Source organism: Melitaea cinxia, chromosome 18 (assembly GCF_905220565.1).
Source record: "Melitaea cinxia chromosome 18, ilMelCinx1.1, whole genome shotgun sequence".
NCBI classification, from domain to species: Eukaryota; Metazoa; Arthropoda; class Insecta; order Lepidoptera; family Nymphalidae; genus Melitaea; species Melitaea cinxia.
Window position 1 is genome coordinate 6387424 of NC_059411.1, and position 72089 is coordinate 6459512.

General features: G+C 35.1%; 3 protein-coding genes across 3 annotated transcripts; 2 read left to right on the plus strand and 1 right to left on the minus strand.

Moving 5' to 3' along the window:
- The first annotated feature begins 3240 nt into the window (after window positions 1-3240).
- LOC123662074 (esterase E4) lies at window positions 3241-36608 on the plus strand. The gene is made up of 10 exons (XM_045596962.1): window positions 3241-3369; window positions 11557-11795; window positions 13226-13420; window positions 16122-16317; window positions 17391-17525; window positions 19320-19455; window positions 22887-23120; window positions 32541-32716; window positions 34470-34753; window positions 35901-36608. The coding sequence occupies exons 1-10, from the start codon at window positions 3241-3243 to the stop codon at window positions 36115-36117; spliced, it is 1941 nt and encodes a 646-aa protein (XP_045452918.1). The 3' UTR covers window positions 36118-36608.
- Window positions 36609-39049: 2441 nt separating this feature from the next.
- Window positions 39050-40907, minus strand: LOC123662481. The gene is made up of 2 exons (XM_045597322.1): window positions 40274-40907; window positions 39050-39135 (listed from the first exon to the last, which is right to left on the minus strand). The coding sequence occupies exons 1-2, from the start codon at window positions 40905-40907 to the stop codon at window positions 39050-39052; spliced, it is 720 nt and encodes a 239-aa protein (XP_045453278.1).
- Window positions 40908-44077: 3170 nt separating this feature from the next.
- LOC123662482 (cystathionine beta-synthase-like) lies at window positions 44078-53239 on the plus strand. Its single transcript, XM_045597323.1, has 12 exons — window positions 44078-44168; window positions 44267-44389; window positions 45494-45644; window positions 48057-48160; window positions 49032-49199; window positions 49315-49475; window positions 49556-49780; window positions 50384-50516; window positions 50612-50792; window positions 51189-51320; window positions 51394-51632; window positions 53092-53239. Exons 1-12 carry the CDS (start codon window positions 44078-44080, stop codon window positions 53181-53183), a joined length of 1800 nt encoding a protein of 599 aa, XP_045453279.1. The 3' UTR covers window positions 53184-53239.
- The last annotated feature ends 18850 nt before the right edge of the window (window positions 53240-72089 follow it).

The window sequence follows — 72089 nt, forward strand, 5'->3', positions numbered from 1 at the left end:
AAAATAAACAGCCTAAAAAACAACTATCTAATTAAATTTTCTTAACTATCTTAGCAAATTATTGGTAATTAACCTAATTACAATATAACTACAACGAGTTACGTAAAAATATTCTTTTATTTCTGCCTTCAACTTACAATCTAAAAGTAGGAACCTAAATTTCTCTCCTTGAGATCACAATCACAAAAAAAATGTTTTAATGTATCTAAATGCAGGAACTTCTGCTTTTAATAAATCTACATGCAATAACACTAAAATAACAAAGACAGTTACGTGAAATTTGGAAAACACCAACAAAAAAAAACATAAACTTTTACCAATTGAAATCAGTCATTTTTTTACCGATTATCTTTTTGGACACAGTCGGTGTATACCGTTTTAATACGTGTTAGGCATATGTTACCCTTACAATAATGGCAAACAGATTTGATTTTTCGATCTGATGATCTTGAACAATGAATGCAAAGGTGTCTTCCACTTTTTTTTTCTTTTTTTTATGTCACTTTGCAATTTATCAATCAATTTGCAACTTATTTTGTAGGTCCCATTTCTCTCCCTCTTTTTGACGATGAAAAACTTTTGTGGCGATATATTTATCAATGGCTCGTCATCATCATCTCTATACCAGGGTTCGCCAAACCGATTCATAAAGGTAACCGTTTGAAACGGTTACCGTATGAATCGGTTACCGATTGAAAAGATTACCGTTTTATTTCGATTCCAAAACCGTAATAAAACGGTTACCGATTAAACTGTAATACCGAAATATAACGTTATGTATTTCGGTTTTAAATGATTCGGAGAAGTAACAGAGGGAGACAAAATCTGTGAGCCATCGTTTGAAATGAAGAATCAGTAATGTTCCTTTGCTTTTATTGATAATGCTTGGTTTTTCATAAGACTGACTTCTTTAACTATGAAAGTAATTAAGTTTTTTGTTTTGAATTATTTGTTATATGCAATGTAAACATTAACGCGAAAAAGAGATGAAAAAAGTAAACCCGTAATCGTTCCATAGCTTAATTGGCTAGAGCGCCGACACGGTCAGTCGGAGACGCGGGTTCGAACCCCGCTGGAGCGGTCAATTTTTGATATGATATTCAAAATGTTTAGAATTCCTAATGTGGGGGAAACACAAAAATAAAATCGTAGATATTAAAAATAGCACGGTGTCGTCTCCTGTCAAAGATTTTCATTGTAATATGAAACTTTGAATAGTTACGGGTTTCTGTAAAGAGCTCACTATAGACAACGCCACAGTTCGCTTAAACCGAATATAAAAATCATCATATCAAAAATAAATAATAAAATTTCGATCCAGCGGGTATATCGTTCAATAGCTTAATCAATAGCTTAATTAATTCCAATCAAAATGCCTATGCACAGCATTTGATTTTCTGCGTGGCATTATGTTTTCATTAACAAGCTAAACAACTCTTGACTTAATAGTAAACATGTAAAAACTTGCTCGCGCCACGCCCGGGGCCTGTCGTCTATCACAAATAAATAAGTTTTAAGTAAAATTACGCAAAACACGGGAGCGAATGAGATAGAGATATGGTGTACGTTCGGACCGCAATCCGAGCTAGCGCAGCGCAGCTACAAGAACGGGAATTGCCCGCTTAAACTTACGACGCGAACGTTATGCCTACTACCGGTTTATTTCGATACTGTATTACCGATATGATTCGGTTACCGAATTATTCTCTTACCGTTATTTTGATTCGATAAGTACCGATTTATAAAGGTAAATAACCCATACCGGAATATCCCTGCTCTATACAAACTTTTCAAATCTATGTGTTGTTTATTCGATTCCAAAAACACATGCTGTTCGTCCAACGATTCCAGAACCTGACGATGCTCACGCAAAGATTCCCAATTCTCAAGCAGTTGGTCCCGAGATACCTCATATTATTCTGTAGATTCATCTTCACATTTCTGCTCAGAATCAGTTTTATGCTTATTCCTTTTATCCGGATATATACCGCCTTCCCCATCTTCATCATCACTACCACCGTAAACATCGTTATTTTCATCATCTAACCACCTTGATATATGACGTTGTTGTTCTTCGTCCATTTTACCAGTTAATTAAATTTAAAGTAACAAAAAAAAATCATAAAAATATGTTACAAATGAAATCTAAACTAAAATAATCAATTAAATTTTACTTACACGGTTAGTCGCGTGGGGTCTTTCAAAGCCCGTACGCACAAAACACGTTTGTATTTTACGCTACTTACGCACGAACTGAACTTAATGGGTATACGCAGCAAGTATAATCCAAATTAGGAGGGTACCCAAAATATTGAATCGCTGAGATGGTTTTAAATGTTAACATTTTACATTTCTGTAACACCTGGGCTTTCAAAGACCCCACGCGACCAACGGAGGGTTAATGCAGTAGTATTTGTTTCTATAAATTAATTACAACTGCGATAATTTCATAGGTTCTATAAAATGTGGAATGTGAGATGATTTCAGTATACCTACTATTTGACACCATATATGATTCACATTACATACTTGAAGTATAAATAAAATATATTTTATATCGTTTTTAAAGCTAAAGAGAAAAATAGGTATCTATTGCCTTAGAATGTAGAATGAGATAGATAGATGATAGAATGAGATGTAGATGAAAAAATTACCAAACGGAAGAAAGATGTGTTACTATACTCGTACACATACTTCGTTCACATACATTATACTTACCACCAAATGTTTTATATTTTGTTTCGTACGCAAACAAAATAGTAATGTTAAAGCTTCATATCAATAAAAAAATTTAAAAAGTGTTATTAAACACATAATTAACTTATGCAAAGGTTTTATTTCATAAAATTTATTACAAGCGTTATCATATGCGATAAGAAAAATAAAAAAAAAAAACAAAATAAATAAAGGCAAACCTTAAAAAGAGATAAAATATTTTTTTTTTCTGTTCTAAAAAGATAAATTAACAAGCAGAAAATACTTCATCTACTCCACTACATTATTAGATAACTAACTAATTTTATAATTACATAATCTATAGATATAGAGTATCGTACAACAAAATAATACCAACTTTTTGTTTCAGATTTCAATATTCTAAATCAAGACAAAATAAAAACATAGTAAAACAATCATTGAACACTTCTGAAACACTTTTAAATTATGGTGGAAGTGTTACTACTACCGTGACATTAAGTGTAACTTTATTGAAAAGCGAAATAAGTAAAAAGACAATCGGCAATGCGTGTTCCGTGGTTGTGTATCGTGTGTTTGTGTGCTTCTGGACTTTTGTTACGATGCGGAGCGTTACCGCCGGCAGCTCTCGGAGACGTGGTAGCGAATGCGGCCAGCAGTCTCAATTCTATGAAGGTAATGTTTTTAATTTGTCATGTACTTATTGATAGCCGAACTAAAATATGTACTAGTAATTATTTATGAGGAGCCGTTCACTCAGTTTCATTTTTACACAGGTTTATTCTTATTTTAACTTTGATGGAAACTATTTAAATAATTTTGTTTGCTCGCAAACGAAAAAAAAAAAAACGACTTTAATTACATCGACAAGTAATATAATGTAAGTAGAGCAAAAATAGACAAGTAAATCTGCGTTATCAAAGGTCATTCAAAACGTACCTACTCATTATATCTCGATCAAATTTAAATGGGACTACAAAACAGTAAGCTGGAGAATGTATGTAATGATGTATGATCGGGCGAGGCGAACGGAAGTTAAGAAGGAGATATAAGTTAGTTAAGATAGAAAAATAGAGAGTTACGTTTCGTAAGTTTTACTTCAATCGTGTGGCCTAAAGCACACTATTTTTTTTAAATTAAATGCACTTAATCAAACAATTATTTAGTTTTTAAATTAAAGAGTTTAAAGTTATTTAATTGATTTTATTTTACGTAAGTTCATACGTAAAATAAAAATAAAAATCCTTTTTGAATTTTTCTACTTATTAGAAACTTAGTCAGTCAGTCAGTCAGCTCAGCCTATTGCAGTCCACTGCTGGGCATAGGCCTCCCCAAGTTCGCGCCAGACATTCCGGTTTTCCGCAATCCTCATCCAGCCTACACCGGCAATCTTACGTAGATCGTCGGTCCAACTTACTCATGTCGATAAAATTTGATATAACAAATTTCTCAAGACAAAATATTATTTCGAGCAAAGTCAAGTTTCGCAAGAAATATTTGTTTAATTTTGTGACTCTAGCAAGCAAAAGTCGTTAAGTTATATAAGAATTAAAACGTAACATGATACAGACCGCTGGTTGTAGCTCTATCACACGTATTACCTAATAGTTGGGATAGTTAGGATAGCTACATAAACTTCTCGATTTCATATTTAGAAATCTGCTATTTTCACAGCGTAGTATGATGCCTTTTAAATATTTTTCATTTTTAGGTTCTCAATTCGATTTTATTTTTATATGTGTTACCTCATAATTTTTAACTGGATAGACAGATTTCGATATTTCTTTTATAAATAAAAAACTAATACTTGTTATATGGTCCCATTTAAATATTATCGTGTTAGAATCGAGCATAATTAACTAGCTGACCCCGCAAACGTTGTTTTGCCTTATATGTTATTAACCCCCCTTAACTCCCCCTTATAACTTAGCTGTATGAAAAATAGATGTTGGTCGATTCTCAAACCTACCCGATATGCACACAAAATTTTATAAAAATTAGTCCAGCCTTTTCGGAGGAGTATGATAACTAACATGTGACTTTATATATAAGATTTTTCAGTATTTTTTTGTTTAATCACAATAAAACATAGCCTATGTCACTTCTGAATAGTGTAACTTTCTGTCAGTGAAAGAATTTCCGTGATCGGATCAGTATTTTCCAAGATTACCCCCTATAAACAAACAAAGTTCGAAACTTAGCTCTTTATAATATTAGTATAGATTATTAGAATCAAGTATTAATATCTATATATTAATGCGTGAAGCAAAAACTTTGTACCCTTTTAACGAATATTGCGAGGATGAAAGAGTATGAAAAAATCGTACACTTATAGTTTATATTGATAATTGTGTTTGCAGGCAAACGAAGAAAAACCGACTTCAATTATATCGACAAATAATACAACGTAGGTAGACGAAAAAATAGTTAAGGAAATACGCATTATCAAAGATTATTTTTAAAGTTGTAATCAGATATCGATGAAATTTAAATGTGACCAAACGAAAAATATCGGCTTTCGATTAAATTAAAATTCATCTATATTCTTGCTTTTTTATAGAACGCTACAGTAAAAAATTCTTTAACAAGACACATCACATATATGCCTATGAATTTAAATAAACGTAAAATTAATGAAAAATTACTTTTATTAATGAAAATTTTCAAAAACAAACATAATGTATTTATATAATTATCTTAGATAAATAACATAATTCCTAAAATTAATATTCGTTCGTATAAAACAATCTTAATAGTGATTTGAATACCTCGCATTACATATGAGAAATATTGCAAATTATAGCGTCTAATAGAAAATACTTGATAATGTGGCTATTCTACTGTTTCGCAATATGTTAAACATACATCCTGTTAATACTAATTTCGTATTTTTTTTATAAATAAGATAAATAAGAAAAATATAGCACCTATACGATTTAAAAAATGTGTAATTGCGTAAAATACAAAAAAAAAAACATTATACAATGAGTTATGCAGGACAAATTAAAGTAATAAAATATTCGTAACAATTATATATTCGTTAACATTTGATATCTATTACGAAAACCAATAAATAAAGAAGTCTTTTATAAGGCAAATATGATAGTCATTAACGGTTCAATACCAAGATATTTCAGCATACTATTGGGTAATAGTAGACTTCGATATACTCATAGTGATCATTTTACTCTCGCGCAATATTTGCTCTAAATACAGTAGTCTCTTACAAGCCTTTATTTAGTTTCCCACAATATCTTGAGATTGTTGAAAGTTCTTGCTATGTTAAAAGGACATCATTGTTATATACAATAAATAAATGTTAATCTGGCTTATAATGTAGAGCACGACGATTCAGCCTGTAGCATCCCAGCGCTGGGCACGGGCCTCTTTCTCAATGAAGCTACATATATATGTATAATATAGGAGAAGGATTGAAGCTTAATCTACAACGCTACTCTACTGCGGGTTGGTGGATATACTCCGTGATTATCGCTATCAGGTGTACATGATAACATTCGGAACTGACAGCTTATCGTACCTACTCTCCGAGGTACGGTGAGTAGACCCGCAATGACAGACAACCAGATCGGAAATCATTACATTAGGCCGAAAGACGGGCAGCAGCGTTTTCGGTGCGACAAAGCCAGTCCTGCGGCCACCAACCCGCCTGACCAGCGTGACTATGGGCAAAACACATGAGTTCTTGCTATAATATTTGGTGCGAACTTGGAGAGCCCTATGTCTAGCAGTAGACTGCGATAGGCTGAAGTGAGTGATACTATGAATAAATGGCTACTGTCCGCAACTCGTTATTTTTATAATAATCATATCGTTTCTTCATATCGTAGCTTCAACTTACATTAAATTAATGTCAACGTGTAACAAAAACATTCACTTTTGAAAATTTCAATTTTAAGCTTATTCCTAAAAGGTATAGATTAGACACATACCCAAAAAAAGAAGACTGTCCCGTCAACACTTAATATATTTTTTATATTAATAATAATAAACTATAGAATTATAGAATATATATATGTGTGTGTGTACTTTCAATATCATATCAAAAATCGACCCTCCCAGTGGAGATCGAACCTGCATCTCCGACTGAACTGGTGCTCTAGCCAATTAAGCTATATTTATGTAGTTTGAAATCAGTACTACATAATTTTAAAACACGTAACATTGGTCCGAGCAATGCAACTAAAGGAAGATATTAAATACGAGAACTTTCTTGGTTAATTTATCATTGGCAATATGTTCACGGAGTTTTAGATTTATCATATTAGGCTACATGGAAATTGTAGTTTATCTTATCAGAGACATATATCATATCAGATTTGTAAAGTTATTCTTGAAAGTAACAACATACATTATAGCTGATTAATAAATCACCTGTTATTAAAATGTATTAATTACTAGATAACACGGTGAACGTCGTATCACCATTTTCTTTATGTATAGCGATTATTTTTTAATTTTCTTTTATAAAAATCTCGTACTGACAATAAACGCACACAAAAAAAGAATCATCCAATTTGGGGTAGTCGTTCGAAAGTTACATACATTCAACGAACATATATTTCGGCAATTCATTGTTATTTTTTTTTAAATAGAAATATTATTTTAATTATTATAAATAGATTTGCATTCTTATATAACTTCATAAAAAAATACACACAGTAACGTGTCACTTTGCCTTGGAGATTTTATCAATGTATATCTGGTCCTTGAATGGACATTTGAAATGATTTATTGCGTTACTGATTTATATCATTTTGCGACAAATTTGTACATACAATAAAAATCATTTTTCACATATTCATATTATCACCACATCAAATCTTATCTTCATACTAACTGTACCCGCGACTTCGTTCGCGATTATATTTATACGGCGTAATCCTGATTCCATGCGAATTACGGGATAAAAAGTATACATATATGTATATATACTTTTTCCGCAATGCTTGAAAACAAAAGTCTTCGAGCAAAATGTGTCCTGTCTGTGTTAACATACGGAGCCGAGACGTGGACACTGACGAGGGACTGATCCACAAGCTTAAAGTCGGTCAACGTGCAATGGAACGGCTATGCTTGCGGTTTCTCTCAAAGATAGGATTAGAAATGAGACTATCCGCCAGAGAATGAAAGTAACCGACATAGCCCACAGAATAAGCAAGTTGAAGTGGCAGTGGACTGGTCATCTGTGTCGTAGGACCGATGGCCGTTGGAGCAGACGGGTCCTGGAGCGGAGACCGCGTCTTGGCAAACGCAGTGTGGGACGTCCTCTGGCCCGCTGGACCGAAGATCTACGTAAGATTGCCTACTGTCCGCAACTCGTGTAGGCTGGACGAGGATTGCAGAAAACCGAGATGTCTGGCGCGAACTTGGGGAGGCCTATATCCAGCAGTTGACTGCAATAGACTGAACTGATACATATATATATATATATATATATATATATATATATATATATATTGGTATGTGACTTCCTTTATGTTATTTTAGCCGTTCCAGAGACAGGTGTACAGATATATAGACAAATATTCAAAAACATTTTTTATCTGTCATTTAAATAAAAAATAACTAGAATGACTTGACATAACACAGTAATTTTTTTGGTTTCCAGAATGTAGTACTTTAATTTTATTTGTTTATTTACTATTTATATTATTTTATTTTTTAAATTTCATCATTTTGAAACATTTTTTTTTTCAAAAAAATGTTTCAAAAAAATTCTTGCATTTACCTAACAGTAAAATATCGCACGCGGCATTTGCGGTTTTTTCTATGTAAATCCTTATTTCACGGGAATTCCGAGACAAAAAGTAGCCTATATTACTATTCTTCTATTTTGCAGTGAAAGTCTCATAAAAATTAGTTCAGCCGTTCCGGAGATTAGCCCGGATAAACAGAAAAACAGACAGACACTTGAATTTCATTTATATTCATTCGTCACCTGCGACTGTATGCAATCAGTAGTACTGTGGGCATCGTGTAGAGTAGGTCTTGTTTTGTTACATAGATATTCAAATATAATTGAATTAATATCTTTTAACAATATTCCATTAGGACCTGTTTCACCGGTTGCAGATAAGGCTATATATACTTACTGGCAGTTGCCCGTGGCTGCGCTTGCGTGCTTATTGACAATATTTCGGATTAAAAGACTAAAGAAGTGTAAAATCATTTCATTACAACAATTAATGACTCGTTGTCCAGCCTGTCAGACTACTAGCAAAGTTCGCTCTTGATCACGCTTCATAGAACAGTCGTGCGATAAACAATCTTCCCTTAGATTTCTCAAGCCATTTATTATACAGAATTTGTGTAAACGATGGGATGTTATCTGCAATCAAAGTCCTAAATGTAAAATTTCATACTTCTGAAATTTCTACTTTCGAGATGACAGGAAAACGTTTGATATATTGAGGCGTAAAAATGACATCAAAAAAATACATTTGATTACTTATCTATTTTTAACCAAGAACTACCCAGGTCTAAAAATTATAGATCAAATAATATTTATGCAAAAATAAGAAGTACCTACCTACTACATTATTTTGTTTACTTATGTAATTAATATTGAAGCTTTCAAATCAATTGATTTACAATTAAAAATAAAAGTCGAAGAAATACGATTCTGTTATTCATTAATAATAATTTTATTCTATAATTTGTGGTAACATTGAGATTTATTTGTTATTTTTATTGGCAAGGCATAAGGTCGTAGCAACATCAATGCATAAATATTTCGCAACTTTTAAACCAATCTCCGTATCTTCAAGTACGAATTTTTGAGTTAGTCATTTATTATTTACTTACTGTACCCCAAATTTCGCTCGCATTTACACACTATGTTAATATACATATATTGCATTTCAGAATGTTAAGTGTCCATTGACATAATATATTATAGCACGAAATCAAATATGTCAATATTCATCAAAATTTATTTAGTGGTTGACATAGACGAAACGTAAACAATAGTTTTGGCGTCAAGATCTATATATTATTATTTATTACTAACGTACCCAGACGTTGTCCTGCCCGGGAAACAGCTACCAATTTTGATTGCTTACATACTGATAGCAGCGCTACCTACCGGGTCAGATTGAGATAAAAACTACCCTATATAGTTTGATCAATTTTATAAAAATTGGTTCAGTAGTTTCGGAGTTTATCTAGAACATACATCATGACACGAAATTTTTATATATATAGATTTTTTCTAAATATCATCAATGTTATGTACATTTGTTCTAGTACAGTTTATTTTCAGTATGTATAGATAATAGATCTACACAAATATTTTTCATACTAGTCTTAGTTGACAAATAGTAATTAAGTAACGTTGGTTAAATGTTAAAAACTGCAATACTTTGACATAATTAACTAACTGTGCGTGCAAATAGACGAGATTTTAACTAAAAAATCTGTAATTTGGAAATAAAATGCATATCTAGGCGCTGGTGAAGTTAACGCAAGAGTTCTGTCACCCATTGGTTATTACAAAGTAGATAGAAACTAAGAATTGCAATATTTTGTTCGAGGGCCGCCGATCTCCGATGTTTAGCAGAGCAATATTGTGACACTAAACCAATACAGCCTATTTAAGAGTAATCGTTAAAATTGCGAACTAAACCAAGCGGCACCCACTATTTACCTTTAAGCGTCCACATATTTTATTTAAAGTACTTATTTCGATTTTATTCATAATTACAAAATGATTAAATTGCTAGGTAAAAGGCAAAAATATTTGCATTGAGTAATTTAATACAGTTTTTAACGACTGTAAATCTAGTAACGCGTTGAAGTACAACATTAATTTATTTTATTAAAGAAAATACAATAAAAATTTCCAAATTTTCAATATTCTCTCATTATGTAATATAGTATTGACTTTTACATGTAATATTTTTATATAATTACACGGCTCTTAGCAATTACATAATGTAAATAAGCCTTTATACATGTGATCTGTTTCATTAATTCAATTACTCTGAAAATTAGTGCGTAATGATTGATCACTTGTCATGTTAAAATATTGAGGACTCAAAAGTGCACTTTTCTTGTCAATCAAACATAATAATTCCGTTTAATCTTGATATTTATCACATTGACCTAAAATATATGTATCGATACTAGCTGACCCCGCAAACGTTGTTTTGCAATATATGCTATTAACCACATTGATCCTGCCCCCTTTTAACTTAGGGATGTGAAAAAATAGATGTTGGCCGATCCTCAGACCTACCCGATATCCATACAAAATATCATAATATTTTATCAAACCCTTATAACTAAGAGGTATAAAAAATAGATGTTGTTCGATTCTCAGACCCACCCAATATGTACACAAAATTTCACGAGAATTGATCAAGCCGTTTCGGAAGAGTTTAACTACAAACACCGCGACACGAGAATTTTATATATTAGATTGTATTTTTCCAATTATGTTACTAAATCGTAAGCAATGAATTTCTCTATAGTTATTATCAGATACCTATAACAAAATTCTTTTACTTATAAATTTTTTAAATTCAATTTTATCAATATAAAAATGCTAACACACCGTGATAAAAAAAAATAGTTTTGTTATCATTTGTCTATAGCTGTGATTAAAAATTACGATAACAATTTTTTTATGAATAAATCTATATAAGAGATCAAGCAACAAAAATTGAACCTATTAACCGTAGTTATTTGTTTAATATTTTAGACTCATATTAAAATTTGTTAAATTTCGCCTCACACTAGCTTACCCGACATATATTGTCCAGTTTTGTGCTTAGCGATTCATTTAGCAATTTATTTATATTTATATTGAAGATAATAGTTTCCTAATGTTTTGTTCCTTAGGTGACAGGCGCATGGCGAAGACTATCAAGTACAGTGAGCGAATCAGTAGGCCTTAAGCATGCACTGCGTCGTCTGCAGGCTGTTCCTGCACGAGCAGCGCGGCTGGTCCATGCTCTTGTGGACCGTATGCGAGTAGGAGGAGGACCAGTTATTACGACACAATATGGCACTTTACGTGGAAGACGGGTAATTGCAAGGACCAGTGCACAGACGCCATATTATAGCTTTAAAGGAATCAGGTAATATATTTTGTACTATTTCAACAATTTGATTGAAAATGATAGTGCAATAAGGATGTACTTTTTATTGATTTGATCTAAACAGCATGCTGTGTGGCTACAGAATTAAATAATATAGCCACCCCCTCTCTTCCCGTGGGTGTCGTAAGAGGCGACTAAGGGTATACAGTTCCACTACCACCTTGGAACTTATAAAGCCGACCGATGGCGGGATAACCATCCAACTGCAGGCTTTGAAATGCACAGGTCGAGGATGGGCAGCAGCGTCTTCGGTGCAACAAAGCCAGCCCTGCGGTCACCAACCCGCCTGCCCAGCGTAGTGACTATGGGCAGGGCACATGGGCTCGCACCGTTTTACGCTCAAACTTGTGGAGGCCTGTGTCCAGTAGTGGACTGCGATAGGCTGATATGATGGTGATGATGTGATAAAACGGCATGCAGAGACACAAACTATAGATCAAGCATACCTACTTCTTTCATACTACTTTCATAAACACTTATTTTCGTATTATTTATGAGCAAATTACATCCATTTTCAATTTCTTTATATCTCACTGAGAAAGATTTTTAACCGTTAATGACAGAGATTTCAAATTCATTTTGAACTCAGGTTGACCATTACTGTACTTTTTATAAACCGGTCATATTGGATTGACTAATATAAACTAATTAGATTTAAATTATTTTTATAGAAAAGATTAATCTATTTTGAAACATCGTTGTGTGAGAAACCATTATGTACAGTTAACTGTATACAATGGTTTCGATTTCCACCATATCATCCTAATTATAAAACGACTGTGCTTTAGGCCACACGACTGTAGTAAAACTTCAGCACAATAGGCTTGCACTGTGTCTTAGATATACGAAACATAACTGGCTATGAGAGAAAGGGAGAAAGAAAATGTGAGCTCGCACCTCTCTGTTGCTCCATTTGCCCCACCTGGTCAGACTTTTCGTAACTCTCTCGTCACGTATTCACCAGCTTACTCCCCAAGTCAAATGTGCGTGAAGAAGTTTTACTTTAAAAAAAAAAAACTTTATATGAAATCACAATTTCAAAACGAAAATGATTGTAAGCAAAAAAACGAGTATGTTTTATACCACACAACTGAAATAAAACTTTAGTTGCGCATACAGTAATATGCGAAACGTACCTAACTCTCTCTCTCTCTCTTTCTATTTTCACTAGCTTATCTCCCTCTCAACTTCTGTTGCCCTCACTTGACCACACTTTTCGTAACGCTCTTATCACGCATTCACCAGCTTACTCCCGAAGTAAAACATGCGTAAAGAAGTTTTACTACAAAAAATCCAACTCTTGACACAGTAGTCATTTATGAAATGGAAGTAAAGGTCTTAATATAAATAAAACATTGACTTTGTGTATTAGAGGGTATTATGATATATAAAACATGAATATTTCGTAGGTACGCCCAACCTCCTCGAGGGTCGTTACGTTTTCGTCCACCCGCACCTCTTGAACCTTGGTCCGGAATTCGAGACGCACTCGAGGAAGGCGCAGTGTGTCCGCATCGGTTCATGCTTTTCGACACGTACAAAGGCGATGAAGACTGCCTTTTCCTTAACGTCTATACACCTGCCTTACCGGACAAATTGTCGGGGTAAATACGTTTTGTGTTCCACCTTCTTAGATTTTTAGCAATGTTCGTTCAATGCGATGATTCAACACGTTTACCGTTTTATGTAACTCAGTGTTTACGGACATTTTGCATAATATTATATCCGTTATGCCATCTTAACGTGACTAATGTAGGTCATTAAAATAAATTTATAATTTATTGCTATATTTTAACTTTATGGTTTAATAAAATAATTTTTAACAAAAAAAAAAACCGACTTCAAAAAGGAAACTAAAAAGTGAAAAATAAATTTACTTAGTACAATGTAATTCGTATTTTGATTTAGTTAATCAGAAATGATTAAATAAATATTTTATAATTTTGAAGTCGGTGCCAAGTAAAACAATAACTACTCTAGTATCTACTCGTAAGTTGTATTCAGTTTTCTTTCATAATTTGTTTCATTGACTATTAGTTTGAATACTTTTATTATTCTGTTATTGTTTTGAGATATCTAATAATATTTTTTTACTTGTTTGTTGTGTGTGTGTGTTGTTTGTATTTGTTATTGTAGCCAGGTTGTTGTAGTATTTACTTGGCACCAACTTCAAAATTATAAAATATTTATTTAATCATTTCTGATTAACTAAATCAAAATACGAATTACATTGTACTAAGTAAATTTATTTTTCACTTTTTAGTTTCCTTTTTGAAGTCGGTTTTTTTTTTTGTTAAAAATTATTTTATTTTACAATTTTTAGTGATGGGTAGACCTAACAAGGATGCTTTTTCTGTTATGTCGGGGGTTCGGAAACATACACAATACACAAGTACAAACACCCAGATCATGACAAACATCTTATATGGCCAATACAAATGTCTGTCGTGCGCGGGGATTGAACCCACTAACGCCAGCGCAACAGCCGGTGCTGTGACCGCTGCGCTAACGCGTCGACATACTATGAGTAAAGTTCGCTATCAGGTGTACGTAATAACAACCGGGACTGACAGCCTAGCGTGTTCTCCGAGGCTAGGTTGGGAGATCCACAAAGATTAACAACTAGACCGAAAATAAATATTTGTATAAACATAAATATCCACTCCGAGCGGGAATAGAACCCGCGACCGTCGTTGTTTAGGCGCCGCCGACACGGCACATGCACCATTATATCAAAGCGGTCGTCAAACAGCAAAAGGTAACTGCTGTAAATTGTTGAGAAATTCCCTCGAGTGTTTATGGGCTCCATCATCAAACCTGGTCCTGCGACACAGATGATCACACAGCAGGTAATTGCTATAAATCGTTGAAAAGTTCCCTCGACTATCTTTCATCTCCATCATCAGACTTTAATGGCACTTGTAACTCATATAGGTGCAAAGTTCTCATCAATAGAAACGAATTAAGTTCAAACAGCAGGTAATTGCTATAAGTCGTTGAAGAGTACCCTCGACTATCTTTCGTCTCCATCATCAGACTGAAATGCCACTTATAATTCATATATATGCAAAGTTCTCATCAATAGAAACGAATTAAGTTCAAACAGCAGGTAATTGCTATAAATCGTTAAAGAGTTCCCTCGACTAACTTTTGTCTCCATCATCAGACTGTAATGGCACTTATAACTCATACAGGTGCAAAGTTCTCATCAACAGAAACGAATTAAGTTCAAACAGCAGGTAATTGCTATAAATTGTTGAAGAGTTCCCTCGACTATCTTTCTTCTCCATCATCAGATCGACTCCAGACCTTTATTAAATAGTAGTGCTTTATAGTGCTTAATGAAAACATGATTAAAATTACTAGTCACCCTTACGATTTTTGAAAGTTTCCCTCGATTTCTCTGGGATCCCATCATCAGATCCTGGTTTCCTTATCATGGTACCAAACTATGAATACCTCCTTTCCAACAAAAAAAGAATTATCAAAATCGGTTCATAAACGAAGAAGTTATCCCCGAACATACATAAAAAAAAAAAAAAAAAATATATATATACGGTCGAATTAAGTAACCTCCTCCTTTTTTTGAAGTCGGTTAAAAAAATTATTTTCAGTTTGATTTATTAAATACATAATTACCTTCCCGCTCGCGGCTTCGCCCGCTTGGACTTACGTAGTTTTGACTTTGTCGTTTTTTCCTGTTAAAATATAGCCTATGTCACTCATCAGCAGTTATAACGTAGTATTCTACCGTCAGAAGAATTTTTAGAACCACTACAGCAGTTTTAGAGTTTATCCATTACAAATAAACAAAAAAGTCTGCTTATAATATCATTATCGACGCGTTGCCGCAACGGTCACAGCACTGGTTTGTGGCTGTTGCGCTGGCGGTTGTGGGTTCGATCCCCGCACATGATTTGTATCCATGATGATATGGCCATACAGATGTTTACAGTGGTCTGGGTGTGTATGCAGTTCTTGTGAGTCTTCTCACCATGCCTCGGAGAACACATTAAGCCGTCAGTCCCGGTTGTTATCATATACATTTGATAGCGATCGTTACTCACAGTATATATATCCGCCAACTCGCATTGGAGCAGCGTTGTAAATTAAGCTCTAATCCTTCTCCTACATGGGAAAAGAGGCCTATGCCCAGCAGTGGTATATTATAGGCTGAAGCGAATATCATGATAGATTGAACGTGAACAATACTTATTATGCCTTCTCTATAATGTTATGTCCTATAGGTATTTTAGATATGTTATAAGCAATCCATTATTATCTAACGTCAGAATACAATTTTAGATACAATCCGAAGTTGGCAGTAATGGTTTGGATACATGGTGGCGCTTTTGCCGTCGGATCAGGCAACGCTTTCCTCTATGGACCGGATCACCTCGTTGGTGCTGGAGTAGTCTTAGTCACGCTGAACTATAGGCTCGGTGCTCTTGGTTTTTTAAGCTTAGAGAATGATGAAGTGTCTGGCAATATGGGGCTAAAGGTATCGCATTTTGTTACACGTAGGACTTGTTTTATAAGTTGTTGATATAGTTTATCTTGCACGTAAGAATCTGACTGGATTTATCGGCAAGACGAAGCCGGTCATAGCAGCTCGTTTTATTTCTACTAATAAACATGAATTTGGATTCGTATGTAGAGCATAGAAACATCTAAGATCATCAAACATCAAGATAGTGAAGATTTTGATCGTGTAAACAAATAATATTTATTAAATATTGTTTTCTAATGTTTACGCGAACTTCACTCATTATAATGAAACAACTTTTTCGGATTTTATCGCAGTTTATTAAGTTTTTTAGATGCCCGACGTTTCGGATACTTTACTGCTGTGCGAACCATGGTCACGGGAGGACTGAGTCCGAATAATGAGTTTAATTATAATATTTATTAAAATTTTATTTTAAAGTTAATCTGTTGGATCTATCTCTATACGTCAGATAGCTTTATCAGCAACCGAAGAAACAGGTCCATAATATTGCTAAAATTATATTTTTGATCTTTGTCATAACAGTAATGTTTTACACCCAAACTTGTAATTACGTTTTTTTTTTTTTATCCTAAATGCAAAAATACAAAAATTATGATATTTAATGTAGAAAGGATATAAGATATCTTCACGAAATCTCAATGACACCTGCCCTTCTATTATTCCGAGTTAATTGCAGCTTACAACATTCGGACACGGTTTAAATATATTGGTCAAGTGCATCTAACTAATGTTTCAAAATGTTTTTACACGACACGTTTTGACAATAATGTCTTTGGGGCGATATATGGTGGCTACAGAAGAGTTAGAATGTGATGCAAGAAATCAATTCTAATAAAAATTCTACGGTCGTGGTTGTAATCATCGTTTAATGTGTTTTGTTTTACATTTCATATCATGACTACATATATATAAGATTTTATTATTTTATATCACTTTTTCTGTTTTCCCTTTATATAAAAGAAATTCTTACACAAATATTGCAATGGATGACTTTTAATTATTATTTATTATTTTTATATAATCATAAAAACATTGTTAAGTAATAAAGTTATAATTATGTAAAGGATCAAGTGATGGCACTGAAATGGGTGCAAGATAACATCGAGTTTTTTGGCGGTGACCCTGAACGAGTTACAATCTTCGGAGAATCAGCGGGTGCTGCTTCTGTGCACTTGCACATGCTATCACCAGCCTCTCAGGTAAATTTTATTTAACTGAAATTTAATCTCCACTTATAAAAAATAATAACATCATAATTTTCCAAAAAGTTAACATATAATTTAATACGTACCTGTATAGATTAATAGTTAGTTTTATAGTTTTTGCACGCCTTGAAGAGGCTGTGCTTTACTCTCAAAAAATGAAAAATATGGGAAGCGCTGTTCTTAAACCACTACATTTTTGTAACAATGCATCAATATGCAATAAAATACACTCTGTTATACATAATACACATTAAACTATAAATTAAATATCATTTAAGGTCTTTTTTGAATACTGTTATTATAAAAAGAATCGATAAAATAAATATTATGTTGGACTACAGCATTTTGGATGTACGAATACCGGGAGAACCACTTGACGAAATAAGCTGTTTCTTTTTTAACCGACTTCAAAAAAAAGAGGAGGTTACTCAATTCGACCGTATATATATGTTTTTTTTATGTATGTTCGGGGATAACTCCGTCGTTTATGGACCGATTTCGATAATTCTTTTATTGTTGGAAAGGAGATATCCCTAGTTTGGTACCATTATAAGGAAACCAGGATCTGATGATGGGGTCCCAGAGAAATCGAGGGAAATTCCCAAAAATCCGCATAGCTTTTTACTGGGTGCACCGATTTTGATGATTTTTAATTTAATCAAAAGACGATGTTTATCATGTGGTCACATTTAAATTTCATCGAGATCTGATTACAACTTTTGGAGTAATCTTTGATAATGCGTATTTACTTGATATTTTCTTTGTCTACCTACGTTGTATTACTTGTCAATATAATTGAAGTCGGTTTTTCTTCGTTTGCCTGCAAATACAATTATTTATTATGTCAGGAAACTACTAACAAAAAATCCTACTCAATATGAAATCTGAAAAATTCTTCAATATTTTACAATTCATATTTTTTAGTTACTACCATAATAAAATAATTAATTAATTATTAATAATCTGCAAAAACCAAATCAACTAATTGAACCTATTGTTGTACATATTTTTTATCATTCATTTCTAAACAAGCTACTAGAGGGCGTGGAGGCGTGCATATTTGTATTTTCCAAAATTTTTTACCTTAATACCCAACTAGTCGCTAATATAGGTGCTAATACGATATAGGTATAGTATTCATTAATTTTTTATTTATATAAATTTACTGATGACATCCACGCACAATGTATCATTACTATTATTTTACGTTATTGCGCCGTAAGGTTATAATTTTGTATTTCTTTTAAAAGTTGTCATATTTAATTTATATTTTGCTTTATGGTGACAATAAAGTATAAAATAAATTTTTCTACAATGTATAAATAAATACTATTTATGTAGATACTAAATATTCTAAATAACAACAAGCATCACAGGCCTTACATTTTACTGCAACACATTTTGAGACATTGTGTTTCTTTTTTGCTTTAGTATATTTATTTGTGAAGTTTTTTGGGACGCTATTTACCTTTGATACCGGAGAGAGCATTAGTGTACACAGTTTTTTTAATAACTAACTGTAGTCACTAACTTACAAATACATACAGCGTATTATTTGTTCCAAATGAATACATATACATATATATATATATCATTTTATTAATTAAATCAATATTAATAAAAATTATAACCTGATTTTTCCTCAAGCATTCTTGGTTGCTGGATTTTGTACCCATACCAATTTTATTACTGTAACTTTTTAAACAATTGAAAAAACAACAATTTAATAGATTGTTATCAGACAAACTTCGTATGTTGACTATTTTGATAAATATTTTTTAACCCTAGGGTCTATTTCACGGAGCAATCGCTCAAAGCGGCGTGGCTCTGTCGCCGTGGGCTTTTGCGCAGGAACCTCGCGCACGAGCCTTCGAGCTCGGCAGAGAGCTCGGCATCGACACGAACAGCACCTCGGAATTACTCGGTAAACATACGTTTCAAACAAACATACAGCTTTTTAGCTTTAATGTAGGCAAACCTGTCTTTTACTCGACTTTTAAATAAGGAGGAGGTTCTCGATTCGACTGTAATTTTTATGTGTGTTCCCTCGTTACTTTTTGCTGGACGTACCGATTTAAATTTGATCGACATCTCATGGGTACTTTTTGAGATATCTCTAATAATATGTATTTAATCGAGTGTTTTTTTTTGTATATATTTCGTATACGTTGTATTATTATTATATTGTCTGTTAATATAAAAAATATATATTATAATTGTGTTTGCTCGCAACAGTGACCCGTTAACAACAGACAACAGTGACCCAGTAGGGCAGCACTTGCTTAGTTATAGTACAGTACACAGACATAAACTAAGCCTTGATGTACTCGTATTGTGAATAAAGTAAATTAGGTTTAGTAAACACATTAAGTTGGCCTCAAAATTACAAATAGTTTGCATAAAGTTAAGTTAAAGTGTACAAATTTCGGAAACTAAAATATGACAATATTTATTTGGAACCTAGATCTAAAGTAAATTACTCATGAAAAAGCAAGGTTCGTTCAGTCAGACACATTTATCTTGGCACAACTATGACAGCTTTATCAATATAAACAATTGACACATATTATATTGTTAAACTGAATTGATTCATGGAATTTATATATGAATATATTTATTTGTACTCTTAAAATTCGTTGGGTTTTGGTACAATTTGTATTAGTTAAGTTTTTAATGGGCAATGTTTAGATTTAGAATATTTCTAATCTTTCTTAACAATGTAATGTTATAAATGAAAATGTTAAAACTTCTGTCATAATAGTCCTGGAGCCAGGGACAGATTTCAGAATCATCATATCATAATTTCAGCATCAATATTTTTGTTTTCATGTTCAAGTAGCCAGCTGACGTATTATAATCCGCCATGTTATGGCCAGCTGAATTTAATTCAGCTGAATTTATTTTTCCTTCAAGATTATAGGTAAACTTTAATTCAACAAATTTTAAAGTGGAAGGTGAAAGTGGAGGAAATGGCTAAAAAAACTTTTTTCTCCATGCGTGGGAAGCTGCCACTGGCCGCCCCACCAACGGAGTCGCAGCTGACGGTCGCGAATATTCATAATATAAATTCGTAATACATTTTACGAAGTTTCGAATGGGAGAAAATAATTGACCAAAATTTTACCTGATCATAAACACTGACACGGAGCAACAGCAATTTACTTTGCTCATGAATGTCAATTGACAAGTATAATTGTTTATTATGACGCCGCATTGGCGCAACGGTTACAGCCATGGATTGTACCTGTTGCACTGGCGGTTGCGGGTTCGATCCCCACACATGACAAACATTTGTATTGGCCATAGAGGTGTTTGCCGTGGTCTGGGTGTTTGTGCAGTCCTTGTGGGTCTCCCCACCGTGCCTCGGAGAGCACGTTAAACCGTCGGTCCCGGTTGTTATCATGTACACCTGATAGCGATCGTTACTCATAGTAGGGAATATATCCCCATTGGAGCAGCGTGGTGGATTAAGCTCTGATCCTTCTCCTACATGGGGAAAGAGGCCTATGCCCAGTAGTGGAATATTACAGGCTGAAGCGATTGTTTATTATTATTAACGTCTGTGCAATAATAAACATAACAAACGCTTCACACTCAACGGCCCCCAGTAGGATTTACTCCTCTTTTGAGGTCAGTCTTATATAAATGATGACCATCACATTACATATTATATAAATATTAGATAAGCCATGTGAATATAGCAAGGTTAGGTACTTCAACATCTTAGTCCTTTGCATACTAAATTACGCTTAATAATTAATTATTATTGAACAGGAAAAAACGCCAGGTTTTAAGATCCCTGATATGATAATTAGCTTTGTAAATATTAGGTTAAACGTCGTATAAACATCATTAACCCGTTTAAAGGTAATTTATTTTACCAAATGTTCCTCTCGGTTTTACCCGTATTGTAATTAGTATTACAAATCTGAATCTCGGAAACGGCTCCAACGATTTTCATGAAATTTAGTATGCAGGGGATTTCGGGGGAGATAAATAAATCTAACTAGGATTCATTTTTAGAAAATGTCATTTTATCCCAGTTTTTAGACGATAAAAAAATATCGTTAGAATACATATACAATACAATTTTTATCATTGTCGGTAAAAAAAATATTATTATATATATTTTATAATACCGAGCTAAGCTCGGTCACTCAGGTACTTTTACATTAATTGACGTTTAAAGTTACCCTTTTACACACTCAGAAACTCTCTTTTATATAAAAAATTGTAGATTCGTAAACATAATAAGGCAATCTTTTTAGAACTTTTTAAATTAAAAAAAAATTCAGTTTAAAAAAAAAACGCGAACATAGTAATGAAACCAAAAAATAGTATTATGCAAGTTGCTGAGTTCATATACTTAAGTAATTATTTCAGCTTTTTAATGTCAACGTAGGTACCTATAAGGATTTTATCACATCTTAAAAATTGCATGTTCTTACATTACTGCCAAAGAATTTTGATTAACACGTCATACAAATACCCTCGTCCGATTTTAATCCGTAACATAAACATACATCTTCCACGAAAGGAGCGGTACAAGATTGATGATTTATGTCTTTACGATGCCATAAGCAAGTCAACACCAACAAGTAGTACAACAACAAATATAATATAAACAAAGTAAGCTTCGGTATTTCGTTTTTAACCGGCGAAAAAAGGAGAATGTCAGAGGACTAACATAGGTAATGTGGGATGGGGCGCAAAAATGTTATGTAACATACATATGAACATATTATAGTCAGAAACGTACATGTACACCAAATACATTTACTTACATATACATACATTCAGATATATACATACACATATTACATATACACACATACATATACATACAAATACACATACATACATAAATACATATATATCAATAATAATTTAAAAAAAAACTTGATAAATTTTGAATGAAAGACAAAACCTCATAGCATAAAGTACTCATATAAATAAAATTGCTTGACATACATTAACGATATTTGACGATAAAATATACGATAAGATTGTTTTGTGATCCTACTTCAATTTATTCGAAATCTGATGACTAGTTTTCGAGTAATCTTTGATAGCGTTATTAATTCAATTTACTTGTTTTTTTTTTCGTCTATCCACGTTATATTACTTGTCGGTGTAATTGAAGTCGGTTTATTTTCTTTTGCGAGCAAACACAATTATCACAGAAACAAAATAGGATTGTCGTTATATACATATCAGACATATTATAAACAGAAACAGTTAACAACACTATTAACAAAAAACCTATAATTTGAAATTCAGTGCTAATCTTTTTTAATGACGACAATTTAATAAAAGGGTTATTAAATATAAATCAGTTACACTTGAATATTTTAGGGTACCTTCGTGCAACACCAAGTGAATTGTTGGTGAAAGCCGGCGCAAGACTAGTAGGAGCACCGGGTAGGACTGCTGACCTGAAAAGTACGGTTTCGCTGCCATTCCTTCCCGTAGTAGAGCCGGATGTCCCCGGAGCGTACCTGACGAAGCCGCCAGCGGAATTGTTACCAGGAGCCGATGTGCCTTTACTTACAGGCTACAATGCTCAAGAAGGAATTATACTATTCCGACGTAAGTGACTATATTTATTAATTCATTATTAGTAATTGAATGTGCTGTGTGGCTACGGCACCAAAGAATATAGCCACCCCGTCTCTTCCCGTGGGTGTCGTAAGAGGCGACTAAGGGATAACACAGATCTACTACTACCTTGGAACTTAAAAAGACGACCGGTGGCGGGATAACCATCCAACTGCTGGCCTTGAAATACACAGGCCGAAGACGGGCAGCAGCGTCTTCGGTGCGACAAAGCCAGCCCTGCAGTCACCAACCCCATCTGCCCAGCGTAGTGACTATGGGCAACACACATGAGTTAACGCCATCTTTGGCGCGATCTTGTGGAGGTCTATGCCCAGCAGTGGACTGCAATAGGCTGAAATAATGAATAATTTAATAGTTTAATATTATATATTATAACACTATTAATTCTACGAGAATTACTGCGATTGCTATTTGAAACTACCGATATTTCGGCGACGTTGCAAGCGCCTTGGTCGCGAGTGACATAAAACACTTTTGTAAGTTGTTTCTATTTAGATCAGTTCATTCAAAAATACCTGCTACTTCATGAGACAACTTTCTACGTTCTTACACTAAAACTTAGCATGACAGTAAGGAAATTAACAAAATATGCAACAGAATGGATTAATCAAGAACTTAGTCCAGGCAAGTTTCGACGACAATGGCAACAACCAACAACACCATTTTGTGAAATACAATATGGCACCAAATCAAAATGTCATTACGATTTGTATTAGTGAGCTGGCGCATACTTCGGAATACACAATGTTCTAGCTGTTACTTAAATTCTGTAAGAAATTTAACGTTTTAAACTATTTCGACACATTGTTTAATGCTTGTTGCATTATAAAAGAGTTGAGCGAAATCGTAAAATTAAGTCACTGAAATTACGGAACCCGCTCTGCCATTACAAGTCCGTAATGAGACATTTTACATGTATGTATTCTGTGCAGCCAATAACGTTTAACAATAAATATAAATTGTTTCGACGTTCACCTTGGGTTTATTTAATCTTCGTCTGTTAATCGAAAATTCAGGACGTTTATGGTATTCGTTATTTCATAATTTAGGACTTTCAATTAGGTACCTAGGATTTACCGCACCTAATCCGGTTGATAACGGATATCCTTCAAATAATTTTGCAAGTGAACGGAAGATTGTGTGACATACTTTCCTTTCTAGATATGGGTATTAGATTATTATTTTAATGTTTGAGGAAAAATTAGATATATTTAAAGTTGTAATTTGTACTTAAACTTGAAACGTTTATGGAATTTATAACCTAATCAATTAATAAGGGTCGTAACCCTACTTACCCGCTTACAAAATATTATTAAATAATTCATTCATTCTTAGTCCATAAAAAGTTTTCACAATTGCGTTACTACAATATTAACGACATAGCTTCATTAGACAATACTAATTATTTTCGGAGCAATGAAAAAAGTAATTGGCAGATGTTAATGGGATACTTCGATAAAAAAAAACGATTGGCGTTAAAATTACATTTTAAGTGCTAAAATTGATTTAAGTGGCAATAAGAATAACTGAAATAAGCAAAGTGCAATGCTGAAACAGAGCAATCATTAATCTAATCAAGCAATTAAATATATAAATGTCTTTAACGTTAATATATTGTGTATACACATTATCCTCTTTTACTAGGGTTTGAAAGCTAAAGCCTATTATATTATTTCTATATTTTTACAAAAGGATTATGTACATAAAAATATATAAATACTAGCTTTATAATGACATTTACAATCAGAGTTATAACAAAAATCTCATAAGACATGGACAAATGCAGACCAAATTCTCATACCGAGTTATGAGAGTCTATCAGATCTCATAGACTGTCATAACTCTGTATAAGAATTTGGTCTGCATTTATTCATGATTTATGAGATTTTTTCCATAGGGGTATTGTAACCAACATTGTGATACGAGAATTTTATATTATACCTACTTATTACGAGTATAAGAGAAAAGACGTATTACACGTACCTACTATTATAATTATAAGGGATAAACTACATAATTAAACTACGAGAAGATAATGAACCTATATCAAAGTCTCATTGCATAGAAAAAGACATTCACTCTTCTAGTGAAAGCTGAGGCGGGAAAACTGATTTTGAATTGAACTAAACTTTTACACTTTAGCGGTATGTGTCTGAGAAATAATTTTTTTTTTAATTTTTTAATCCTTACAATCTATTCGATCTTAAATAATTACATAATTTTTTTACCAAAAATAATGCAACAAATATGAAAAAAAAAGAATTTTAATATTACGCAAAAAAATATTCAAGAAATCGCGTATAATCTAATCGTATTAATAGCGTGTTTTCACACGCCCTACTTTACTTACTACACTGTAGTTCAACAAATATGAGAAACAAATGTTAATATTTTGGCATACGTAACTTACGTTATAGACACGTACCTACTGTCGCTAGCAATTTCTCGACTATGTTAGATAACGAAGCAGTGAAACGGAGAATGGGCGACATAATAGACTACATAAGGACTTGACCTCATCCGTAACTTGCTGTCGACGAAAGTACAAATACTTACAAGATTTTTTTTGTAATAGTTTTTCCGCTTACCGTTTCTTGGATTTTACAACTTTATCTTAAAAAGAAAATGGTATCGTTTAAGAAACAAACTAAAATATAAAGCTCTTGAAATTTTTAATGACAATGGGAAAATAATTTATTAAATCACGTTATTCGTTGAATGATGAAAGGTTTTTAAAAAAAGATACATTTCTTACAAGATTTTTAATATAAATATGAATATATTTAACTAAACCTTATATATTATACTTTTAGTCTTAATTATTGAATATATTTTAATAGTAGAAACTTCCACAATTTTTATTAAGTATAACATTTTCTCTTTAACTTTTCCTCCGTTACATATTAGTTTTGATTCTCCTTGGTAAAATATTATGAATAATAGTTTCTTGCAACATTTTTTTATACATTCCTATAATTATATGAATTGTTAACTCTTCTACTAAGCCTCTGTTACAGCGCTGCATTACTTGAAAACTATAATAATTAAAAACTATAATAATGTATTGTTTTGTAATGTTTACGCGAACTTAATCACTCATTGTAATGAAACAACTTTTTCGGATTTTATCGCGGCTTATTAAATTTTTTAGAGGCCCGACGTTTCGGATACTTTACAGCAACCATGGTCACGGGAGGACTGTTCTATAATATAACTATAATGATTAAATAATTGTGTTTGCTCGCAAACGAAAAAAAACCGACTTCAATTACATCGACGAGTAATACAACGTAGATCGACGAAAAAATAGTCAAGTAACTACGCGTTATCAAAGATTACTCAAAAAGTAGTTATCAGATCTTAATAAAATTTATATGTGACCACATTACAAACATCAGCTTTCGATTAAATTAAAAATTATTAAAATCGGTACACCCAGTAAAAAGTTATTGCGGATTTTCAAAAAGTTTCCTCGATTTCTCTGGGATCTCATCATCAGATCCTGGTTTCCTTATCATGGTACTAAACTAGGGATATCTTCTTTCCAGCAAAAAAATAATTATCAAAATCGATACACCCGGTAAAAAGTCATTGCGGATTTTCAAGAGTTTCCCTCGATTTCTCTGGGATCCCATCATCAGATCCTGGTTTCCTTATCATGGTACTAAACTTGGGATATCTCCTCTCCAAGAAAAAAAATTTTATCGAAATCGGTACATCCAGTAGAAAGTTATGCGGTATAATACAACGTAGGTCGACGAAAAAAGCGTCAAGTAAAAACGCAATATTAGATATAGCTCGAAAAGTAGTTGTTCGATCTCAAATAAATTTAAATGGGACCAATTGGCACACACCACCTTTTGAGTAAAAGAAAATTTGTCGAAATCGCTTCACCCAGTCAAAAGTTCTGATGTAACATACATAAAAAAAAATATATATATATACAGTCGAATTGAGAACCTCCTCCTTTTTTGGAAGTCGGTTAAAAATTATTATAGAACTTGACCCTAAAAAGACAGAAAAATAGTATTTAAAACATTGAAGGGAGTCACTAAGCAAAGCCTCTTTTAGCTTAATCTTTAAAAAATATACAGTTTATAATGTTGTTCTATGGTATAGAACCCTTTATTATAAAATAGTAGTTACCCTACACAGAACCCTATACAGAACTCTTATTTAGTCCGTTTTTTGCATGTTCTTTTTTTCGTTTCTAAGTCATCCTATATGGTAGAGACTTTTGCAAGGGAATCAAATGCTGTTTAATTATTAACGTACCTAATGATGAAATGTTCTCGATAAGAGAACACGCCTATAGCATCATTCTTTCTTGCGAAATTGTACATTTTTGACGCGGATGTTGAATATATTCAACACATCTTGCATTACAAATTCGATGAAGAAACCCACGAATTCGTATATAAATGTGAGTGACGATGATGTGAGTCACTGGCATGACGTCCTTTAATCACAGAGTTTTAGTTCAATAACTTCTATGTATTGATAGCTACTACAAGTGTAAATATTTATAGTTTATACACTTTATCTTTAGATAACAGTGACGAATTAATCCGACTAGCAGAATGGTGTTGTATATTTATGAACTAAACTAATTTTTTTTGGTATTTACTTATACTATTTTATGCGACACCTTTTATAATTGTAATAGTATGTCTTCTTAAGTAAATATTTAAAATCGAATTGATAAGCTAAAATATTTCAATAGAAAGAGAAATGTCAAGTGTAATAGTTAAGATGTAATACGCAATTAATGTAAGTTTTACAAAATATCTAAAGATCAACGTTTTCTTGCAACTTAACACGTATTCATTGTCAGATAAAAGTAGTTACGCAAAATGTGTTACATGAATTGCATAACGGCTAACCGCAGTCTTAAAAAATCGTCACGCGAAATTGTAGTATAGTAACTAGTTTACATAATAGACTAACGAAATTATACGTACATTGTACTGTTATTATAGCGCGTCTTTCGTGAATGTTCTAACGTGTATTATGATTTGAATATGTACCTTTTCCATTGATTGACGTCGCGTTGGCGCAACGGTCACAGCACTGGTTTGTGGCTGTTGCGCTCGCGGTTGCGGGTTCGACCCCCGCACATGACAAACATTTGTATGGTCTGGATGTTTGTGTCTGGTCTCCCCATCGTGCCACGGAGAGCACGCTAAGCCATCGGTCCTGGTCTTTATCCCGGTAGAAATTTTTTCGTCTTCCTTAGAAGGACCGGACCAGGCATGTCTGATCAGGACTAGATAAGGCATGTAACGCAGATGATTGGTCTGGACCTGATCAGGATGAGATGAGATTTCGATCGGGTCCAGATCAGGAAATCTCTTCTCATCCTGATCAGCCGGTTCGGTCCGGTCCTTTTAAAAAACACGAATGTATATTATTGAAAAATTTGTTTAACAAAAAAAAAAGCGAATTAATATTATAAATATGTTACTTAACATAATTATTATGATATTTATTTCCGTTTATTTTTCCAATGTATTATTTATTTGTGTTTTTACTTTAAGTATTAATTATTTTTATGTTATTAATTAATTATTATTATTAATTAAATTTTATTTATTAACTTCTAATAATTAGCTACTAATTAACTATTTTCTATTACTTACGACTGCTCCACTATGTAGAAATGAACTCCCGGCTAGATTGTCTTGATAACTGTATATATACTAAGTGCGCCTAAAAACATTAATAGCGCGATTCAGGCTCAGTTCACGTAATTTTTTTCAGGCTATCCTGATCTGGACCGGACCGGGTCCTGATCCAGTATGGCTTACCATACTTGATTATATTTTACATCAGGCTATCCTGATCTGGACCGAATCGGATCCTGATCCAGTATGCCTGATCCAGTATGTTTTATTAAATGCCTTACCATACTTGATTATATTTTACATCAGGCTATCCTTGTCTGGACCAGACCTGGTCCTGATAAAGCTTGCCGGATCCGGCATGCCTCATTTTATCTTGATCCGGTCCAGATACATGATCTGGTTGAGCCTGACCTTTTTTCTAGTCGGGATCATGTACACCTATAGCGATCGTTACTCAAAATAGGGAACATATCCGCCAACCCGAATTAGAGCAGCGTGGTGGATTAAGCTCTGATCCTTCTCCTAAATGGGGAAAGAGGCCTAGGCCCACTGCTGGAGTGAGATATTACAGGCTGAAGCGTACATTGATTTATTATTAATATTAGGTATAGTAGCACTGTATTACATATAACTTTAAATACACTAATATTAATACACCATACCATTAAGATTATAAGATTGAACAAAAAAATTTTTTTTTTTCATAGTAGTAAAATATTGTATAATATGAAGGAACACTTTAATTTAACTTCTTTTTATTTAAGTTTTTAATTTAGCAGGCCGTCGTTTTATTAATAACATTATGATATTTTAACACACTTTCGATTGGATTTGTATTGCTTTGAAAATCCATAGTCATAATCATAAACATATAAAAGACTATTAATCTGATACCTTCATTGCAGCGCTATAATAAATTGTTGCTATTTGCATACATTTGTATAGAATGTTCGAATCCTAACTGCGTTCCTCCAAATGAGGGGTTCAGTAGGTTTTATAGTACACGTTACACGTAAGATAAAACTCCTAGTCCTCATCCCTAGCCTAGTTTTAAATTTTACTTTGTAAATACTATTTTTTTTAGTCCTAAAAACTTGAATTATAGCTTGTGAATTATAGCCGTGTTTACGCGCTCACGAAAGCAATCATGCGTCTATTATTATTGCATCTATTTAAACAAAATCGAATTTAAAAATGGGCTAGGTTTTTTTTTAATGTGGAACGTGATTTACGAATATAACAGCTACAGAATATTATATATATAGGGACCCCTATTTATAGGGACGCAGTTAGGAGTCGAACATTCTGTATAAATGTATCATAGTGATGTTACCTCGTAAAACTTATACAAGTAGCAGTTAAAATTTTTAGTACCTACATTTACGTGACAAAAAAACTTAAAATTATGTATGTAAATTTATTTACTAATGTTAGTAAATCACGTAGTCATTAAGGGACTTGGCGCGATTGGTATTTTGAGGCTCCCGATATTTCAAGCGCCTTGGTCACGGGCGAGTCACTCACTATTGAAAAAAGCGACTCATAAACTCGACTTATTTCACATCATCATCATCATCATCACTTCAGCCTATTGCAATTCACTGCTGGACATAGGCAACTTCATCCTCCACAAGTTCGCGCCAAAAATGGCGTGAACTCACGTCGCTGGGCAGGCAGGTTGGTGACCGCAGGGCTGACTTTGTCGCACCGCAGACGCTGCTGCCCGTCTTCGGCCTGTGTATTTCAAAACCAGCAGATAGATGGCTATCCCGCCATCGGTCTGCTTTAAAAGTTCCAAGGTTGTAGTGGAACTGAGTTTTCTTTTTTTTATAATTATATAGACTTGCGTTTGACCACTATTTCACCTGATGTTAAGTGAGAATGTGGTCTGGGATAGAGATTCACTCGCGACTTAAAGATCCCCAAATTGTAGCTATCCGGAAACACAGAGTAGTCGCCTTTTACGACTTTTTTAAATTTAATACTTTGAAGTCGGGGTTTTAAAACTCATAAGTATAACGACATAACCATGTTACGTATTAAAGAAGTACCTGGCCTGACTTCATTTTTAACCGACTTCCAAAAAAGGAGGAGGTTCTCAATTCGACTGTATTTTTTTTTTTTTTTTTTTTTTTTTTATGTATGTTACATCAGAACTTTTGACCAGGTAGACCGATTTCGACAAATTTTGTTTTAATCGAAAGGTGGTGTGTGCCAATTGGTCCCATTTAAATTTATTTGAGATCTTACAACTACTTTTCGAGTTATATCTAATAATGCGTTTTTACTTGACGCTTTTTTCGTCGACCTACGTTGTATTATACCGCATAACTTTCTACTAAATGTACCGATTTTGATAATTCTTTTTTTGTTGGAAAGGGAATAACCCTAGTTTAGTACCATGATAAGGAAACCAGGATCTGATGATGGATCCCAGAGAAATCGAGGGAAACTCTCGAAAATCCGCAATAACTTTTTACTGGGTGTACCGATTTTGATAATTTTTAATTTAATCAAAAGCTGATGTTTATCATGTGGTAACATATAAATTTTATCGAGATCTGATGACAACTTTTTGAGTAATCTTTGATAACGCGTAGTTGCTTGACTATTTTTTCGTCGATCTACGTTGTATTACTTGTCGATGTAATTGAAGTCGGTTTTTTTTTCGTTTGCGAGCAAACATAATTTTTAATGTAAAAAGTATTTTAAATTCAAAGTAAAAGTAGTTGATAGGTACGGGGTAAATAAAAGACTACCAGGTGTAATATGGTTGACTCATTTGATTTCCTAACAGCCATTACGACAGTCATTCGGATCATCACTTTTTTCTATGGTAATCTCCTAGGTAGTACCTATACGCTTTACATAAATAAGAATTATGCAAACCATGAACCATCCGACACACTTGGGAGAAATCGATTAACTTACTCACTGATACAAAAACTTTACACCAATTAAACTTTTTACCATCATATCCTGATCTTTGCGAAATATTTGTATGAAACAAAAATAAACGAAAATATCTAAAACTAGACGACTTATGAATTACATCAGGTATGAATATGTAGACATGAAACTGATACTTAATTGACGATATACCTATATTGTTATGGATTCTTTTATTATGATATACATATAATTAAGTCATACCACATTATTTATATAAGTTAAATTTGTCATGAATGTTTCTTATCAACTAACTAATTTAGTAAACTTGTAAAAAACATTTATCTCCTGTACAAAAGGTCAATGTCCCGGCTGACATATGATCGCCCAGCCTATGCCACTAATGATAGAAGTTTGAAATTTTGTGAGGGTATTGATTTTACAGCTGTTTTTTTTTCTTAAGTATCCTGTAAAGTGTTGAATGTTTCTATCGTCATTTTTAATTAGATATGAATTAAATATAGTGTTTCGCTCATAAACAAATAATTAAATATGCATTTAAGGAGATTTGAATTTAATTCCTTAAACAGGGTAAAAAGGGGTGTTAAGCCTGTTTAGTTAGAGTTACTTTTGAATAATACATAAATTTCTGTCAGTCTTGACAACAGTTTGTCCCCGTTTTGTCCAAAAAAATCGTCACAACAATATATTTTAATACTTAAGTAGCATAGACGTTGACATAAAACTGAAAAATTTATTTACGCTTCAGCCTGTAATATCCCACTACTGGGCATAGGCCTCTTTCCCCATGTAGAAGAAGGATTAGAGAGAAAAATTTATTTATTTTCTGGCTATAATAAAACTTTTTTTCATACAGGTCTTCAACGTTATCCGAAGCTATTGAGCGAGTTAGACCATGAATTCAAACGAGTTGTACCACCAGAGCTAATGTCCTCAGACGAAGAATTAACAAGAAAAATAACGGAATACATAAGGGCGTTCTATTTCCAACAACGACCTGTTGATATGCGCAACATCGATAGTCTTATTAACGTAAGTTAATCATTAACATAAATATTAAATTATTAGTTTAAGAGACATCTACGTAATAAACCCATTTTATTCCGAAAATACTGTACATCATTTTTGGAAAAGAGCTGATTCTGTTTAAGCTATTGGGTCGACATTTGCTAAATATATCTAAGAACCACCGAAAGAAAGTCCGCTTTCACATAAAAGAACACACCGAAATCGGAGCATCCGTTCTAGAGCTATGATGCCACAGACAGACATTGGCGTTATACTTATAACATCCCTTCTTTTTGCGTCAGGGTTTAAAAACGATGTTTTTCTTAGTAAAACTTGTCGGAAATTAGCAATATTGTATTCTATGATAAAAGCCGTAGTTTATTTTATCAGCATTCATACTGCAACATACATTAGTTTATGCAATAGATTTGTAACAACTTACAGTTAAAAAGAAAGTGCTCAAATGACATACCTATTAAGTTTATTTTTTGGTATTACATTAACTATTTAAAAATAGAATGTTGTTAATATACGTATTTTCTAGTTTAAATAAATTATGTTTGCTCGCAAACGAAAAAAAAACCGACTTCAATTACATCGACAAGTAATACAACGTAGATCGACGAAAAAATAGTCAAGCAACTACGCGTTATCAAAGATTACTCAAAAAGTTGTCATCAGATCTCGATAAAATTTATATGTTACCACATGATAAACATCAGCTTTTGATTAAATTAAAAATTATCAAAATCGGTACACCCAGTAAAAAGTTATTGCGGATTTTCGAGAGTTTCCCTCGATTTCTCTGGGATCCATCATCAGATCCTGGTTTCCTTATCATGGTACTAAACTAGGGTTATTCCCTTTCCAACAAAAAAAGAATTATCAAAATCGGTACATTTAGTAGAAAGTTATGCGGTATAATACAACGTAGGTCGACGAAAAAAGCGTCAAGTAAAAACGCATTATTAGATATAACTCGAAAAGTAGTTGTAAGATCTCAAATAAATTTAAATGGGACCAATTGGCACACACCACCTTTCGATTAAAACAAAATTTGTCGAAATCGGTCTACCTGGTCAAAAGTTCTGATGTAACATACATAAAAAAAAAAAAAAAAAAAAAAAAAATACAGTCGAATTGAGAACCTCCTCCTTTTTTGGAAGTCGGTTAAAAAGGTTGATTTAATCTAGTTTAAAAGTTTTTCAATTAATAATTATAAAATAATCTTTAAGTTACCTACACTAAAGGTATAGCTGATAAAACAAAACACAAACATTATTTTAAAAAAAACAACACTGATATCATGGTTAAACGGATGTCGTATCTCTCTCTGAGATGACCATGACACAAATGAATACTTCATTTTAATATTTTTATCTCGAGATAACAATAGCAATAAAATGTATATCGACACGTTTTTTATAAAATAATATTGTATTCCTGATTGATAACATATTATGATATATTTTTAGATTCTTTAACAATATAATAATCGGATTGTTCACGAAGATCATGAATATGTTTGACGGATTGAATGACTTGTACTTTTCGTCCTGAAATTACAACGGTTCAGGGACTTTGCTAAAACCGTGTAACGCAATTAACTAGTAATACACTAAAACAAATATTGGGCTAAGCAAAGTTATTTTTTTAAAATGTTGCAACCATGTCCCTATATAATAGATTGGGTAATTTAATGTTTCAACAATATGGAATGGGAAAATTATAGAAATCAGAATGTATTGTTTCCATTCTCTCACGGTTTTGTAAACAGTTGTTCACAGACGTTATGTTCCTCCGTCCAGTGCTGGAAACTTTGAGATTCCAAGCGATGACGAACCGAACGAGTCCAACCTACTTCTACAGATTTGCCTTTGATGGGGCTCTGGGACTGTTCAAAAGGATGCTAGGAATAAACTACCCTGGTGCATGTCATGGTGACGAAATGGGCTACCTGTTTTATTTCTCGAGGTTTAACTACCGGCTAGACGACGATTCGCCAGAATTAAAAGTTTCTAAGAAAATGGTGCAACTGTGGACAAATTTCGCCAAAACCGGGTAAGTCATAATTTTCAATGACTAGTATATTTTTTATCAAAACTACACTACATCCATATAATGAAAACCGCGCATTATCAAAACTGCATCGTACATTGATATGTCAGTCTATAATCTTTTTCGGTCTAGAATTCATTTCAATAAATCGTTACCTTAATTTTTAACCGATTTCAAAAAAAAGGAGGAGGTTACTCAATTCGACCGTATATTTTTTTATGTATGCTCGGGGATAACTCCGTCGTTTATGAACCGATTTTGATAATTCTTGTTTCGTTGGAACGGAGATATCCCTAGTTTGGTACCATGATAAGGAAACCAGGACCTGATGAAGGGATCCCAGAGAAATCGAGGGAAACTCTCAAAAAGCCGCATCACTTTTTACTGGGTGTACCGATTTTGATGATTTTTAATTTAATCGAAAGCCAATGTTTATCATGTGGTCACATTTAAATTTCATCGAGATCTGATTACAACTTTTGGAGTAATCTTTGATAATGCGTATTTACTCGACAATTTTTTTGTCTACCTACGTTGTATTACTTGTACTACGATATAATTGAAGGCGGTTTTTCTTCGTTTACCTGCAAACACAATTATGTAATTCGTACATTTAAGCACCTATGTAATAAGATAAAATACTGCGAATATTTCTTGGTAAAAAACTTCAAGTTTCCGAGCTTTCTTTTTTCAACTTCTTCAACATTTGTTTCTGAGAATATCAATCAATCATCAATTATTTCAGCCTATCACAGTCCACTGCTGGACACAGGCTTCCACAAGTTCACGCCAAAAATAGCGCGAACTCATGTGTGTTGCCCATAGTCACCACGCTGGGCAGGCAGGTTGGTGACCGCAGTACTGGCTTTGTCGCACCGAAGACGCTGCTGCCCGTCTTCGGCCTGTGTATTTCAAAGCTAGCAGTTGAATGGTTATCCCGCCATCGGTCGGCTTTGTAAGGTCCAAGGTGGTAGAGGAACTGTGTTATCCCTTAGTCACCTTTTACGACATTCACGGGAAGAGAGGGGGTGGCAATATTCTTTACTACCATAGCCACACAGGATTCTGAGAATTTAGTTCTCTTTAATTATTAATTAAATTGTAATAATAATTGAAATCAATAAAATTCAATACTCGTTATAATTTTCAGAAATCCGACACCACCTGTCGACTATGAATCTGCAGTTAATTTCAAATGGCTGCCCGTCAACGACACATCTCACATAAACTACCTCGATATCACAGGAAACTTCACTCTTCTACAAGAGCCTGAATCCAAAAGAGTACGATTCTGGGATTGGCTGTACGATAACTATGCCAAAAAACTTGCCACTACACGTGTAAATAGCAGTGAAATTAATACATAATCAAAACGCTAACTTTTGCAACACTGTTATCAAGTGTTGTGAGTGTAAAATTATACTTGTGCTATTTTTATATTGCACATTATCATTGTAAATGGATGATCGTTAATTCGTTATGTATTCTACTTAAATACAATAAAAGACGTAGAGCAAATTAACAACGTACTTATGTAACTGAACTTAGCAGTAATACGTATTTATTTTGTTTTTGAATATATTGAAATAATGTGATAAGTATTAAAATCTAATATGGCGGCATTCCAATCATTTGTATTATTCTACCAGTTTAATTAATTGTAGCAAGCGAGTCGTGTTTGTCTCCAATAAAAAGTAAAATGTTAATGCAAATTATAAATTGCATTTGTTTTAAATTATTTAAGATTAGCGAACATTGTTGTAGATAAGTTATATATAAGTTAGTATAAGTTCAATATTTTTTTATTAGTTTTTTAACTGTAAATACGTATTATTAAAATTAAATATAAGTATTTAAACAGATGTGTTATTTACCCTCTTAACCTATTCGCCTCGGTTGACTCTCGAATTTTGATTCATCAACATCAACAACATAAATATTACACAGCCGATGTGAACGGAGATACTTATTTTATCTCTAAAGGGAAAATTTTATTACGTCCTGGAAGGTCGATAGACATACCACGGTTTATTTTCGTAGACATTTATTTATTTATTTTACTAGGTAATCCAACAGCGTTATGTATACAATAGTAGGTATGTTAACAATACAAAGTTTGAATATGGGCAAAATAGGATGACACTTTAATGAAAAAATTAATTATTATGAAATACATAACTAGGCATTATGTTAAAAAGTAAACAGCTATGTTCAATCTTATCTATTGTAATTAGAGGTGTGTGCATAACATGTAAAGGTGAATGTGTGTTCGCGTAGGTGTGTGCACATAAGACGAATGTGTACTAGTGTGGGTATGAGCATAAATATGTAGGTGCTGGTTTTGAATATTTTTGTTAAAATGCATCTTTTTTATTTCATTCTCAAGTGACGCCTTCGTTCTTAAGTAAACAAGGTCTAAGTTCGAATACTGGGTATTGTATTGTTACGTGTTAGGGTTCGAAGGATTTGGAGAGAAAGACCTGCTGACTCTTTTCAAGACTTTATTCACTAGCACTAGGTCCAACACAAAGCACTAGGTTCAAACACTAAGCACTAAGTTCAAACACTAAGCACTCACAATGTCCTCAGTCGTAGCCAATGTCGTAGGTTTCGCTGGTACCACTCTTGATCACTAGTTTTCACTCTTGAAGTCGCCTCGAAGATCGCTCAAACTGAACTGTACTGGCTCGCCTCCTTACGGCTATTTATATCGGCCGACACGAGGCCCAGACCATTCTGGAAAGTTCGCGCATGTGCCCGGTTTTCGAGACTATACTTCTATAAAGTTCCACAGTAGTTCCTCTAACGCCATCTAGTATTGAGTAGAGAGTTTCATGCGGTCTCTGTCTTTGCGTGGTTTTAATGGTTGCCGCTAGATGGCGCTAGTTTCTTTGTGTGTCCTTAACACTACTCCCCTCTTAGAGATGCTCGTCCCGAGCATCGTTGTTACTGCCATGGTATCGCGCCAGACGGTCTATGTGTACCACTTTGAATGTCCCTCTTGGTTGCTTTTGAATCCTGTAAGTCACATCATTCAGTCGGGTAACCACTTTGTATGGACCGTCCCACTTGGTCTGCAACTTTGGCGATTTCCCTTTCCGGCGGGTTGGGTTATGCAGCCACACCAGTGACCCTTCCTTGAAGCCGCTCGTGTTCGATTTCCGGTCGTATCTGGTTTTCATGTTCTCGCTTGAATGTAACCCATTTTCCCGAACCAAGGCGTGTATATAGCGCATTTTTTCCCTTAAATCGCTGACATAGTCTTGTACGGTATTTGGTCCCTCCGGTGCCCCTCCAGTCAATAGGTCTACTGGTATTCGTAATTCTCTACCGTAATTGACATACGCCGGGGTAGCTTTTATGCTCTCATGCTCGGCGGTTCGGTAGGACAGAAGGAAGAGCGGTATATACTTGTCCCAATCTTTTTGTTTGTCGTCTACCAATTTCGCCAAATGCCTCTCAAGGGTCTGGTTAAATCTCTCAACCATTCCATCAGACTGTGGATGGTACGCGGTGGTCCTCGTCTTATGCATGCCCAAAATTCTGCATACTTCCTGGAATACTTGCGATTCGAAGTTCCTGCCCTGATCGGAATGGATTTCTAGAGGCACGCCAAAGCGACATATCACTTCTTCGACTAACTTAGAAGCGACTGTTGTAGCTTCTTGGTTTGGTATGGCGAACACTTCGGGCCATTTGGTGAAGTAGTCCATCACGACCATAAAATACTTGTTTCCCGATTCCGTTACAGGAAATGGCCCCGCTACGTCAACTGCAATTCGTTCCCACGGTGCACCGACGTTATACAACCGCAGATTCCCACGGCTCCTGGTCTGTGGTCCTTTTACAGCAGCGCAAGTAGTACATTTGCGGCACCAATCCTGTACATCATCTCGACAATGCAACCAGTAGAATCGTTCTCGCACTTTTGTTAACGTCCTCTTGACACCCAGATGACCTCCTGATACGCCATCATGTATTTCACGGAGAATATCTGGTACTCTCGTTCTCGGGACAATTATCTGAAGGTGGGACTCTCTGCCGTTAGTCTTCTCCCATTCCCGGTAGAGTATTCCGTTTTGAAGTATCAGACTGTCCCATTGAGCCCAGTACGCCTTAGTGACAGCGCCAGTGGGTGCAACCTCACTCCAGATTGGTTTTACGTCACCCCGTTTCTTCCATGTGATGATGTGCCGAAGGTCGTCATCTCTTTCTTGAGCTTCCCTCATAGCATCACTCTCCCAGATACCCAAAGGACTTGTTCTTGTGAGCTTTAATGTTACTTCATTAGATTCTTGCTTAACACAATGTTTGCAGTCTTCCGGACACGGCCTTCTTGAGAGTGCATCGGCATTTCCATGCATCTTTCCGCTGCGGTGTTCCACCTTGAAGTCGTACTCCTGAAGCTGCTCAATCCATCGAGCTACTTGACCTTCTGGGTTCTTGAATTGCAGTAGCCACTTTAAGGCTGCGTGATCAGTTCGCAGTAAAAACTGTCTGCCGATGAGATACTTGTTGAAATGTTGTAGCGTCTTTACAACAGCCAAGAGTTCTCTTCTTGTCACACAGTAGTTTCTCTCTGGCTTGGATAAAGATTTGCTGAAATATGCAATAACTACTTCTCTTTCACCCTGTTTTTGAGATAACACCCCTCCAATGGCCGTGTTGCTTGCATCCGTGTCGACTATAAATCGACCTTCGGTTTGTGGATATCCCAGGATTGGTGTTTCACACAGATGTTTTTTCAGTTTCGAAAAGAATCTTCACAAGTCCCATCCCAACTAAATTGTCATTTATCTTCTGTCAGCCGATGTAATGGCTTGGCTATCTCTGAGAATCCCTTAACAAAATGCCTGTAGTATGAGCACAGTCCGAGGAATGCCCGCACTTCGGTTTTGTCCTTAGGGGTAGGCCATTTTTGGACTGCTTCCAGTTTCTCCGGGTCTGTCTGGATTCCATCACTGGAGATAACATGGCCGAGATAACTGACCTTATTCCTGAATAAACGACACTTTTTCGGGTTCAACTTTAATTTGGCCCCCTCTATTTTAGCGAAAACTCGCTCCAAGTTTTGCAAATGGTCCTCGAAGTCACGGCCGACAATGATGACGTCATCTAAGTAGACTAAGCAAGCCTCTCCAACTAAGCCTGCCAGTACACACTCCATGAGTCGCTCGAATGTGGCAGGTGCATTGCACAATCCGAAGGGCATGACTTTAAATTGCCATAAACCTTTACCGGTCGAGAAAGCTGTCTTCTCCTGGTCTTTTGGATGAATTTCCACCTGCCAGTATCCAGATTTTAGATCTAGGGTTGAGAACCATTTCATGCCACTCAAGGTATCCAAAGTGTCGTCGATTCGAGGTAACGGGTAACTGTCCTTCTTAGAGACATCATTGAGACGCCTATAGTCCACACAAAATCTCGTGCTACCATCTTTTTTTTTCACTAATACAACAGGTGAGCACCACGGACTTGCAGACGGTTCAATAATCTTATTCCTTCTCATGTCCTCCAAAAGGCCTTCAACTTCTTTTTCCTTTGCGATTGGTATCCGTCTTGCTCGTTGACGAATTGGTCTCTCGCTTCCGGTATCTATTCTGTGCTGGACCATCGACGTTCTTCCAAGGTCCCCTTCGTGACTGGAGAAGATATTCGCGTAGCGCTGTAAAAACTTCTTGGCTTTCATGCTCTGCGAATAAGTAAGATTACTCTTGCAGTCATCGAGTAGCTCAGTCACTAATTCGTAGTTGTTGCTCTTTGCCAAGTCTGCGCCTGTCATCGAACTACACTTTTTCATCCAGACAACTTCTTCACATTTTCCAATGACGTCACCTTTGTTCAAGCAGATCTCGCGATCATCAAGGTTCAAAACCTTGACCACAGCGTTACTGCTTCCATTAACAAGGGTTCTCGCCGTCATCAGTTTTTGCGCCGATGTCTTGGCAGGTGTGTCTTCGATCAATACGCATCTGTTTGACTTTTTCTTTCCAGTTGTCGGTAGTTTCACCAACACCCGAGCTTCCGCTCTTCCAGGTATAATGACTTTCTTTACACATGCAACTTTCCCGCAAGCACCACCAAGAATGAAGATTTCTTCTTTACCACACTTGAAAACTCCGTCAGTGACATTAATTCTGCAGTTGTGTTTCTTCATAAAATCCAAACCCAAGATGCAATCATCCATAATCTCAGCCACGATAACGTTATGAGAGTATGAGGACCCCCCTACATACATCGTAACTGACATTTCTCCCAGGACGGGTATTGGCTGACCGGAGGCCGTAAGAAGCCGACAGTTAATTCTCCTCTTGTGTCCCCTTGCGGCTTTTACCAGCTTTGGGTTCACTATTGTTCTAGAGGCGCCTGTGTCTAGAGTCATTTTGCAATCCGTCCCGTTAATAGTCCCCTGAATTGCAAGACTATTCCCGCTGCATGCCTGGGAGATAACAGTTATTGGGGCTTCCTCCGCGTCAGCCAGTACTCGCCCCTTAGTCCTGGCTTTTATTCGTTTCCCTGCTCCCGGGCAGGGGACGAAGCCCCTTGTTTCTTCAGCTCCTCTACTTGTTCCTCAATCCTTTTCATCCTTGCTATCTGGGTCTCCTTCTGCGGGCAGTTGAGCTGAAGATGGCCTCTTTCGCCGCACTTGTAGCACATGACTCCATAGCTTTTCTTCGTAGGAGCCTTGACCTCCTTAACTTCCTCAGAGACCTCGCGGATCTTATGGGTCTGCCGTATGTCATGGCGAACAGCCTCTACTTCCAAAGCATGCGCCAATGCTTCCTTTAGCGAGGTATGGTGTCGAAGTCTCACTGCATCTCTGACCTCCAGGTCTTTGATTCCGTCGACAAATGCTTGAACAATATTCGTGTCTACCATCTTGGTGTCGGCTCCTGGGTGTGCCTTCCTGACGATTTTTTCAATTTCCAACGCCCATTGTTGTAGTCCTTCTCCTGAGCGTTGGACTCTGTCACGCAGTTGGGCACGGAACACGTGTTCCAGGTGTCGCTCTCCGTATCGGGATTCAAGTGCCTCCATCAAGCCGTGGAACCCGTTTCCTGTATGTGGCAGTGCTTCCAGAACCGACAAAGCTTGCCCTCTGAGCGCAACAGTGAGAGCGGTCAGGCATTGCTCTTCCGTCCATCCGTTGGCAGTAGCAACAGTCTGGAATTGTTGACGATAAGCGTTCCACGGAGTAGTGCCGTCGTACGGAGGCACTTTCACTCTCGGTCCTTGCGCCACTCCGGTACTTCCACTAGACATCGCGACTCCCATGGTTTCAAGGCGCACTACTTTCTTCTATAATTCAGTGAGGCCGGTTTTCACATTTTCGACATCCAATCCTAACCCGGTAACTCGTTCTTCCACTACGTCGACATCTTTCGAAGCTTGGTCACCGCGTCACTAACATCTTTTACAGCCCCAAGCGTTTTTTCTTGGAGCTCTTTTTGTTGCTCTTGTAATTCTTGCAAAGCACCACGAATTTCAGCCTTTTGTTGCTCTTGTGATTCTTGCAAAGCACCACGAAATTCAGCCTTTTGTTGCTCTTGTGATTCTTGCAAAGCACCACGAATTTCAGCCTTTTGTTGCTCTTGTGATTCTTGCAAAGCACGAATTTCAGCCTTTTGTTGCTCTTGTGATTCTTGCAAAGCACCACGAATTTCAACCCTTTGCTGCTCTTGTGATTCTTGCAAAGCACGAATTTCAGCCCTTTGCAGCTCCATTAATTTAATTAAACTTCCTAATTGAAGAGCCACTTGAGAGTCTGTAGAAGTTACGGTGTCACTGGTGGGCGCGGTAAGGTGGGCGGGTCCGGTGGGCGGGGCTTGAGACAAAGTGGGCGGGGCCTGAGCCTGAGTAGGCGGGGCCTGCGTCCGAGTGGGCGGGTCCTGCGTCCGTGTGGGCGGGGCCTGAGGCCGAGTGGGCGGGGCCTGGGGGCGTGGTCAGTGGGCGGGGCATGATAGGCGGGGTCAGTGGGCGGGGCTTGGTCCATGGTGGGCGGAGCTTGGTCCCTAGTAGGTGTGGGCTCCGCAGCTCGTTGTGCCCTTGTCCTGACGCCCTTGAAGTCCTTGGAGTCTTCTCTCGGAGTCAATGGCATCTCCAAATCCCACTTCTGACACCAGTTGTTACGTGTTAGGGTTCGAAGGATTTGGAGAGAAAGACCTGCTGACTCTTTTCAAGACTTTATTCACTAGCACTAGGTCCAACACAAAGCACTAGGTTCAAACACTAAGCACTAAGTTCAAACACTAAGCACTCACAATGTCCTCAGTCGTAGCCAATGTCGTAGGTTTCGCTGGTACCACTCTTGATCACTAGTTTTCACTCTTGAAGTCGCCTCGAAGATCGCTCAAACTGAACTGTACTGGCTCGCCTCCTTACGGCTATTTATATCGGCCGACACGAGGCCCAGACCATTCTGGAAAGTTCGCGCATGTGCCCGGTTTTCGAGACTATACTTCTATAAAGTTCCACAGTAGTTCCTCTAACGCCATCTAGTATTGAGTAGAGAGTTTCATGCGGTCTCTGTCTTTGCGTGGTTTTAATGGTTGCCGCTAGATGGCGCTAGTTTCTTTGTGTATCCTTAACAGTATGTATTGACATTACGGGAGAGGATCGAGTTACGTACGTAATTAGCTCTTACTCGAGATGTATGAAATAATGGCTTAATATGTCTAGAGTGCCTTGATGGAATTCGGAATTCAATCCGGGATAAAAGCTCGCTGCAAACTATTTTCCCACTTATGATATCATATAATAAGACAATATCGTACTGCTTACGACGTTGGCTTAGGGATTCAATTTGGTAGTGTTTACAGGAATCAACACAGGAGGGACAGGTTATGTAAGTTTTGAAATTCAAAAGCTTTATAATTTTTTTCTGGAATGCTTTAATCCTGTCGATGTGTACATTAATGTATTTTATGTAAAAATAAATCATGGCGCTTTGCTCTATAGTCTTAGTTGCCTTTTGATAAGCTTTCTTATAGAAAAAGAATTGTTAAAATCTGTTTAATAAAATTTTTAGGGATCGTACGAAAATCATAGATAAACATGATTTTTCTTTTAAAACAAATCTGAAGATTAAAAAAAACTAAATGTATTTTTGTATTGCGCTGAGATGAAAAACATCTTTCGCATCAGGCAATTTTTTATCAGTAATTTGTCAGTAAATTAATAAGAGCTTTACTATATATAAAGCAATCAAACTCTTTAGCTAAGTGGACTCTTACAAACGCTTTCAAGCTTCTGGACTGGAAAGGATTCGGCATCCACATCAATGGCGAGTATCTTACCCACCTCCGTTTTGCCGATGACGTAGTCCTTATGGCTGAGACCTTGGAAGACCTGAGCACAATGCTCGAGCATCTCAACAGTGTTTCCCAAAGAGTGAGTCTTAAACTGAACATTCAGTTAGGTAAGTCCAACTTCGTGAACGAGATCCCTCGCCGAATCCAACTCGGATGGGCAGCGTTCGGGAAACTACGGAAAATCTTCGTGTCCAATATCTCGCAGTCTCTGAAGACGAAAGTCTTCAACCAGTGTGTGTTGCCAGTGTTGACATATGGATCCTAAGCGTGGTCGCTTCGGAAGGCTCAGCGGAAATTGCTCAGCGGGCGATGGAGAGGGCAATGCTTGGTATTTCCCTATGCGATAGAGTAAGAAATTTCACCGATAGTATTGATCTTCTAGGCATAAACATTTCGTCTAATATGAACTTCGGACAATGCATAGAATCCAAGGCAAAACTTGCTGGTAAGAAACTTGGTATCCTCAATAAAGTCAGGCAGTACTTCACACCGGAACAGTTTCTTACTCTCCACCAAGCACAAGTTCGATCGTGTATGGAGTACTGCAGCCACTTATGGGATGGCTCTGCCAAGTACCAGCTCGCTGCTTTGGATTCTGTGGATCGACACGCCATAAGACTCATCGGTGACAAATCGCTGGTTTGCTCTAGACTTCAAAGTCTCGAGCATAGGCGCAAGGTTGCCTGTTTGTTGGTATTTTACAGGTTATATTTCGGAGAGTGTGCTCTAGAACTATACAATTTGGTTCCACCATCACCTTTCTACCACCGAACTGCAAGGCATCGCATGAATCTACACCGCTATGTGGTTGAAATCCCACGATCTCGCACTAAACGATTTGCTTCCTCGTTCCTAATACGCACCGCAAAAATTTGGAATGCCCTTGCGGCTTCCGTTTTTTCCAACGAACTATAATTTGGGTATCTTTAAATCAAGAGTGAATAGGCATCTTCTAGGCAAGCGCGCACCACCTTAGGCTTCATCTTCACTTGCCATCAGGTGAGATCGCAGTCAAGCGCTAGTCTATATATTTAAAAAAAAAATGAGGAGATCCGTAGGAGAACCAGGGTAACCGACATTTCTCGAAGAATCGCATAGCTGAAGTGGCAATGGGCAGGGCACATAGCTCGAAGAACCGATGGCCGATGGGGTGGAAAGGTTTTCGAGTGGCGACCGCGTACCGGGCGCTGCAGCGTTGGCAGGCCCCCTACAATGTAGTCCGACGATCTGGTCAGGGTCGCGGGAAGCCGCTGGATGCGTGCTGCGCAGGATCGATCGTCGTGGAAACATTAGGGGAGGCTTATGCTCAACAGTGAGCATCCGTGAGCTGATATGATGATGATGATGATGAAACAGACTCTCGGACACATATCTGGTTATGAAACAGACAAGAACAGAACAAACTGAATGATTACATAGGGTTTATATACAGCAACAGGAACAATGAAGCAAAGGGTGTACAGCAGTCCCATAAACAGCAAAGAGGAACTCACAGAAAGAGTTTTGGGTGTTGCTAACGATATCAGAAATGATCCCGAAATGATTCGTAGGGCAACGCAGCAAATTGTGCTTCGCGCTACAATGTGTTTGCAACAACGGGGTGGTCATTTCTAACATTTGATGCATTAGGTCAAAATAATAAGCATAATGAGTATTTGATTTTAATTTGCTAAAAATAATAAATGATTTATGAAGATAGATATTTTTGTTTTATTCCTACTTCGGTGTTTAACTGTGTTAATTGCTTTTTTTAAACGCTGATTTAAGATGTTGTATCTTAGTAATGAGTGTGCAATTTTTACTTTTAGAAAGCTAATTCCATGTAGAATAACTTAAAATTAAAAAAAGTAGGGTTATCGGGACGATGTTTTAAGAAATTTTAACATTATTGTAAAAATGATGAAAAAAAAAACAGAATTTCATCAAATTCTTTTTTATTCTAAATTTATAGCATTAATTTTCTAAGATATTTTTACTTTATGAGCATAGCCTATTATTAGCAAGCATTATAAAATTTACTCCATCGTGACAGGACATTTAGTTTAAAAGTTATACCGATTTATTTAAATAGCGCTAGCAGTGGCAATTAAAAATTTTAAAATATTCATAAAAAATCAAATATATATATATATATATTTTTTTTTGATAATTTTTTCATCGATGAAATAGGGTGTAGTTTCCCTGATTTTGATATGTGCACTTTATGCAGACTCACCCTGTATAGGTATCCGGCTTATTCATTGTATAATATATATACTCATATACACTTATACATTCGGTATATTTGTTTTTTATTTACTTTATTTCACAATCATTACTGCCTTATCTGCCTGCTAACCTAAGACATAGAAGAATGAGTGGTTGAGTAGTGATTTTCTAATTCCGTTTAAACGATTTCAATTTCTGGTGAAAACTAATATTATTTATAGAAAAGTTTGAAGACACTAAACACTTATAAAATTAGAAATTATTATACCACTAATGGTAATAACAGGGGTTGAAAGTTTCTATAGAAGTCCATCATTTTTGATGATACAACAAGAATGTAGTATTATAGTATTCAGTACATATATGACTATAAACATTCTGTCAAGAAACTGTATTTTTATGTTTCTCATTACATTTATACATATATACAAATAAATAAAATTGGAATGTCTGTTTGTAATATTAAAATAACCGCTTTTTACTAAATGCATATGGATGTATACACGGTACATATTTATATCAAAATAACATTTTTTACAAAATTTGTCTGTCTGTCTGTCTGTCTGTTTGTTCCGGCTAATCTCTGAACAGCTAGACCGATTTTGACGGGACTATCACTGACAGATAGCTGATGTAGTAAGGAGTAACTGAGCGAACTGAACAATAACTTTTTTGTATAATTCTACGTGGACAATATCTTGGGCACAGCTAGTTTCTATATATAACTAGATCAAACAAGCGTACGGCTTACTTGATGGTAAGCGATTACCGTAGCTTATCGACGTCAGCAACACCAGAGCTATCGCAAGCGTGTTGATAACTCTATCCCCAATTTCCCCCAGGAGCTCTGGTTACCTTACTCACCACCAGAATACAATATTGCTTGAAAACAGTATTATTTTTCTGTGATCTTCTGTAAGGTGAAGTACTACCCCAGTCGGGCTTTCCATATTTTGAATAGGAAATTTCCTGCTGTGCCCTACCTCAGTTAATATATATATATATATATATGCATGGTAAAGGGACATGGGAGGAGACGGAATACATCTCCTCCTTTATTCGAGAGCTGCAAACACTTTGAACGAATTACAAATATAGAGTTAAAAGGTCTTAAACTGACGCATTTTCTTAAATTGTGTACTATATATATGGTTAACTTTGTAAATATAATCAACTTATACGCGATACGATTAAAAACAGAATTAAAAGACTATACTCATTATTTATGCCTATTATCACTTAAGAAATGGTGTTAGACAATAATTTCAATAAGCGTAACTATCTTTATTGTGACCTTATTAAGAACTAGTTATAAAGAAAATAAACTTTTTATTTGTTTTACACTTTATGGTTTTAACTGAATAGGTACCGGTACCTACTTGAATAAATTAAAAATATATAGTTTCTGTTTAAAACCGAATATATTCGAAGAAACAATCGATTTGTCCAATCATTCTTTCAAGTGATACCTAGGTGCCGAGTGGTCAAGATGTTCAATTTGATTAATTCGAAGCAGAAAATTTCTTCCTTGAGAAAAGATTCTTTACACTGGAAATCTCCGTAAGTAAATTGTTATAAAAAAATATAGCCTATACCTATTAAATATAATCATATTGAATTTTTTTTCTATTTAGAATATTAGGATAAAGGTTAAAAGAAATTGTATCCACACCTGAGTGGTGCTGATCCTGTCATATTGATTTTTATGCTTTTATTACTTTAATATTAGCTAACGGAGTCTGTGCAATGATACACAATTACCAATTAAATAACACGATTCTTTACAGATACGCGCAAAGGGTGAACAACAGCATATTAGATTTCGTTGGAAATACTCCACTCATTAAGCTCAATACAATTCCAAAAGACCATGGACTTACATGTGAAATTTGTAAGTTGCAGAAGTATCAGTAAAGAGTTACTTGTTACGTTATTCGCGAGCTCTTGTATATCTTATATTACAAGTATGTCGTATTTCGTTTAGTTTTTTAAGTAAAACTTCTTTACGCACGCTTGACTAAGGGAGTAAGCTGGTGAATGCATAATGAGAGCGTTACGAAGAATGTGATCAGGCGAAATGAACGGAAGTTGAGAGATAACAGTTAGTAAAGTTAGAAAGACAGAGAGTTACGTTTCGTATATAAGTATGTAGGAGCTAAAAAACTTCAATCGTGTGATAACTGTAGGGAATATTGTATCTTAAACTATCCCTATACCAAGGTTCTCGGCAGTTAACATTCATTCAGCCATTATATCCATGCATTCACCCTCACATATTAACATTTACAATATTAATAGCCTTGTGGGATATACGACGATACGATTCAGCCTGAACATCCCACTGCTGGGTATAAGCCTCTTTCTCCACGTAGGAGAAGTATTGGAGCTTAATCCTCCACCCTGCTCCACTGCGGGTTGGCGAATATATACCATACTATGAGTCACGATCGCTATGAGGTATTTATGGTAACAACCGGAACCGATAGCTTAACGTGCTCTCCAAGGCACGGTGAGGAGATCCACAAGGACAGACATCTAAACCGGAAAGAAATATTTTTATAAATACAAATATTCAATCCGACCAGCAATCGAACTCGCAAGCTGTCGGTGTTTTAGGCGACTATACGTACCCAATACACCAGAGCAGTAGTAGTGGGATATGATTTTGTTTTTTGCAAGTTAAAATGTTATATGTTCTATAAACTTATTCAAATTAGTATTTACTTTAATATACTAATTCATCTATATATCTGGTTTTAAAGACGCTAAGTGCGAATTTATGAACCCCGGTGGCTCCTCAAAAGACCGTATAGCTCTTGCGATGGTTAGAGATGCAGAAAGTGGAAACTATATTCATGAAGATACAGAATTTGTTGAACCCACATCTGGAAATACGGGCATTGGAGTCGCTTTCAACGCTGCTTTACTCGGTAACAATAATTAAATATGAAACGATTTTACTTTCAATCATAAATGTTTTTAACATTAACTTATTATTTTAATAATTATTTAGAATAAATTTTAAACAAAATCTTTACTTTTTAGACAAAAAATGTTACATTGTAATGGGAGAAAAAAATTCTTCTGAAAAAGTAAATACTATGAAAATATTGGGTTCTGAAGTGATTCTTACACGGAAGTCCAGTACCGAAATAGCTAGACAAATAAAAGATGCCCGTCCCGATAAAGTCGTTATGCTGGATCAAGTAAATAAAAATAATCTAATATAAAATATATGTATTATTTTATTTGTGTGTACTTTTTTTATCGAAAAGTATTTTTTTAGTTTGAAAATAGCGTCAATCCTAAAATCCATTATAACACCACAGGGGTGGAAATTATAGAAGCTTTAGGAAAAGTAGATATGCTTGTTTGTGGAGCTGGTACAGGAGGAACAGTTACTGGAACTGGTAACAGAATTAAGGAAAAATGCCCTAAATGCACTGTCATAGTTGCTGAGCCCGAAGGGTCCACTATGTTCAATGTAAATGGAAAAAAACACCCTTTCTTGGTAAGAATAGTATCATTATTAAAACATGTTGTAATTATACTCTACTATTCATTTCTGCATCTACCCTCTTAATCTTTATATCTAGCAAGTCCCCTCTATATGAGAATGTGGATTTACCCAGCAGATTATATAAAATATCATTTAGCTGTGTGACGCTAACGTAACTTAACCAGCATAATAAACTTTATAATGATCAGTAACTACGTAAAGTATATTGTACATTGCTGGGAACGACTGGTAAAAGGATAAATAAATAACAAATATGGAGCATTCACTGGGGTTGTACCTAGGCCTTACAAAAGATTGCAGCTAAATAATACTGTTTTAAAGTAGTGTTGTGTTTCTGTGGGTGAGTAAGATGACCAGAGCTTCTGGGAGAAATTGGAGATAGGGCCGGCAACGCGCTTCGATGCTTCTAGTGTTGCAGACGTTTATAAGCTACAGTAATCGCTTACCATCAGGTGAGCCCTATGCTTGTTTGTCGACCTAATAGTATAATAAAAAATTTGACCGGACCTATCTAGGGTTATGTATTTCCATGCGCTGAATCCGAATTGTTTGATCCGGGTCGTTTGATCCCACCTTATTAAATTTAATTTCAAGGTCGAGGGAATTGGCGGCTCAACTGTTCCGATTGTATTAGATAAATCTGTTGTCGATGACTTTGAAGTGGTAACAGATGAGGAAAGCTTTCTGATGGCGAGAGAAGTTATTCAAAAAGAAGGGTTGCTCTGTGGTAAGTGAATTGGTAATTCAGTAAGTATTGCTAAAATTGTAGTATTTGATTGACTCAGAAAACATGCTAACTTAAAAATATATGCTAACGTTTAGGGGGGAGCAGTGGAACGGCAATGGCTGCAGCAATTAAAGCAGCACGCAGACATAACCTCGGGGCGGGACATCGCATTGTCGTAGTTCTACCGGATGGAATACGGAATTATATGACTAAGTTCGTCACCAATCAATGGATGGAAGCGCACCTCTTTATGAACCCACCTGAACATTCTATGAGGTTGGCCTACATAACTTTATATTACGAAATTCTATTTTTAAATTTTCTGTTGCGAGGAAGTATATATACTAAAACTCCTAGAATACCATAAAATAAATGTTGTAAGTTTTTCCCGGCCAGTTGGCTGGCAGGTAGATACTTTGATGGTTCAATCTGGACCTTTTCTATTATAAAATACTATAGTGTTACGAATAATAGAATTTTAATTTTTTTATAGGTATTTGACAACAAATAACCTTGTATCTACAATATATACATAAACATAACGTATACTTTACACTACATATGTAAATTAATATCTGTGCTTGGTTTCTTGATTATAATTATCTCTATTATATAAGAGTTCAATCTATATTATATAAGAGTTTCGTTCAATTATTTATAATTAAATTTCAGATGGTGGAATCATCCAATAACAAACTTAAAGTTGACGCATGTTTATCCTATCATAATTGACGACTTTACTTGCGCAGAGGCAATAGAAGCAATGAAAAGCGAGAATGTTGCTATTGTTGTCAACGGTGGAGGGTGAATTACTAAATATTTAAATAAAAAGGTTAAAAAAATTTGAAACAAATGAATAATGCTATTATTATTACAGATGGTTTGTTGGTGCAGTTTCAAAGGATTACTTGCGACATTCTGCTACGAATCCCACAAAATTACCGGACCAAAAATCTGAAGATTTTAACTTTAATGATCCAGTTACGATGCATTTGGTAAAAGATTGTTACACCTTGGCAAAGAACGGAAAAAAGGGAATGCCAACAATAGGTCGTCTATCCCGTATTTTAGATATCACAAGTTTTGTTGTCATCGGACAAAAAGAGATTGATGAAGGTAATGAAACAGCGTAGCAAACTTACAAAACAAGTATTTCTTTTATGGTCCTTTTCAAGATTAATCTGTACATGTATATATATATATATATATATACATCCGCTGCTATATATATATATATATATATATATATATATATATATATATATATATATATATATATATATATATATATACTAACGGACCCGGCAGACGTTGTCCTGTCTGGAAAACAGCTATCATCTTAATATATAAAATTTCTGGGATCACGACGTTTGTAGTTAAACTCCTCCGAAACGGCTTAACCAATTCTCATGAAATTTTGTGTGCATATTGGGTAGGTCTGAGAATCGACCAACATCTATTTTTCAACCCCCTAAATGTTAAGGGTAGTCCACCCCTACATTTTTTTTTAATTTTTAGATAAATTTATATTTTTTATTTTATTATGATTTGGCGTTGAAAAATACATACAACCCTAAATTTTCACCCTTCTACCACCAACCCCTATTTTTAAATAGCATTTAGCGGCAAGACAACGTTTGCCGAGTCACCTAGTCTAATATATAAAATTCTCGTGTCGCGGTGTTTGTAGTTAAACTCCTCCGAAACGGCTTGACCGATTCTCATGAAATTTTGTGTGCATATTGGGTAGGTCTGAGAATCGAACAACATCTATTTTTCATACCTCTTAGTTATAAGAGGGGGGGGGGTTGAGGGGGTTAATAAAATATTATGAAATTTGTGTACATATCGGGTCTGAAGATCGGCCAGCATCTATTTTTTCATATCCCTAAGTTAAAAAGGGGGAGGGGTCAAGGAGGTTAATAGCATATATGGCAAAACAACGTTTGCGGGGTCAGCTAGTATATATATATGTATATATAAATTTCGTCGTATATATATAAAAGGTATTTGTATATGACATATTGGCAGCCATAAATCTAATTTTTAAGGTTCTCGAAAGGAAAAAACGGAACCCTTATAGGATCACTTTGTTCTTCGTCTGTCTGTCAAGACCCTTTTTCTCAGGAACGCGTGAAGGTATTAAGCAGAAATTCATATCAAGTACTCAGGTCTACTATCCCTTGGAGCTGTAAAAAAATTAAACTTCTAAGCTTACGCAATCAAAAGATACAGCCGTTTGTGCTGCAAATTTTCAACCCTCGCAAGGGAATCAACAACTACAGGGTGCTGACTCCCGTGAACTCAGAATCTTGAAATTTGGTACGAAGCAACGTCTTGTAGCACAGATAAAGGAAAAATTGCGAAAAGCACAAATTTTTTTTCTTATATAATAAAATAAAAATATTTTTAATAATTTTGTTTGTACGGAACCCTCAGTGCGCGAGTCCTACTCGCACTTGGCCGGTTTTTTTTTAATGTATATATACTCATACTTACGAGTACATATATTATTATAATGAAACAACTACATACATATTATTATTAATACCTAATAATATCTGTTAACTTTCAGATCATTTTAAACCTGAGAGCGTGGTCACTGCCGATGATGTTCTCGAATACATATATTTGCACACTGATAAGCAGTCAAGTGCTGGAAACTAAATGTATTGTATTTACCGAAATGACAATGATAAATAGATATACCTAGATGCATTAAATACTTATTTTTATTTATTAGCTACAACTGGCAGTTTTGTTTGTAGTTCTTTGTTGTAAATTAGCACAGAAAATTACGGGACAAAACTGAAAGTATTTGCATACAACAGTTTCATCTCAAATCTCAATAACTTGAGTTGTTTTGAAAGAAACACATTTATTTATTTTTTATGTTTGTACCATTTGTTAGCTTAAAATATAATGAAGTTAATGAAGTAGTTACATATTTCGTCCACGTTATTGAGGTTGGGCATAGCAGGGAATATCCTGCTCGAGATCTGGAGCAGCCCGCCTAGAGAAGTACAATAACCTTAGGTACCTAAAGAAGATTACAGCTAAATAATTCTGCTCTCAAGAAATGTTATGTTCATGTGCTAAATAAGGTGGTCAGAAGTGGCTAGCACAAGGGGGTGCACCATGCCTCGGGCGCTTATCACAAAGGGGCGCCAAACGCTCCGCAAAACAAAAAATTGCTGGATATATTATATGCTTTTCGAATTCGGGAGGGGTGCTAAAAAGGTATTGTACCCCAAGCGTCAGTTGAGCTCGCTACGTCACTGGTGGTCAGAACCCCGGGTGAGGATCAGGATAGGGTTGGCAACGCGCATGCTTCTGGTGTTGTAGACGTCCACAGACTACATAACTTCTTAACCTAATCTAACCAACTTCTTTTCCATTTTAAGTTAATTCTGTTTTTCACAGTGAACAATATGGTTTCCCTTGAAGTCGCTCTATAGCGTTTTGATTGCGTTCCGAGGAATGGTGTTTTTTTGGTGCAAAATCCTTTTTATGCCACTGCATTAAGTCTTGTTTGGACTCAGGTTTATAATGATGAACCCAAGTCTCATCGCCAGTAACAATTCGTTTCACCACGTCATCTTTGTCTTTATTGCAGAACTTCAAAATACACGGGAACATTCCTCGCGCTGTTGTTTTTGCGCTGACGTGAGCATTCTCGGCACCCATTTTGCACTAACCTTAGTAATGCCAAAATAAGAATAGTATTTTGAAAATTGTTGTGTTCGATACTTTATTCATTTCTGCAAATTGTTTCTTTTTTAACCAAGCATCTTTCCATACTAATTTTTCTACTTTGGCAACAAGTTTTGTCGTTTTTGTCGTGGTCTCCTCATCGGAGCAATCTGGCCTTGGATCGTCTTCAAGTGACTCCCTACCCTGCTTACACAAATGATGCTGCTTGTAAACCATTCTTCTTCCTGGGCAAGAGTATTCGTAAGAGCTCCTGAGGGGATTGGGGATTGGGTCGGCAACGCGCTTGCGATGCTTCTGGTGTTGCAGGTGTCTATAAGCTACGGTAATCGCTTACCATCAGGTGAGCCGTACGCTTGTTTGCCGACCTAGTGACATAAAAAAAAGAAACCAATAACATCTCATTCAGTATGGTTTGAACAAACTTTCCTTGCTTGGTAAGGAATTTTATTACCGCGCGATATTCGATTTTCTCCATATTTTTCACTTTGTTCCCGAATCCCGATTGAATTGCTTGTTCAACCATAATTCAAGGACTAATGATCCGATTACAACAAAACTTGACATATAGGTATAGTAATTATGAGTCACTTGACATGATAAAATTATAACGAGGCCGCCTATCCTCTTCTAACTGTGTTGGACCGCAAACAAAAAGGGTAAGTTAGAAAATCTTCAATGTCTTCAAATATACCTGACCTAGCTTTATGAAATACAAACTAAATTAAAGAATACTAGTAGTCGCCCAGAGGTCATAGTTAATAATTCAAATTAAAGAAAACCGAAATATAATAAAAATAAAGATCCTTTTTTATTTTATTTTTATTTTGACTACAGAATGACAATCAACAAAGTATAATATGCGTGTATGTTTCAAATGTGCTGTGTGGCTACGGCACTAAAGAATTTAGCCACCCCCTCTCTTCCCGTGGGTGTCGTAAGAGGCGACTAAGGGATAACAAGGTTCCACAACCACCTTGGAACTTAAGAAGCCGACCGATGGCGGGATAACCATCCAACTGCTGGCTTTGAAATACACAGGTCGAAGACGGGCAGCAGCGTCTTCGGTGCGACAAAGCCAGTACTGCGGTCACCAACCCGCCTGCCCAGCGTGGTGACTATGGGCAAAACACATGAGTTCACATTATTTTTGGCGTAAACTTGTGGAGGCCTATGTCCAGCAGTGGACTGTATAGGCTGTAATGATGATGTTTCAAATACATGGTAGTGTGTGCAATGGTTTTTTTTATTTAATGTTTTTTTTTTATTTTTAAAAAAATACTAGCATTATGCACTACTTCTCTATATAAACTACTAGATGATCCCGCAAACGTTGTGTTGCCATATATGTTACTAACCTCCTCAATCCCCCCCCTCCCCTCCTAACTTAGGGGTATGAAAAATAGATGTTAGCCGATTCTCTGACCTACCCGATATGCACAAAAATTTATAAAAATCGGTCCAGCCGTTGCGGAGAAGTATTTTAACTAACATTTCCTCCGTCCGCGCAATTTTTGTTAATGACTTGTGTACCGCGGAGTGAATTCAACCCCAGATTATTGATCTACGCATATGTCACGATCTCAGAAGTTTTGATGGGGTACATTCCGCCGTTATTTAACTAGCGCAGTCGGGAGGATCGCGACACTCGAACTTCGAATAAAACTCTCCGAATAGAGTGAACGATATCTATCGTTATTTTCGCGATCCGCTATACAAGAAACTACAAACGGCGATATCCTCCGGAAGTCCTGGCGAATTGGGAACCCTGCTGTTCTACAAGGCCCCGCAAGAGATGCAGAGAATTCTTAGGTAAGTACGAATCGTTCACCCAGTATGCAGTAGTGCTATGACACATATTATATTTATGCATACGAGTATAGTGTTTCTTTATATAAAAATTTTGAGAACCACTGGCAGTAGGAAAAAAGGTCATTGTACGAAATTCTTCGTGCTCCGCGTCCGTACTATATAATCGCGATTAAACAATTAGTTTAATAATAATATATTTTGTGTAATACTTTAATAATTTTTGTTCTTATGCTAAAATCGCATATGACAATAAATTTAATAAGAATATATTTTGTGTAATACTTAAATACATTTTTGTCTTTATCCTAGAATCGCATTAGGCAAAAAATTTAATAATAGAATATTTTGTGCTACACGTAGTTATAGTTAGCGTAACGCCAACGCTATAGGTAATCGCAAACAAGTAGATTTCTAATTTTACTCGATTTTTTTTTTATTTAATATGAATAGATCAGACTTACATAATTTTAAATTTGAAAGGGATGTTATACCCAGGTATGATGGTAATCCAAAAATACTTAATTATTATATAAGAGAGGTAGAAAATATACTTTGTCTGCTCGATGCACCTTCTAGAGTAAGTCCGCCACTTATCTCTCTCATTAAAAGACGTGTTAGCGCAGCGGTAATAGCACTGGCTGTTGCGCTGGCGGTCGCGGGTCCGATTCCCGCTCACGACACACATATGTATCGACCATATAGATGTTAGTCGTAGTCTGGGCGTTGTGTTTGTGTATTGTATGTGTTTCCGGACCCCCAACTGGGGGATCCGTTGAGTGTGAAGCGTTTATTAGAAAAAAAGTAGGCTAAGCCAAACCGTGATAGATGCCGTGACCTACGAAGAGTCACTCGATACGTGGGATAGCATTAAAGCCGCATTAATACGTAGGTTAGGGAGCCGCGTAATGAGATTAAAGTAATGCAGGAGCTAACACGTGTCCGTCGTAATAAAAATGAAGACGCGGAAGCTTTCGGCAAACGTCTTAGAGATATATAAGATACGTTAAACTCGGTTTAAGGACGCTATCACATTTTTCTACAAATATCAGTGTTTTTCACGTACCATTTTAATTAATTAGGAGTCACCCTGAGAGGATATCTTGGTTTCAAATGAAAGATAATATATTCATCTCCGAGTGAGACCATAAAAATTCTATAGCCCCATACAAACTTTTCACACAAATACAGTTTAACCATCACAGAAATCGCAAAAAATTAAAAAAGACGGGTCTGAATTGGAACCATTATAGCCTAAATACACTGCACTAAGAAAAATAAATACACTAAGAAATTGTTGCTTATTTAGTCCTCTATGCGTAGCGCTAGATATTTTATATAAAAATAAATAATATTTCCATTTATGAGAAAAATAAGAAACGCTCTCAAATTTCTTCATACATTTTTTACAAGTGAAACATCGTCGTTCGTCATTCCGCGCCGAAACGCGCTCATGGAAGTACGGCTGTATCGCTTCAGCGCAAGTAATAATTACGTAAAAAATGAGTTTTTTGTGTGTACTGTGCTTGGACGAAATTGATACTTCACAATCGATTGTCTTTGCTATGCATCTGGTTTATATATAATAATCAATAATAATAAGTAATCTTTGCAATTTGTCTTCCTTTCAACCGACTTCAAAAAAAGGAGGAGGTTACTCAATTCGACCGTATATATATATTTTAATGTATGTTCGGAGATAACTTTTTCGTTTATGAACCGATTTTGATAATTCTTTATTTGTTGGAAAGGAAATATTTCTAGTTTGGTACTATGATAAGGAAACTAGGATCTGATGATGGGATCCCAGAGAAATCGAGGGAAACTTTCAAAAATCGTACGGGTGACTAGTAAATTTAATCATGTTTTCATTAAGTACTATAAAGCACTACTATTTAATAAAGGTCTGGAGTCGATTTGATTGATGATGGAGAAGAAAGATAGTCGAGGGAACTCTTCAACAATTTATAGCAATTACCTGCTTTTTGATCTTAATTCGTTTCTATTGATGAGAACTTTGCACCTGTATTAGTTATAAGTGCCATTACAGTCTGATGATGGAGACAAAAGATAGTCGAGGGAACTCTTTAACGATTTATAGCAATTACCTGCTGTTTGAACTTAATTCGTTTCTATCGATGAGAACTTTGCACCTATATGAGTTACAAGTGCCATTACAGTCTGATGATGGAGACGAAAGATATTCGAGGAATTACTTGCTGTGTGGTCATCTGTGTCACAGGACCAGGTTTGATGATGGAGCCCATAAACACTCGAGGGAATTTCTCAACAATTTACAGCAGTTACCTTTTGCTGTTTGACGACCGCTTTGATATAATGGTGCATGTGCCGCGTCGGCGGCGCCTAAACACTGACGGTCGTGGGTTCAATTCCCGCTTGGAGTGGATATTTATGTTTATACAAATATTTATTTTCAGTCTAGTTGTTAATCCTTGTGGTTCTCCCAACCTAGCCTCGGAGAACACGCTAGGCTGTCAGTCCCGGTTGTTATTACGTGCACTTGATAGCGAACTTTACTCATAGTATGTGACATCGGTCACAGCGGTCACAGCACTGGCTGTTGCGCTGGCGTTAGTGGGTTCAATCTCCGCGCAGGACAGACATTTGTATTGGCCATATAAAACATCTTAATGTTTGTCATGATCTGGGTGTTTGTGCTTGTGTATTGTGTATGTTTCCGGACCCCCGACACAAGAGAAAAAGCATCCTTGTTAGGTCTACCCATCACTAAAAATTGTAAAATAAAATAATTTTTAGCAAAAAAAAACCGACTTCTAACAGGAAACTAAAAAGTGAAAAATAAACTTACTTAGTACAAAGTAATTCGTATTTTGATTTAGTTAATCAGAAATGATTAAATAAATATTTTATAATATTGAAGAAGTTTCCTGTTTGAAGTCGGTTTTTTTTTGTTAAAAATTATTTTATTTTAAATTTACATTCATCATTATCATCATTGTTCCGTTTGCAGAGTTATAAAATAAATAAATTTCTAAAATAGAAGCAGCCTATGTTACTCCTTATTGCATAAGATATATCCCAGTGAAAGTACCGTCAAAATCGGTCCACCCGTTTCAGAGATTAGCCGGAACATATCGACAGACAGACAGACAAAAATTGGAAAAATGTTATTTTGGTATATGGACCGTGTATACATCCGTATGCATTTAGTAAAAAGCAGTATTTTAATATAACTAAAGGACACTCCAATTTTATTTATTTGTATAGATTGTTTACGTAAAATATGTTATGTTTATATTATTATAATGTTAAAACTATAATAATATAACTTAAAGTTGTATGTGATTTTGAATTATAAAAATAAGCGTATTATTATCTATTATATTTTATTGTATAGTACGACGAACGAGTAGTAGATACCCTGACGCCTTAAGACATCGTCATAAACAGAGTAGGGGAGAGGTTCCGTGAATAGTAGGTACTTAGTAACAGTTACCAAGTTCGACTTTAAACTTACAACTAAATTTACTAATCAATACCAGTAAAATTAAAAATTAATACATTCAAGTACCAAGATTAGTTACGTCGGTAGAAAATCGAGCAGATAGCGGTATCAATGTGTGCGTACGCGTAATGTTATTGTGTTGTGATTTAAATACCTAAACTTGAGCGAGTGAAAAATGTGATAGCGTCCTTAAACTCGGTAGGTAGACACAGTGATAAGCTATATTACGAAATTATGTGATGTCATGGGACACCAGCAGGCCTAGCATGCGCGCGACGACAAAATTTTGTCTACCCCTTTTCTCGTATTATCTCTCTATGTCTACAGTAGGTAACATGCGTGCACGCGATACTCTTCTCGTTACGTCAATAGAAGAGATAATCATTAAATTTTTTGATCTGTGATATTTATCTCTACGGGAGCTAACATGACATCGTAATTGTCGAATTTTGACGTTTTAAGAAGAGAAACTTCTCGTTTTCAATATTATCGACGAGAAAGACGATAAATAAAAAATAAATAAAACCGGGTGCCTATATTTTGTATAGCATGGCGTTTCCCTATTATAATTATATAATTTCGGTATACGAAGAGCGGGAAGCGCGAAAAGTCGAGTGAAGTGTGCCATATAATGGCACAAAAAACGTATTTGCGCCCTGTTGCTTCTTATTCTAAAACAATACGTGATAGAATTACAATTATCTAATGTGCGACAAGATATAAAGCACAACACGAGCATATTGTTTTACATATATAATTAAATTCATTTACTTACGCCGTTTTATTTTCCATATTAGATTTTTTAAATTAGATAATATACACTTTTTATCTTAGCCAAAAGGCCGAGAACATTGTTAAATAAAACATGTGTCACTCGTTTGAAATTATACTGTGAATCCAAACGTTGGCTCATCCCGGTTTGGCACGATTGGTCAAAATTCAACTTTACGTCATAAGAAATAAGAATGATATTCAGTTGTGATTATGGTTGATATGTTTAATTTTTGAAATTCCTTCTTTATTAAAATTTCATAATCGAACTGTTACGCGGCACCTCCCGGTAGTCTTTTAGAATAGACACACAACTGGTTAAATATTGATAAAGTTTATTTAATAGTCCAAACACTTACAGTAACTGTCCCTAGAAACACCTCACTTTCCTTTTCTGTATAAAAAAAATATATATTGTGACGCGCTGGATGGTAAACGGCAACTCACTCGACCGTATGGAAAATGAAATATTTAAAGTAATTAAAATAGCGGCGTCAGCACTATCCGCGAATTAAACCTAGGCATAACATCTCCCCCCTTTTGATGGAGCTTTATCTTTAAAGATGAAGCGGAATTGAGACGCGACTAAAATCGAAAAGGTCAGAAAGGAAAATGAGCGTTTTACAATTTTTACCAAAATATTAATTAATTGGAATTAAAAAAATAAAATTTATAAACAATAAGAGAGCTGCTTAGCTAAAATTTTTACAATGTTAATATTATCATCAATAATTAAGAATTTGACATTTTATTATAACATTATAATAATGTGATAACTATAATAATAAGTTTGTTTCAGAAAATTCATCCATATGTGTTAGTAACATTTTAACTTATATGACTAATGTTAGTCTATTCTAAACGCAAACAATTCTCAAAGAAAATATAAATTTAATAAAATTCACAAAAATCATAAAATTTATAAAATTGTCAAAAATTGCCAAAATTCATAAATAAAAAAAATCATAACAAACTTTTATAAGTATCTAAGTGTGTTTATCTAAGAGTTAAGATTATTATTTATTATAAGAATTAGTATAATAGTTAGTATAATGAATAGTGTAAGAGATAGTACATTGATAATCTTAAGACATTAGTTTAATATTTAGAGTTAGTATAAAAAACATTTATTTAGAAATTGGATACATTACGATTTGAGAGTTTCATTACATTTAACAGTTAATTTATATGGTTTAGATTGAACTAGGATCCACTTATTATTACTAAGCGTTTGCCAAATATCGACATTACTATACAAAAGTTTATGATTACATTCAGGTGGCATTGATAGGACTACTTCTGTTAACAATTTACTTTCACAACAAGGATTATTTATACTCGAATAAATGCTGAGCATAGGGCATATGAATACTCATCGTTTATCAACTTACAATTGTTTAAGTTATCTAACAAGACGTAACTGAGCTTATCATCTGTTACTGCAATATAAGCTTTAGTCGGTTGAATTAAAGAAAACGTGTTAGCATTTTTATCGTGTGGAGTCGGTAAAGGAATATTTTTGTAAACAATGTATTTCTCTGGGTATATTAATGGTATTTCTAATATGAAAATAATCTTTTGTTGTAGTAGAAACATGTTAGCTAAAATATTTGCTTTTAAAATAAAATAGAATTAAGGATTATGTCTAAGAAATTAGAAATTGTTATCAGGGAGCTTTCAATTAGATTGATAAAACTATTTATTCGCGTTACGTAGTATAAGTTATCATTTTGCTTTGTAACTTGAGAAAGAATATCATTTAGCATAGTTATATGGGAATTTAATTTAATTTCGTTTTGGTTTAGTCTTCGAATAGTAGAATTAAAAGTATTTAAGCTTGATTTTATGATTGTGCTGGCTTTATTTCATTTGTATGATATTTTATATGTTTACGGCCAATTAGTAAGGTCACGTTGTGTTTATTATGGACTTTTATTATATTATAAGGGCCTTTCCATATTGGTGAGAGAGATTTTCGTAGTCTGTGATGATGTTTTAAATATACCATATCGCCAACTTTATACGTGTTTGATCTACTGGATGAGTCATAGATTTGTTTAGAGGAATTTTTACTTTTAATTATATTTTCAATAGCCTTTTCTCTGCTGAATTTCATTCTGTATTGCAATGCACGTATATACTCGTGATACGTATTGTTATTATGTGTTTTATAGAGCGAACTAGGAATGGTCGGTTTATAGCCGTAAAGTAGTTCGAATGGGCTAAATTGGGTAGTAGTATGAGGGGTAGTATTGTAAGACAGTATAGCTGTGGCTAAGTAGCAATGCCAGTCATTTTGATTTTCATTGACAAATGCTTTTAGGTATTCTTTTAGCGTGGCGTGACTACGTTCTAGTGCACCATTTGTTTGAGGGTGATATGGGGTAGAAAACAAAGATTTTATTTTACAGATATCAGTGACTTGTTTAAAAAGTTCTGAAGTAAAACAAGTGCCTAAATCGGTTAGAATAGTTTTCGGAAAACCGAAAAGAGACATAAAATGGATTAGGTTTCTAGCTATTTCTTCGCTAGTAGAAGTTACCATTGGGTAAACGCAAGAGAATTTCGTGAGGTCGTCCTGTAAAGTTAAAATAAATCGAAATTTCTGAAAACCTGCTTCGGGTAAGGTTCCTACAATATCTAATGCTAGTCTTTCAAAAGGCCTAGTGCTAGTAGTAGTTATTTCCATTGGTGCTTTATTGGAACAACGTAGAGGTTTATTAATCTGACATAATTTACAGTTTCTGACGTAATTTTCAATATCTGACCGCATGGATTTCCAATAATAAGAGGCTTTTATTCGACTTAGCATTCGTTTCGTTCCGGGATGTCCTGCGATAGGGGAATCGTGGTTATCTTTAAGTAATTGTGGTACTTCGGCAGGAGTTGGGTATATAATTTGGTTTTTATAAATATGAATTTTAATATTAGTACTATGAAATATAAAGGATATCATGTTATATATTTTAGTATAATTTAGCTTAGAGAACGGTTCAGAAAAATCAGACATCGCGAGATCTGTGTCAATAGGATTTTGTTCTATAATTAAGTCTCGTAATTTAACTAGTAATTGATAAATTGTGTTATAATTACATTCATCATAATGATGTACTTTTGTGAACATAAAATAGTATGTCTTGTTATTACACGAATACGAAAAAACTGAGTTTACTTGACGTTCAGATTCGAAAATTTCAGCTGAATTATTAAGCTGTGAAAGAATCTCCTCGCAGTAGGGCATCGAGTTGTCAAAATCTAAAGATGTAGGGCAAGCGATTAATTTAAATTTAGATAAATGTAAGGGTTGAGAATGTTCTTTGATTATTGTGTCAACATAAGGTACAGAGTTTGTAAATTGTAATTTAATGTATTGTTCATAAGTTTGTTTATTTATATTAGAATGCGTGATTGCGTGAATGCGAATGCGTGATAGTGCATCTGCGTTTGAGTTTTGTTTTCCTGGTTTATATACGATTTCATAGTCGTATTCTTCGAGTTTTAAACGCCAGCGAATAAGACGGCTTCCTGGATCTTTTACGTTGAACAACCAAATAAGGGGTCGATGATCCGTTATTATCTTAAATTTGTAACCGTAAAGATATGGTCTAAAAGTCTTGACTGCAAAAAGTATAGCTAATAATTCTTTTTCCGTGGTAGAATAATTTCCTTCCGCTTTATTTAGTGTACGAGATGCATAGGCAATCGGCTTATCTTTACCAATTGGACCTTGCGATAAGATTGCGCCTACGGCGTAGTTGCTAGCATCCGTTGTAACTATAAAAGGTTGTGTAAAATCGGGGTACTGAAGCAAGGGGGCGGTAGTTAATTTTTCTTTTAGTAAATCAAAAGAATTTTGTTGTTCTTGGGACCAATGAAATATAGCATCTTTCTTTAATAATATAGTTAAAGGTTTAGTTATTTTAGAGAAATTTTCTATAAATCGTCGATAATATCCGATTAAGCCTAAAAAAGATTTGATTTCTTTTGGATTTTTGGGAACAGGATATTCGGAAACGACTTTAATCTTATCTTGATTAGGAAGAACACCTTTGTCCGTGATAGTGTGGCCTAAATAAGTAACTTCGCGTCGCAAGAATTCACATTTATCAGGCTGAAGTTTTAAGTTGTGTTCTCTAAATTTACTGAAAACTAAATTTAATTTTTCAATATGTGACTCTAGATTAGCGCTATATATTATGCAATCGTCGAGATAAACATAACAATGCAAGCCTTGTAGGCCGGATAATACTGTGTTCATAAGACGTTGGAATGTAGAAGGAGCGTTTTTGAGTCCGAACGGCATCCGAGTGAACTCGAAGTGTCCTGACGTGCCGTTAGTGTTGATTACAATAAAACCAGTTTTTGCTGCGTCAGCAGGATGTAATTCGACCTGATGGAATCCTGAGACTAAATCAAGGGTTGAGAAGTATTTAGAGTGCCCTAGCTGGTCTAGAATGTCAGTAATTAAAGGTATTGGAAAAGTTTCGGTAACCGTTACGTCATTAAGTTGTCGGTAATCTATGACAATGCGCCATTTCTTCTTACCGGAAGCGTCCATCTTTTTGGGTACTACCCAGACAGGTGCATTCCATGGCGAAATTGAAGGTCGAATGATATTTTGGTCGAGCATCTTTTGAATTTGTTTTCCGACTTCTTCTTTGTGACACTCAGGTAATCGATAAGATTTAACATTAATTGGTGGCGCGTTGCCTGTATTTATTGAGTGTTTAATGGCATTGGTATGAGTTAAAGGATCGCCCTCAAGATAGAAAATATCAGAGTATTTTGAACAGCATTCTAAGAGAGCTTTCTTTTCTTCTTTGTTAAGATGTTCGTGTCTTATTTGACTAATAACGCGATCAATACGATTTGTACGGCTATGGGAGATAGAATTAACTATTTCGTGAGGAATTTCAGTATTTGAAAATTCGATAGGAGTCAAATGTACCTTAAAATCGTTAATTTTGACCTCGGTTTCAGTAGTATTCAAAACTGATACGTTAATTCGATTATTTGGTTTAAGTGAAACTATACAATTTGAAATATAAATGCCTTCACTTATCATATGATCTAAAACAAGTGCTTCGCGTAAATTATGCAACTCCGATTTGTCATTTGAAACGAGACACTCGATAACGGCTTCGGAACGACCCGGAATGATATATGTAGGTTGGTTAAATAAAATAGGTAAGGTGTGTCCTCGAAGAGCAATTAGGTTGGAATTATAATTAATTTTAGCGCCAAAATATTTAAGAAAATCTGTACCGATGATTCCATCATATTTTAAATTTATATCCTCGGTAATAACGTGAAATTTGTAATCAAAGATTTCGTGACATAAATAAAATTGTAAATAAAATGAACCTAGTGTTTCACTATACGTATCGGTGTCATTGATGCCTTTAAGTTTAACGATATCGTTAGAGAGTTCGGGTATATTTGTGAGGCTTGATTGTTTAACGATACTGACACTTGCACCAGTGTCAATAAGGAACTTTAAGTTGTTTAAAGAAAATTTTGTTTTTAAATAAATAAATGGCAATGAAACTTTACTTTTTAGAGTTAATAACTCGTGAATTGGTATAGAATGATTGAGATTTTTTTTATGAGATTTATGAGACTTAGTATTATGAGATTCAGTGAGACTCAGCGGCTGGGACTGAGATGCATTTAATTGATAAGATTCAGTGGGACTCAGCGGCTGGGACTGAGATGCATTTAATTTATAAGAATTAGGAATAGTATTCGAAATGATATGACTCAGGCCTACCTCGCGGGGAGGCTGAGATGATAGAGAATCGAAAATGGAATTTGTGCCATTTATAGCCGACGATTTCGACTGGCACGAGGCCGAAATCTGATTTAGTTTTAAATCGTTTTCGTTAAAAGAATTATTACATCGATCAATATTATCACAATGGTGCACGCGCGAATCGTTATTCGGTGCACGTGAACCCGTGGCGTTGCTTTGTGCAATCTGAGAAGAATCGGGTTGCGGTGTGCGGCGACTATTGTTATATTCGCGTTTGCGACATTCGTTTATAACATGACCCTTGTTTTTACAATAAACACAATATTTATTGTTATAATTAGAATTAAGTTTATAAGGTTGACTTAAAATTGGAGGATTTTGTAGATGAAATGTTTTTTGAAAATTGTTAGATTTAGTAAAATTAGGTTTTTGGTTTTTAAAACATACAGAGGTGTTATGACCTGATCTGTGGCAAATTGAACAATATTTAGAAGGTTGTTGAGAAATTTTGGTTAGGTTTAAAAGCTTTTCTTCCTCAATAGCAAGTGTGATAGCCTCAGATAGCGTCTTAGGATTGCGACAGCGTACAATTTGCGATAAATTTGAATTAATCCCTAATAAAAAAGTATTCAATGCCAAATCCTCCATAGCAGCTAACCTTCCTATTAACTCATTTGAGTTTTCGCAGCTGTAATGTATATCAGATAGTAATCGTGTTATACAAGACTCAATTCTTAATGAATATTGCGTGACATCTTCTGTTGAATTTTGCTTACAATTCTGTAGATCAATTAAAAGATGCATAGAATGCTTTTTCTCACCAAACGTGACTTTTAAAAATGATTTTATTTCGGACCATTTATTAAATGTTTTAAGACAGCAAGCCATTTGTGCCTTGCCTTCAAGCTGTGATATAATGTATTTACAAAGCACATTCTGTTGGTCAGTGGTTGCGAGAGAAATAGCATTTTCGCAGTTTGTGAGAAAAGCTGGCAAAGATTCGCGATCACCATTATAGGGTTTTATAAATTTGGTAAGAACAGATAGAGTTATCTTCTCAGCCATTTTCGGTTTTGAGAACTTTAAAGATGGATCTGAATAATTGCTGTCGGAATCAGAGCGAGCTTCTCCAATTACAGTCTTTTCCTTTTTAGGAGGCATTCAATTAAAAATAACAGTAATTTTAGTGAAAATGTAAATAGATTTTTGTAGAAGTTGTATATACGTGACTCTATAAATATACTAAGCTTGTTACTGAATTTAAGGTTTATTAAAAAAAAGGTTAAGATATATTAATCTTCTGGGAAAGAATCACTGATCACTAGCACTTATTCACTTTTAGGCTTTTAGTAAAATAGTAAACTCACAATGAAACAGCAAGCGCGATCATATCTGCTGGGAAGCGTGACACGTGTTGATGACGTTGCGGGGCCGGAACTCGGACACGTGGTGGCTCTGTGAGTCGTATTGCAGCTAACGCGTCACGTTGCAATATAGCGACGTGTATGTAAAATGTAGATGATGGTGTGGTTGCCTGGTGAGGGTTCTTCTGCTGGGACGCAGTCTCAGCAGCGTGGGGCTGTAGATCTGCTAGAAGTTCCGTGTGTTTGGTGGACCTGCCTCGGCTCGTGGGGCCTGAGACGTATATCTGATGTAGGCACGGCAACGTGGGGCCTGTGACCTTGTGTAATGTCTAATGACGTACCTGGGTGCCAGGGTTCGGATGTCAGGGTTTTATACGGAAAACCACTTACGACATCCCACTTCTGACACCAATTGTTACGCGGCACCTCCCGGTAGTCTTTTAGAATAGACACACAACTGGTTAAATATTGATAAAGTTTATTTAATAGTCCAAACACTTACAGTAACTGTCCCTAGAAACACCTCACTTTCCTTTTCTGTATAAAAAAAATATATATTGTGACGCGCTGGATGGTAAACGGCAACTCACTCGACCGTATGGAAAATGAAATATTTAAAGTAATTAAAATAGCGGCGTCAGCACTATCCGCGAATTAAACCTAGGCATAACAGAACGAATTACAAAGTGTTTTGAATTTTGGACGTGATAGGCGAAATTTTAAGATTCTTGTATTTCTTGTTTTTTAAATTAGTTTAATAGTTAGTTAGTTAGTGTTGTTAGTTAGTAATATTTAGTTAGGGTTTATATTCATTGTATACTTATATAGTTTAGATTTCGATTAAAAATAGTGTATAGTTAGTTTGTTTTCTTATTATTTGTTAGGACTTAGGTTTAGGTGTACAATTTTTACCTATTTAGGCATAAAAATGTCTTTCAATAAAAAAGTGAGTGAAACATCGGAATCGGTCTACCTAGTGAAAAGTTCTGAGGTAATACATTTAAAAAAATACACTCGAATTGAGATCTTCCTCCTTTTTTGGAAGTCGGTTGATGAAGGGAATTGTTTAGTTTACAATTTATAAGAACAAAATTCGTTGTTCGATAAACTTAAATAACAGGTTGTTATTTTATAACAGGTATTGATATCTGTTATTTTTCTATAACAGTAACAGATATAACAGATAACATGTTTCACCTGTTATAACCCACGTCTAATGCTGACAAGTGTAAATTAATACTCAATCAAAGTACTCAATAAAAAATTAAATATAATTAAACGTAGTGTAAATTTAGAATGATACCAGTGTTGCATTATAAAAAAATGGTATATTTTTTGTAAGGGCAGCACAAGTTTCTCTACTCGACAAGGTGAAGTCTTCGGAAGAGAATTTTGTCTCTCGTAGTGCGCATGTTAGGGTAATCGAGAAAATACTCGATGTAGACATTATCTCTCTCTCTCGTCAAGAGATATCTCGTTGTATGCATGCTAGGCCTGCAGGTAGGAACGAAGTTCCTTAAAATAGTATAGAAGCAACAAAATTTGAAAAAAAAATGTTGAATTTTACATACATTTTCTAGTTCTTGTTTTTTTTAATTTTGCTAATTGGTTTTTATTAAGTATGTAAAAGTATTTAGGAAATTTAGTATTTTAGAATATAACAAATACAGTAAAATAAAATAAATCAAACAAAATAATAATAATAATAAAAATTCAAACTATTAAGGAAAATAAAAAAAAATGTTTCTCTATTTATTTTTGTCGACACTATAAAATTACATAAATAATTTTAAAAAAAGCTTACTACTACTAATATTTTAGTTTTACAAGCGTCATAAATATTATACAGTCGCGTAACTGATATTACGTCACTTCCGTTATATATTTTTCTTACGATTTTAGTTTCACATTTTTCTCAGTTCGGTCGCCCAGCCAAATGTCAAGCCTGCGGTAAGGAACTTCGTTCCAAAAATATGATAATCGACCAATACATTAATAAACTTGTATTTCATGTCTCGATCGGGGTGCATATTTCACAACCTATGACCCTGGAGGTAGCGATAATAACAGCTAGAAAATAGGAGGCAAGATAAGCGCATAATAAATTTAATAATTTTCATACACCTCCCATACAAGCCAAACCAAATGATATGCCTAGACCTAATATGCCTATAAGTCAAACTAGCCTGCCGTTTAGGTTTAGTAATATACCCAAACATAGGTTCTTCGATAATATTAGACCACAATAAAGACCACAGTGGGTACAGCCCATGTCACTGTGGAAAAACAAGCAGGCTGCAGGTAATTTTACACCCCAGTTCTGGTAATTTTAGGAATTCTGCAAACTTTAGGAACTCTGAAAACTTCAGACAGCAGCAGAATATGCCATATCAACAAGCTAATCAGCCACAAAATATCTCAAAAGTTACAATGAGGTCAGTAAATAGACCACTTAGACCTCAGTTGGGTCAGGAAGAATTTTACTACACAAGTAACGAGCCAGACTTCGACCAAGATAACGACGACCTCTATTGTGAACAAGGTGAGCACTTTACAACACAATTTTCTGACCAAGATTACGCAGGTACGTCTTCAGATCAGACAAACCACCAGGATTTTCTCGAGGACAAGGTAAGAAGATCCGAATATCACAGTTAAATACTGTTGAGATAAAAAGACAAGGTAAGTCCTAACTACCATACATTGACCTCCCAGAGTTTAAGGTAAATTCTTATTAGGCATAGGAGCAACTAACTGCGTGATATGACCTAATGCATTAATAGGAACCAATTTTGAACATTTCATAGAATATGAACCGTTTTTGGTGAAAACTGAGCACGCTATTACTAAATATGACTATGTTGCATATTTACCTTTACTACCTCAATTTATTACCGATAAGTCTCATAAGTTTTTAGGGTTCGATGTAGATCCGAAGTATATAGAAATAATAGGAATAGATTTGTTGAAAGAATTAGGCTGTACAATTGATTTAAACAATAAATTATTGAAATCTCCTACTTGTGAAATACCAGTTAAGAAAGTTAAAGTTGAACCTAAATGTGAAAAATTATTTATTGTCAAAACAAACTATACGATGGTCAATATATTTGTGATGAATTCTTTTGGGCTAAAGATCTTAAATCGCCAACAGCCCTAGTTACAGTTAAAAATGGCATTTTTAAGACATCCATAATTAATTTTAGCAATAAAAAGAAAATTGTCACCCATAATACCCAGATAGCTCTTAAAGCTGTACCTGAATATATAGTAAATAACTTGGAATAACTAGGTCGGCAAACAAGCGTACGGCTCACCTGATGGTAAGCGATTACCGTAGCTTATAGACGCCTGCAACACCAGAAGCATCGCAAGCGCGTTGCCGACCCAATCCCCAATCCCCCCCAGCCGGCCTAGCATGCATACAACGAGATATCTCTTGACGAGAGAGAGAGATAATGTCTACATCGAGTATTTTCTCGATTACCCTAACATGCGCACTACGAGAGACAAAATTCTCTTCCGAAGACTTCGCCTTGTCGAGTAGAGAAACATTATCAACCATAATCACAACTGAATATCATTCTTATTTCATATGTCGTAAAGTTGAATTTACAAGGTTATTGACCAATTTCAAACGAGTGACACATGTTTTATTTAACAATGTTCTCGGCCTTTTGGCTAAGATAAAAAGTGTATATCTAATTTAAAAAATCTAATATGGAAAATAAAACGGCGTAAGTAAATGAATTTAATTATATATGTAAAACAATATGCTCGTGTTGTGCTTTATATCTTGTCGCACATTAGATAATTGTAATTCTATCACCCATTGTTTTTTTTTTAATTTTTAAAATTTTTTGAATTTTTGAATTTTTTTTTTTTATTATTGATTTTACTTTTATTCTATTTAATTTTATTTTTAGTTATTGATTTTTTTAATATAATTTTGTTTTGTTTTTTATTCTGAATGTTGTCTTGTCTTGTTGTACTAACCCAATATGGACTTACACTTTGGTCTGAAATAAAGTATTATTATTATTATTATTTAGAATAAGAAGCAACAGGGCGCAAATACGTTTTTTGTGTCATTATATGGCACACTTTACTCGACTTTTCGCATTTCCCGCTCTTCGTATACCGAAATTATATAATTATAATAGGGAAACGCCATGGTATACAAAAAATAGGCAGCCGGTTTTATTTATTTTTTATTTATCGTCTTTCTCGTCGATAATATTGAAGACGAGAAGTTTCTCTTCCTAAAACGACAAAATTCGACAAAATTACGATGTCATGTTAGCTTCCGTAGAGATAAATATCACAGATCACTAAAATTTAATGATTATCTCTTCTATTGACGTAACGAGAAGAGTATCGCGTGCACGCATGTTAGCTACTGTAGACATAGAGAGATAATACGAGAAAAGGGGTAGACAAAATTTTGTCGTGGCGCGCATGCTAGGCCTGCAGGAGCTCTGGTCACCTTACTCACCAACAGGAACACAATACTATGCCCTACCTCAGTTATATCACTCATCAAACATCAAAAATCAAACTGCACAAAAGCGAAAATGAATCTTAAGCAACAGAAAATACAGAAAATAGATGAAATCAAATGTCTGATAATTCTTTAACTGTGGTTCAAAAACAGTTTTTTTTTTTTTTAAATAAAGTTA

Bases quoted from the DNA above. Each gene is read 5' to 3' on its own strand.
- LOC123662074 (XM_045596962.1), top strand. From the start codon at position 3,241: ATGCGTGTTCCGTGGTTGTGTATCGTGTGTTTGTGTGCTTCTGGACTT. The intron at 16,318-17,390 runs GTATCGCATTTT...AATTATGTAAAG, and splicing joins CTGGCAATATGGGGCTAAAG to GATCAAGTGATGGCACTGAA. The intron at 23,121-32,540 runs GTAAGTGACTAT...TTTTTCATACAG, and splicing joins AGGAATTATACTATTCCGAC to GTCTTCAACGTTATCCGAAG.
- LOC123662481 (XM_045597322.1), bottom strand. From the start codon at position 40,907: ATGAAGAAACACAACTGCAGAATTAATGTCACTGACGGAGTTTTCAAG. The intron at 39,136-40,273 runs GCCTTTTGGAGG...TACGACTTCAAG, and splicing joins AAAGGAAAAAGAAGTTGAAG to GTGGAACACCGCAGCGGAAA.
- LOC123662482 (XM_045597323.1), top strand. From the start codon at position 44,078: ATGGCTGAGACCTTGGAAGACCTGAGCACAATGCTCGAGCATCTCAAC. The intron at 44,390-45,493 runs GTATTTCCCTAT...GTTTATATACAG, and splicing joins GATGGAGAGGGCAATGCTTG to CAACAGGAACAATGAAGCAA. The intron at 45,645-48,056 runs GTGTTTGCAACA...GATTCTTTACAG, and splicing joins ATTGTGCTTCGCGCTACAAT to ATACGCGCAAAGGGTGAACA.